Source organism: Giraffa tippelskirchi, chromosome 6 (genome assembly GCF_054371585.1).
Source record: "Giraffa tippelskirchi isolate mGirTip1 chromosome 6, T2T-mGirTip1v1.2.pri, whole genome shotgun sequence".
NCBI classification, from domain to species: domain Eukaryota; kingdom Metazoa; phylum Chordata; class Mammalia; order Artiodactyla; family Giraffidae; genus Giraffa; species Giraffa tippelskirchi.
In genome coordinates this window covers 16,912,299-16,984,387 of record NC_137280.1, presented here as the reverse complement: position 1 = coordinate 16,984,387, position 72,089 = coordinate 16,912,299, and the positions used below count along the sequence as shown (strand labels likewise).

Here is a 72,089-nt window from a genome sequence, read left to right as displayed (position 1 = left end):
GACAGAGATCTGTGGTACTAGGCAAGAAAATAAAAGTTCTAAGAGGCTGAATTTGAAATGATTTATATATATAGGTTTATATATATATATATATATGAAATCGCTCAGTCGTGTCCGACTCTTTGCGACCCCATGGACTATAGCCCACCAGGCTCCTCTGTCCATGGGATTTTCCAGGCATGAATACTGGAGTGGGTTGCCATTTCCTTCTCCAGGGGATCTTCCTGACCCAGGGATGGAACCCAGGTCTCCCTCATTGTAGGCAGACGCTTTACTGTCTGAGCTACCAAGGAAGCCCATATATATATATAAATGACTATATATATATACATATATAAATATATATAGGTTTTCTCCTTAAACTCAAATTAGATAATGTTTACCCATCATGTGGCATGAAAATGCCAACATGTTTCAACCTTCATGGGCATTCAGTTTGTGACAGTCAAGCATATATGGCCTATATTGCTAAGGCCTGGGAATTTCCCCCAGAAACCCTGGAGGGATGGAGATCCCCTGATGCAATACCATCTCTTCCAGCTAGAAAATAAAGGGGGTTAAGTGTGCACACAATTTTCATTCGTTTATTTATTCATCTGTTTATTCTAGAAATATCTGTTGTGCCAAACACTGAGAAGCAAAAACAGGGAGCCTTAAATTAGGCTGTGGGGGTGTGGAGGACAGAGGAAGTGCAAAGCAAGGAGGCCGAAGCATCTCCTCCTACTCAGGGAGGAGGCAGTAATAATTTTCAGCCCTTAAGTGTCAGCTCAAGAAACAGAATGAAGTAAGTCAGAAAGAGAAAAATAAACATTGTATATTAACACATGTGTGTGGATCTAGAAAAATGGTACAGATGAACCTAGTTCCAGGGCAGGAATAGAAGCACAGACACAGAGAATTGACAGGTGGACACGGGATAAAGGGTCCGGGAGGAAGGTGGGGGCGGCATGGATTGGGAGATTGGGATTGACATGTATACACTACCATCTGGACAATAGATAGCTAGTGGGAACCTGCTGTATAACACAGGGAGCTCAGCTTGGTGCTCTGTGATGATCTAGATGCGTGGGATGAGGGGAGGGGAGGGAAGGGAGGAAGGTCCAAGAGGGAAGAGATATATGTGCACGTATAGCTGATTCACTTTATTGTACAGCAGAAACTTTGTAAAGCAATTATACTCCAATTTTGAAAAAAAGAACTTCAAACTGTGGTGGTGGTGGTCTAGTCACTAAGTCGTGTCCGACTCTTGCGCCCCATGGACTGTAGCCCACCAGGCTCCTTTGTCCATATGATTCTCTAGGCAAGAATACTGAAGTGAATTGCCATTTCCTTCTCCAGGGGATCTTCCCGACCCAGGAATTGAACCCAGGTCTCCTGCAATGCAGGCAGATTCTTTACTTACTGAGCTATTAGGCACGTGTGCACGCGTGCACACACACACACACACACAAGAAATGAGGCCTTAAGAGTTGGTGAGAGCTAGGCAAAGAGAGAGCCACGTGCCAGAAGGCTCAGAGGTGAGAAACATGGGTACTTAATGAACAGCAAAGAACAAGAAAATTCCTCAAGTGCTTCAAGAACGACACGGTTTTGTACACACTGATTAAAAGGTTACTTGCCAAATGTACAAGCTAAGGCTGTGGGGCCAAAACCCGAGGAGGTAGCTTCCATCCGTGTTCCAGGAAGGATACCCATGTGTCTACTTAGGATCCTGCAGAGTTTAGGGGCAGCTGGAGAACACTTAACGTCTTCACTACCTGTGGGTCCTTATTGGATCAACAGAAGCTAAAAAGGTCAGAGTGAAAAAAGAATGGAGAAGAGGAGATGGAGTTAGCAAGAAAGGGAGTCATTTTCTTTTGATCTTCACAACAAATTCCAGACTCAGAACCAATAGGAAGTATTTTTTCCCTTGATTTTTCTCTTCTTTTTTAAACTCTCTGGTTTGTTTGTTTTTGCTTTTTGTGATTGGTTTTTTGTTTTGTTTTTCCCCTAATGAGTAACTTCATCCTACATGGTACAAAGACTCAAAAATTCAAAAAAGATGGGTGGTCAAATTTCCTTCCTTCCTCACCCGCTGCCACCCAATTTGTCTTCCAGAGACAAAAAAGATCTTTTTTATATGTCCAGAAATAGTCTATGCACATACAAGTAATATGTATGCATGTATAAACACACATCTTTTTTTTTAAAGCCAAATGACAGCATAATATACACACAGACAACAGATAGTATTTTTAAAGTATATTTTATCTTTCCTTTTACAGAACTGTCCAACCCAGAAGGGGAAAAACATTTTTCAGTGAAAGAGAAGGGACCAGTCTTCAAGGAATAAGAAAACTAGTAAATATCAAGAAGACAGTGAACAGCTTTTTAAACTATATGTATCTATTTTTCCCCAATTTCAACATTTACATATCTCAATTTTTCACGAAGAAACAAGGATTTGTAGGAAAAAATATAAAGGGAAATATTGTTGGTTCTTCTTAAAGATGTTTACTAAAATCCTTGAATTATAAAAAAGCTTGCAATCTTTTGCTGTCAAATATAAGACCCAATAAAAAGAACACTGAGTAGAATTATACTTTGTACTTAAAATTTTATGCAAGCTTGAGAATTCAGAAAGCTACACATGACTCTGTATGCAAACTTCAGAAATATTAACAATCTATACTGAAAAACAGGGCCATCTAATTTTCTCTTTCGTACTTCCAGATTTGATGCAAAAACTAGGGAAGGAATGTTCAGGGTGAAGTGAATAGAGGGAACATGATACACGAGTAAAAAGATAATTAAAGCATGAAGCTTTTCACATCTTGAGATAATAGTAATGGCAAATGCAGTTTTAGCTAATTAATTGGTTAAGAACAATTTGCCTCCGTGACTATCTCACATTTGAATTTGGAATGTTTTTTGCTTTGCTAGAAACTGAGAATAGAATTATCTTGGAGCTTGTAAAACAAATAGCTTTTGGCCACCAAAAGTGTAATTACAAGTCAGGAAACCCAATTTGAATTAGTCCAACAGAGACAATTTTCCCCTTCACGCTGTGTAATTCATTGAGACTCAAGAGAGGGTAAATTTCCCTTCCACTGAAACCTTGTTACTGCATGAGAAAATAAGTTCTGTTGCAGTTTGGACTCAGTGTATTCTTAACCAAAAACATTATTGCTACTTGAGCAATCATGCACCTTATTCATCAGACCTGATAACTTTGGAAGTTTTTAAATATCAAACCCACCCTCAAAGTGGAAGAACTCGTCAATCTGATAAGGTTCAAAAGAAAGTGCCGTAGAAGCAGAAGATAATTCTATAGGAAGAATTCCAGAAACATTGTGAGCTAAGTCGGCAGCATTAAAATAAATGTGTGGTGCTGTTATGTCACTGTCTCCCAAATTGCCTTGAGGAGGATTTGCCATTTAGATGGTTAATTTCTGAGAGATTTGCTAAATCAGCATCTTCTTACCTTACAGTCAAACTTTACAGACTTACTGCAGACGAAATCCAGCCCTCCAGGCTTAGACTAGAACAATGACAGGTAGCAAATTCAAAAACTATCTTGTAACTTGAAATTGATTTTCAAATTAGTTAATTTTCTTCTTTTTTAAAAAATATTTTTTTATCTTTTGGCCGCACTGCATGGCATGTGGGATCTTAGCTTCCCGACCAGGGATCAAATCCACATCACCTGCATTGGAATCTTAACCACTGGACTTCCAGGAAAACCCTTTAAATTAGTTAATTTTCTAACTGAATCATATTTGTGTATAAAATCACACATAAAAAACAAAACTGGAAGAAATTTACCAGAACCTTAAGAGGGATCAACCTAAAGGGGATTTTATTCTCTATTCCTTTAAAATTTTCCACAATGATTATGTGATACTTTGGTAATCAAGATTAAAGAGAAAAATCTGAAACTGAAACAAACTGTTTCTCTCTCTGCACCTGTATTCCTTCTCCCCTGTGTGGTGGGATATCCTCCTAAACATTTTTGAACTCCTCCAAGTTCCACTTTTATTATTCTCAGCAGCAATTTCCTTAATAGGCAAGAAAAAAACAAGAGAAATAAAAAAATATAAATCCCTTTTTGTAACAGATTTTCCTTCACCTCTACTGAAAACCAGTGAAAATACTACAGCTTGATTCTCAACCTTTTTCCGGACGAAGAGAATCCATATGTTCCCTTTTGTTTGCCCTGAAGGGGGAAATGCTAGTTCACCTTCCCTCCCTCCTTTCCTCTCCCCCCAAATAATTCAACCTCCTTCTAGCATATGTTGCGTATTGAAAGCTCTAAATGGTCCCCTGCCTTTCATCCAAGGAAATAATTGCTGCATTTTTTAACCAGTCCTGCCAGGCAGTCAGGACAAACAGTCTTTTTAGAAGTTGGCCCCAGAGTTTTCCCTGTCTCCTTTGGGGCATCTTCCAGACAATGGCAGGGGGGAGGGGGACTGGAAGACCTGGGGGAGCTGCAGCTCTCTGACATCTGGACACTTGAAGAGGAGGAAGATGACATGTTGGCCAGGTAAAAGGGCATCAGTGTTTTATCAAGATGCATCCCAACCTTCTCCAGAGGTCTGCTGTGGAAGGAAAAGGTTGCCTGAATTCTTTCCTCCTTCTCCAAATGCAGGAGACCCAGTGCCAGGGTGTGACCTTGAGAAGTCTCTATTCCAGAGCCTGGGGAGGGAGTTGAGCTGGCTGATCCCCAAGGCCTTAAAAAAGCCTGTGATTCCAATTCCAGTTTATCCTTGTGGACTTCAGGGTATGTGAGGACACATGGGAGAACCTTCTCTCTGGCCTCATTAGTAAAGAAAGCTGTGTTTTTCCCGGGGTTGGTTTGTTTTTTATCTGGAATTGTAACTCTTGTAACAGTTCCTGTTTCTTGCTAGGAGGCTTAGCAGCAGAGTTGTAGCCTCCCTGGGGCAAACATCTAGGGCTTTAAAACATGTGTTTTGTACACTCTAGTTCCCAACTTCCTTTACTACCTTTATTTTCCTTGTCATTTTTCTTACTTGTTTTTATAGGAATGTTCTTACTTGTTTTATCTTGTTATAGTGTGTGTCCCTTTTAAAGCTTCTTAACATCTTTTTTGGAACAAAGTAGAATAACATAAATAAACTTAAATCAATTTTGAAAATATAGATATTAAGGGCATTTGTTTTTTCTCTTTATTTCTGTCTTACCAGTTTCTCCCTAAATCTAAAAGTAGATCTCAACTCCATCATTCTGATTATGTAAACATCTTAAGCTACAAATATTTGGTATAATTAAATGATATATTTCTAGCGGGCAGGGATCAGGTCTGATGAGGGATAAAGCAGCTGCAGTGGAAAGAAAGAGCTTGGGCTGGCATTTTGTTTCCAGCTCTGTCACGTACCAGGTGTCTGACCTTGGGCAGGGCCCTTCTCTCTGGATCTTAATTTCCTTGTTTATAAAATGAAGGGGTTGGACCAGGTCACCTTTAAAATCCCTTCCAGCTCTGAAATTCATTGACTCTCCAACCCATTGTGGGCACTTAATAAATAACAAGCACACTTCTAGAGAACCTTAAGAATGACGCGTTTGGACACAGTGGTCAATGCATATTGACTTAGCATTCATCCAGGATGTGGCCGCTTTGAGGGACAAACCAGACAGCCCCTGGGGATCCTGTGGAGGCCCAAACCTAAAGGGGAGACCTAGACACCTGTTTGTCCCCACTGCCTGAGGGTTCCAAGTTTTTTACAAGATTACTAAAAGCTGAAACTCCTTGCCAATGTAAAGAACCAAAGGCATGGTGAGGAGTGGCATTCATGAGAAGGGGAGTCCATCTATTTTTTTTTTTTTAATTTTATTGGAGTGTAGTTGTTTTACAATGTTGTGTTCTGCTATACAGCAAAGTGAATCAGCTAGATATATACATATTGTAGGGCAAGGGGATTAGAGAAAGCAGGTTCAGAGAAAGAACAGACCGGCACTTTACCGGAACAGATCACCTTTAATGAGGTGAGAAGGGGCAGCAGTCAGATTAGTGAGCTGCTGCACTAACCCAAGAAAAGTGTAAGTATATATAGGCATATATGTGGAAATCTACTGTCTTAAGGGGGCCTGTTTTTCTCCAAGGTTGTTCGGATTAGTTATCTCTTAAATGGCTAGGGCAAGGAATTCTGGAGATCGGCCAGAGGCTGGGACTGGCTGGGAGCTGGGTGTAATCAACCTTAATGTCCATTTTTTTCTTCGGGGGAGAGAGTTCTTTGTTTTGCATAGAATGGTGGGAAGGACCCGGAGGGGAGTTTTAACTTCAGGCTATTTTGAGCTGTGTAACTTTCCTTCACATACATCCCCTCTTTTTTGGATTTCCTTCCCATTCAGGTCACCACCAAGCATTGAGTTCCCTATGCTATACAGTAAGTTCTCATTAGTTATCTATTTTATACATAGTAGTGTATATATGTCAGTCCCAACCTCCCAATCCATCCCACTCGCCTTCCCTCCTTGGTATCCATATGTTTGTTCTCTACATCTGTGTCTCTATTTCTGCTTTGCAAATAAGTTCATCTATACCATTTATCTGGGCTTCTCTGGTGGCTCGGATGATAGAGAAACCACCTGCAATGCAGAAGACCTGGGTTTGATTTCTGGGTAGGGAAGATCCCCCGGAGAAGGGCATGGCAACCCACTCCAGTATTCTTGCCTGGAGAATTCCATGGACAGAGGAGCCTGGTGGGCTATATACCCTTTGAAGTTGCAAAGAGTCAGATACGACTGAGTGACTAACACTAACTATAACTTTTCTAGATTCCACGTATATACATTGATAACGATATTTTTCTCTTTCTGCATCTACTTTTAGAAGTCCTTTAACATAGAGGGGGATAGAGAAATTTTTAAATTGAGTAATGTTTAATTTTAATACTTGATAAGTCAAAATTAACCTATTTAATAATAGTAAAGATAACATGTGCAATTTAGTTTTGCCATAAAATTATTGTGCTTGATATATTTTCCCTTTAAAATGAATCACTGTTAATTATAAACGTGCTGATTGATTTTTGTTCTAAATTGTTTGCACTTTTTAACACATACACATGGAGTTCTAAGCTGCTGATAACATCTTTTAGGGTTTGCCAGTTTATGAGGAATGGAGCCAAGTTAAGGATAAACCATCAACAGTATAAAAAACTTGTGCATCTATTAAGTGTCCCATAATGACAAGAATCACCCACCCATTGTCAGAAACAGGCAAAGAAAGGAGGAAAAGGCCTTGCCGAACACATTTTTTGCCCCACACAAGTAACTTTCTCATATCCCTCATTTTTCTAAACTATTCCAGGAAGAGTCTTTATATGTATGCTTCATTTTAATCATCTCAGAGGATTTCTCCTGGGACACATATCTTTACTTTTCTAATGGCCAAGTTGTAGTGTTCTTCCTCTTAAATATTAGTATCTACTGACGCAGATTCCTGCTTGTGTTTTAGAGGGTAGATGTGAGCAGTGTTAGTGGTGGAGCTGCACAAAGGACCCTAATCCCAAGGAAGGAGGGATGCAGTTTGCAGAATTTCAAACCAAACTTCTGGACAAAGCACCTGAAAATCTTTTTTTTGTCCTGCTCCATTGAAAACTATATCCTCAACATCAGTGGCCAAGTGTGCTTTGTATTAATAATTCCAACAAACTCAGGAGCATCATATTGGATCCTCACCCCTTCTTATCCCAGAGTTTTGCAGCGTTCTGACTACTTCTTGCTTCTTACTAAGCATTTTGATTTGCTTCTTCCCATCCTCCCAGGTGGAAATGAACTTGGAAGTCTTTCTTGAAAAAATTGCATTTGTCAAGATGATTGCCTGAAGGATAGCTGGCAAAGGGGCACTTGGCTTGAGACAAGATTGGAGGTACTTCTATTCTTTGAAGTTCCAGGTCTAATTGATTTCTCTTTTAAAGGACACAATTGAAAACAGGGTAAAATTTGGGGTGTTTTTCTAAAATATTTAGTTTTAACAAGTTGAAACTTGCACAATACACAAATGCAATGCCATAAGTGATAATAATATAATCGATAATAGTAATATAAAATAATGCAATAAAATAAGGCTAGCTAATTGCAGAATTCATCAACAATTCATACTGGTGTGGCATGTCATGGGAATCAAGTCAAAGCTGTATGAAGATCATTGTGTTTTGATCCAGGCATGTCTGTGGCTGTAGATTTAACTTCATCTGAAGATAAAGGCAAAGCTCTTAAACACACTTGAGGCCCCAGTCCCGTGCTCTCCTCCTCCCATCTCTGGGTTCCTGTCTCTGGGTTTTGGCATGAAACTGACTTTAAAGTCTTTATGGTTACTTGTAGGCAACATCCTCATCAAGTACCTTGATCCTTAAAGCTAAAGAACTAAAAACTGGCCACTCATTCCTGTTTTCTTAAATAGCCTCTTTGTTTTTTAGAAAATGCTAAAGACAGAACCACACCTTTTCTATCAGTTTCCTAAGGTTTTCATTGACACTATTTTATCCCATGCATGCTTTTCTTTTGAAGACAGCAACTTTCCTATGAATAGCTTTTTATATTGCTTATCCCTTTCTTGGATCTCCTGGAGCTCTGGAAAGCACCCAACTCAATGATGTCACGAGGAAGCAAGTTTGGGCCATGGAAAGAGTATCCCATTGTAATCTACAACTCTCTCTCCTTCCCACTCTTCCCACTGCATCCCTGTTTTCTGCAGAGTCAGCAAACCAGAGTTACTTCTCCCTGCTTTTTGTGGGGCCTCCCACATTGATAACTGGTGCCTATGAACTCTCTGTTCTTCTACTCTCCATGAAACAAGCTAACCCAAACCTCGTTATGGTGCTGGTCTCATATAAGCCGTGACCCCTCTATCTATTCATCTGTAAATATTTTGAAAGAAAACTCCACTGATTGCTACTTAAGCAAATTCCCATCCCCATCGTGGTCCAACTTTGAGAGCTTTCTCTGAGTGTGCTTGCAGGACAAACCACTATGCTGATCTTAATAATTAAAGCACTTCCTGCTAGGATGCATTTGCAGCTGTAGACTGTAAGTGTTTCAAAAAATATAGATTGATCTAGTCATTACGCCTCCCCCACTCCCTGGGTCAGCAATGAAACCAGGAACGTTTTTTATTTGATAGCTCCCAATGTCGGATTTTTTGAGGCTAATGATTAGATGCTCTCTTGCAATGATGTTTTAAAAACGAAAACAAAGCAGCAGCAGCAGTGGGAGTTCTAGATCAAGTACACATGGAAGAGATAAACCAAGATGTAGGGTATTACTCATTGTAAAGGTCTTTTAATCTCATTTAAAATTTTTATTTTGTTGAAGATACAGCTGAAAGCTTTATGACTGTTTCATCTTAAATTTATTTATTATTTTCAAAATATGCCAATACAAAACATTTCCTTTTTTTTTTCCAATTTGGAGAGGAGGTCTTTTTTTTAAAAAAAAGGAACAAACAATCACAATTGCCTCCCTGTGATGTCCTCACTCTTCACCCGCTCGATGCTCTGCAGTTGCCCTCCTGTGAACACCACAGAGCAGCCAGGTGTAGTCAGAAGCACACAAACAGAAAGACAGAGCTAGGTTCACAGTCTGACCCCAGCATTATTAGCAGTAAGACCCAGAGTAAGTTACTCACCACTTCATGCCTCCATTTACTTCTAGAGCTTTTGTGAAAAGGCAAAGGCAGAAAAAACATGGATTTACTGGAAAAAATTCATAGTAGACAGTGCTAATCCCCATCCTCTGAGATGGTGAAGGTTCTGGAAATGTGAGGAGCTTCTTTAAGGGTCTAGGGTTCATATACCATCAAAGGAGAGGACGCAGTACTGCCATAAGGAGGAGCCCTTGACATTTTGCAGTGGGTGACATGGAGCCCTTACCAGTGCCCTGACCCTCATTTCGGGTTCCTGGCTGCCAACAGCTTCCTCTGGACCACCTGAGTTCCAGGCACTGGACATCTCTTCTCCCCCTGCCTCTCCCCAGGATAACGAGGCATCAAAGACCATGTGTAGTTGGTGTCACCATGTAGAGATAGACAAGGACCCTCAACCCTGTAAGACAGACATGAAATATATTCAAATTATCATGAAATGGTCTTTAAAAGAGACCTCATTCTCGCTTTTGATTATTTTTGAGGAGTATCTTTAAGTAGAATGAGCAAAGCTCTCCTTATAGACCTAATGAAATTTCACATTAGTTAACTGCTGGTTTTCTACCCCTAACATGCATGAAAGGGGACTTGCTATGATCTACCCAGAACCCCCTTTACAAGCCCGTGTTCACCATGCTTCCTGATTCTTCTGTCACATGAAAGATTCGTCTATGAGCTACTCCTTTTCAAACTTCACCCATCTGATGTTAAGGATAGTGAAGATGAATTAGAACAGTTGTACAACTGGGTGGGGGCTTCCCAGGTGGCTCTAGTGGTAAAGAACCCACTTCCTAATGCAAGTGACATGGTTTGATCCCTGGGTCAGGAAGATGCCCTGGAGGAGGGCATGGCAACCCGCTCCAGTATTCTTGCCTAGAGAATCCCATGGACAGAGGAGCCTGATGGGCTATAGTCCATGCGATCACAAAGAGTCAGATATGATTGAAGCAACTTAGCATGCACGCATGCAGTAGTGGGTGGAGATATAAGCTCTTACTAGACTCTCAGGAAGAGCTCCAATGGATCAAGAATAGAAAGAAATTGGGATTCTCTGCCTTGCGTTTGCTACCAGATGCTTCCCACCTTTCCCCCACCCCAGGCTCCCTCCTCCTTCTAAATCTCTGGGCCTCATCAGAGTTAACTTGTGGGTTTCTCTTATCATGGCTTTGGATTTTTCTACCAATTCATTCTCTTTTACCTTTCTCTTTTGTTTCTTCCTTGTTTCCGTTCATTGGTTTTTCTTGTCTCCTTTTCTGGCATTCTTTCTTGCCTTCTAATTTCTTGTTTCTCATCCCTTCCATAAAAGGAATAACCATCAATGCTGACCAAGTCTGTCTATTTTTTGTTCTCTGTGGGCTTATGCTGAAGCTCTGCTCAAAACTGCCAGTGTACACTGGGCCCTGATAAAACCATAGAAAGCGGAGAACCCACCCCAAAAATAAACAGTCACTTCCTTCTTGGAAGGGCCATTCATGGTCCAACCAATAAGTCTTTCATCAAAAGCTGTGAAAAGCAAACTACTTGCATACCAAAAAAGCCCGATGAAACTGGCCTCTCATGTTCAACCAACAAATATATCTTGAGCCTCACAGGGTCAGGGCTTGCAAAAGGTGAGAGCTCAAGACTCTGAGACTGGCTTGATTTCTGCTTTTGAGAAGACACAGGAGTAAACAAATAACAGATGATCCATCAGTGCCACCCCTTCTCCCATCACCCCTGCCCTCTTCTCTGCGTCATTTTTCTCCACCATCTGATGTGCCCTATGTTTTACTATTTTATTATCAGTATCCCTCCAACTAGAATGCAGGCTCTGTGAGGGAGGTATTTGGGGTCAGGATGGGTGGCTGAATCCCCAGTTCTTGAACACTGCCCATCATGTGAAGGACTCAAACATATATGCTGAATGAATGAAGCACAACATGATGATTGCAATATCAGAAAAGTAGATGAAGAACTATGGAATTCCAGGGATCCCCATGGAACTAAGGGTCATTGTGTGTGTGTGTGTGTGTGTGCACTTGTGTGCATAAAAATCATATTCAAAGAGAAATCTGATGCTTTCGAAATGATGCAAGTAAGATATCAATACATTCAGAAGAGGCTTGGACATCTGGTGCTGGGTTGGAGAGTTACAAAGGAGGGAGAATTGTGACATTTCTCCCCCGCCAGTAAAAAAAAGAAAACTTATTAAAGTGCTTGTTGCTTTATTGAGTTACACTAGAAATGCTTATATTTCATTTGGAAGGAGAGAATGGGAAGCATTCTCAGTGCTTCCTTAGAAAACAAAAGGAAACCTAGGTCATAGTGGTCAGGCAGGCAGGAGGGGTTTAAGAAATCAGGTGGGGCCAGTTTCTTTCCTGTCTCTGCTGTGTGCCCATGAGCATGTTGCCTGACCTCTCTGAGCTCCACTTCCTCAGAATATATAATAGTACCTTGTAGAGGTACTCTAATTTAAATACCTCATAGAGGTATCCTGAGTATTCAATGAGAACATGCATATAGGGTGTTTAACATGTCACTTGCCTATTAAGTTCACAAGAAAAAGTAGCTATATAGTAGGGCTTCCCTGGTGGCTCAGATGGTAAAGAATCTGCCTGCAGTGCGGGAGACCTGGGTTCGATTCCTGAGTTGGGAAGATCCCCTGAAGAAGGAACTGACAACCCACTCCAGTATTCTTGCCTGGAGAATCCCATGGACAGAGGAGCCTGGTGCACCAGGGGATTGCCAAGAGTCTGACACAACTGAGCGACTAGATGATTCTTATAGTAAAGACACAGCAGAAAAAAAAAATAGCTGCTCCCCTCTTGCATCCATACAGTGGGGACACTGCATTGCTAAGGGTCTGTATGTAGTTTCAGGTAAGGTCTAACCAATTTTCTCCTGGCTCTTAATTTTTACACGAAGTGGCACTGAACACAATATAAACTAGATGCCAATAAAAATGAACATCCCCTCCTGTTCACAACCTTTCCCAAACCTAGTAGGAAAGAGAAAGCGACCACACTCCACTCTTTTCTCTCCTGCTACTGAGGAGCGGTGACGAGGTTCTCCACTCAGACTACGGTTACCTGGGTGACTGAGTCATTATCCTGTTCTCCCTCCTCTTCACACTCGCCCCTTTCTCACCCCCATTATTTCCCATGAAAAAAGCTTTTAGAAGAAAAACTTCATCCACAATTTTATAATAGTCATCAATTTAAAACATTTCTTTCCTGAATGCAATATATTTTCTAATATTTTTAAGAAAACAACTTTTCTCTAAGGCAGAGGAAGGGAAAAAAACAGCGCATGATAAAAGAGAAAAAAGGAAGGCCTAGGAAACAGGAAACCCAGCAGGATTCACTGGGCCTGGTTGGACTTCCTGGGGGTGAGTTTCTGGGGGTTGAGTGACTTTGTCTGAAGGTTGAGTGACTTTGTCTGTTTGGGGACCAACCTATGAAAAAAAAAGGGGTCTGCTTGGCCAAGATGGGCACTGGATGAAATTTTGGACCCATAAGGTACACCGTAGGACTCTAGATTCTTTGTGCCTGTTTCATCTGAATCGATGTTATCACATACAAAACTGAATCTTGTTATTGCTGTTTTTAATAAGAATTACGTGTGTGTCTTATTACTTGGGTTGGGGAATTTTTACACATGGTGGACACACCATAATCCACCCAGATTGAAGTATAGAATATTTTTTCAGTTCTCTAGAAAGTCTCTTCTTGCCCCTCTCAAGTGAAAACACCCCACGCCATGCCATAAAGCCATTATTCTGATTTCTGTCACCATCAATTAGTTTTGCCTATTCCTTGAACTTCATATATATATATATGTGTGTGTGTGTGTGTGTGCATTATTTCTTAGTCACACTGCACAGCATGTAGAATTTCTCCATCCATGAATCAAACCTGTGCCCATGCAATGAGAGCATGGAGTCTTGACTACTGAACCACCAGGAAAGTCCAGAACTTTTTAAAACTGTAATCATATAGTAAGTACTCGTTTGTGTCTGCTTCCACTCCATGTTATGTTTGTGAGATTCATGCAAGTTGTTACTTGTTCTTTCCATTCCTTCTTTTTCATTACTGTGTAGGACTCCAGTTATGTGACATATCACCATGTATCTATTCTCAGTTGTTGTCATTTGGGTTGTTTCCAGTTTGGGATTACTATGGACAAAGATGCTACTTGTGTCTACACATCTTAGGTGGATTTAAGCACTCCTTCCTCTTGGATTCCTGGGTGATAAAGACACACATTCAGTTTCAGGAAATCCTACTGAACAAGTTTTCAAAGTGTTTGTCCCATTTTATACTTACATCAGGACTCTATACTACTTCCTGCCTTAATTGAATAAGGGGTAACTGTTAGTTGGGGTTTCCCTGGTGGCTAAGTGGTAAAGAATCCACCAGCAATGTAGGAGACATAGGTTCAATTCCTGGGTTGGGAAGATCCTCTGGAGAAAGAAATGGCAACCCACTCCAATATTCTTTCTTGGGAAATCCCATGGACAGTGGAGCCCGGCAGGCTCCAGGCCATGGGGTCGCAAAGAGTTGGACTCAAATTAGCGACTAAACAGCAACAGCAACTGTTAGTTATGAAACAAAATGTTCCTTTGGTTGCTCTGCATTCTCAGCTTCATGTACACATCAAGATTCCACCAGTTACTATTAATAATAGTTTGTACCTGTTATTCCCTCTGCCTGGAACACTCTGCCACATGTTCCCTGGCCAATTCCTCCTCATATTCAGGTTGTAGCCCAAAGAACGCCTCCCCAGTAAGGCCTTGCCTGACTGCCCCATCCATGTGATCACCTCTGCCTCCCCAATGGTCACTCACTATTTCACCCTCTGCTTCGTTTCTGGCACTTACCCTGTTTGTTCATCAGTTTAATTATTGTCTATCTCCTCTGACTAGGAATGAAAGCTCTGTGAGGACTAGGTATTGTCTAGTCCTCAGAGTTCACTACAACCAACATACCCTGTGAAAGTGAAAAGTGTTAGTTGCTCAGCTATGTGAGACTCTTTGTGACCCCATGGATTATAACCAGCCAGGCTCCTCTGTCCATGGAATTCTCCAGGCAAGAATGCTGGAGTGACTTGCCATGCCCTCCTCCAGGGGATCTTCCCAACCCAGGGATCGAACCCAGGTCTGCTGCATTGCAGGTGGAGTTTTACCGTGTGAGCCACCAGGGAAGCCCAATACAACCTGTACAATCAATAAAATAAAATACTGCAGAAGTGACCACGTGTAACATCCAAGATTAGAGAATAAACATATGGCATCTGCTTTGCTCTCTGGGATCACTGGCTGTGAGGGAAGCCGTATTGTGAGGACATTCAAGCAGCCTGGAAAAGCCTTTGTGTCCTCCAACAGCCTGCATCATGTGAGAGAAGAACTTTGGAGTCAGCACCTCCAGCCCCAGTCAAGCCTTCAGATGATTACGTCTTGGTGGATACCATGAGAGACCTGAATCAGAGCCACCCAGATAAACCACTTCCAAATTCCTGACCCACAGAAAAACTGTGAACACGTTCATACTGTTGTGGCTTTAAGCTGCTAAGTTTTGAAGTAATTTGTACACAGTAATATTTAACAAATACCAGCACTCAGCAAGTATTTGTTGAACAAACAAGTGAATAACTGAGTGAGTGAATTAGATTAAGAGCCACACATCATTAAGAGGCCACACATTAGTGGCCTCACACCATCTGCTTTTACCTGGTCAGAATGCATGTGTTGTGGGCCTCTCCACTCCCCTTAAGTTTTTAGTTTAAGCTCATGATCTTAGAGCAAGTTTTCTCAGCCTTGCCACTCTTGTTATTTGGAGCCAGAAAAGTATTGTGTGAGGGGCAACCCTGTTCATTGCTGTAAGCTGTTTAGCAGAATGAATCTCTAGTCTCCACCCAGTAGATGCCAGTAGAAACTCCTCCCTCCAATGCAAATGTCACAACTAAAAACGTCTCCAGACATTGCCAAATGTGCCCTGGGATGCCAAATCACCCCCATTTAGGAACCATTGCTCTGAAGTAATCATTAAAGAGAGGTTAGAAGTACTCACAATATTGGTTGGGTTCAGGGCTGTACCAAATTTTACAATACTTTTAAGATATTTGATTGATAAAAATCTAATCAACACATAACCTACTTTTTTCCAAAAAATAAATAAGAACTTAGTTAAGCAAAGTACATCTATACATAAGACAATTCTTTCTTATAAGTAAATGGCCCATTAATACATACTGTTGCTAGGTATAAAAAAAGACAATACCATGACCAAGCCAAGTTCAACCTCTGGCTTTAAAGAAAATATTGAGAAGGTGATTTTTCTCATGAATTTCCCTTTGGAAGAGGAATGGAGGTTACTCTTTCTCTCTCTCTGTTTTTTGTTTTGGAAGTATAATTGACTTACAATGTTATTAGTTTCAAGTATACAGCAAAGTGATTCAGATATATACATTCAGATGCTTTTCCCCTATAGATTATTACAAAATATTGGGTTTTGTGTCCAGAAGTTACTCTTAAACTAGAGCAGTACAGTACAAGAAGCCAGTCTCCCTCAGATTCACCTATTTCCTGTTCCCTGTCACCTGGAAACTTTCTCAAGAGAGCCATGCAGCTTGCCTGCCTACTTCCTCCAGGTATCTGCTTAACTATCTCCTTATCAGAAAGGCCTTCCAAAGACTTCCCTCATGGTGCAGTGGTGAAGACTCTGCACTGCTCAGGGCGTGTGTTCCATCTGGGTTCGGGAAGTTCCACATGCCACGAGGTGTGTCAAAAAAAAAAAGGCCCTCCAAGACTAATCTTTTTCAACAACACCTCCCACCCACCAAAACTCCACACTCTTCATCCTGTAGAGCAATTGCCACCATCAGGTACCCTGTATATTCTGTTTATCTTTGTTGTCTGCCTCTGCATTGGTAAAATATCAGTTCTCCTGTATACTTATACCTGCAAGCGGTGCCTCACATCAGGTAGGTGCTCAATAAAAATTTGTGGAAGGAATGGGTGTGGTGGGTCAAAGGCCAAAAAGGACTCAAAATGTGCTCCCCTGAGATGGGACTGGGTGAGGAGGAGGGCTGCCCACATACTTTGTGTTGCACATTTTGCATTTTGAGTCATGTGAAAATAATAACTATTTAAAACAATCAAAAAGTGAAAGAAAAAGGTGGCCAACTCCCCTTCTTTGACCAAATGGGACAAATCAAGCCTGCTCCAATGTCTCAACATTACTTTACATGACTGTCATATGCAAAAGGTTTGTTCACCATCTCTCATTCACCCTCAGTGCAAAACTGGCTGTGCTGTGATTGTTTGCACAATAAAACTTGATGGATTGTTTTGGATTCTCATTCCTCATTTGAGAGCCTTTTGGCTTCTTTCAAGACATGCTTTGTTGTTTCTTCAGTTCTTTTAAGTATTTTTAGCCATATAAAAGTAAAAATAAAAAAGCAAATCTATCACTATGTGTCATCTACAATTTTGAAGAACAATTATTTCAGGCATATTATAGCTACTTAACTTAATAGCTACTTTCTGAGAAAAGAGAAGTAAAAATTCAAATTTTGTAAATCAATGAGTTTAAATGCATCCTGCAGACATTCTAAGATGATCCCATGGTGAATATTATTACTGAAAAACTGAAAAGAACCTGCAAAAAATGAATACAAGAACAGAAGAAAGAAAAAATTCCAATATTGAACCCAAAGCTGGTGATTTGTTCCCATTTTCTTCACATGATGGTTATTCAAGTGTCAAGCCCATCTTCTGTGTTTTCCTTTACATATCTCCTCTCTAGATAAAAAGTCAACAGTACTTTCCACTGTTCCCAGGGGGAAATAGCAGCGTCACTGGGGTGGGTGCAGGATCTTGGGAGACTTTTGCAAACTGCATAGCAAGTCTCATGGTGAGATCTGACACACCTCAGGGTTAGGGAAGGGAGGCATGGTTGTAAGTTATGTTTTCTGGGAAGTAGATGCTGAGAAAGAGTTGGGGGTATAAAAGGTTTATTGGGAGGTAAGATCTACAGTCCCTGGGTTGGGAAGATCCCCTGGGGAAGGGACTGGCTACCCACTCCAGTATGAATATTTTGGGAGGGGGGCGCTGTCCAAGTGACGCTAGTGGTAAAGAATACACCTACCAATGCAGGAGACAGAAAAGAGGCAAGTTTGATCCTTGGGTCAGGAAGATCCCTGGAGAAGGAAATGGCAACCTACTCCAATGTTCTTGCTTGGAGAATCCAATGGACAGAGAAGCCTGGCAGGTTACAGTTGGTAGGGTTGCAAAGAGATGGAAACGACTGAAGAGACTTCAGTTTAGTTCAGTCACTCAATCGTCTCCGACTCTTTGTGACCTCATGGACTGCAGCACGCCAGGCCTCCCTGTCCATCACCAACTCCCAGAGCTTACTCAAACTCATGTCCGTTGAGTCAGTGATGCCATCCAACCACCTCATCCTCTGTTGTCCCCTTCTCCTTCCACCTTCAATCTTTCCCAGCATCAGGGGTTTTTCAAATGAGGCAGTTCTTCACATCAGGTGGCCAAAGTATTGGAGTTTCAGCTTCAGCATCAGTCCTTCCAATGAACACTCAGGACTGATTTCCTTTAGGACGGACTGGTTGGATCTCCTTGCAATTCAAAGGACTCTCAAGAGTCTTTTCCAGCACCACAATTCAAAAGCATCAATTCTTCGGCACTCAGCTTTCTTTATAGTCCAACTCTTGCATCCATACATGACTACTGGAGAAACCATAGCTTTGACTAGATGGACCTTTGTTGCAAAGTAAATGTCTCTGCTTTTTAATATGCTGTCTAGGTTGGTCATAACTTTTCTTCCAAGGAGCAAGCGTCTTTTCATGGCTGCAGCCACCATCTGCAGTGATTTTGGAGCCCCCAAAAATAAAGAAGCGACTTAGCAGCAGTTAAGATCTATAAAAGGAAATGGGGAGAAAGCTGAATCAGGCAGGCAGAGCAGTCCGAAGGCCATCAGACTTGACTATGTCTGCCAACCCCATGAGGAGCTTGGTCACAGGGACTGCCTGCTAGAGGTGTCTCACGTTGAGGGGACACGGTTAGGCTAGCACCGCCATCTTGCTCAGCCCTTGGCTGAGGAGCCCTCCAAGAGGACTGTGACCTTGACTTGAAGAGCTGAGGCAGGTCCTGAAGGAGCTGACAGTTGCAGGCTATTGGACTATCATTCACCATGTGGCTGATCAGCAAGTCATTTCTTGAAGAGGCCTCTGAGCAGCAACATGTGTCTCTCCGCCCTGGGAGGGAAGGGATGGGAGAATCTGACAGACGTTCTTCGAAAAGTCATGGCAACTCTCGGTGACTGGTCAGATCTACAGAGAGAGGTTAAAAAGAACCGTGACCACTAGGAGAGCATGGCCATCAACAGACGTGGATCGGTTGGGATAAAACCTCTTCTCACCAGACCCGCAGCAGCCTTTTACTGAAAGTAGCACACTTATTTTATGCCTAAGTTGCCTGTGCCCTCTATACTGAGTGGCCAGCCATGCTCCTTAGCGGCAATGTACAGGGCTTACCAGGGGACTGATACACGGCCGCAGTAGGTCACATGAAGGGTGGGGGTGGCTTGATGTGAAACGGTCCCATGTTGAATGGGGACAAACTAACTTAATACGCTCATTAGTTTCGAGGAGGAGTTGAAGCAGGTGCTCAGGCTTCATCCTGAAGGACACCGAGTGTTTTTCCTTCTCTCCTGCTGCACGGAGCTGACCAGAGGGCAGTGGACATCCACCCTGTTGTTGCCTAAAGAGGCACAATGTCCTTCGCTACCCAGTGTCCTGGTGAGAAACTCTGTCATCACAGTTGATCTAGGGATGTCACTCCCTTAGAGTCTGTCCTTTGAACTGCAAAATTACAATGCTGATGGTTATTTCTTTCTTGTAAACAAGTGAGTGAAAAGATGAGATTTGACCCTGAAACTCTAACAACTGTCCCTTAGGTTTGAGTTTGGGCAACTTTCGTAAACCTTGAGCTCATCCAGCTTGACTCCTCACCTCCTGTGGTGGTTTTTCCCACAGCAGGAGCTGTCATGTCTCTAAATTTTGAATGTCAGGCTGATCTGCCTGCCATATTCTTTACTTACTGTAGGTGATACAAACGCCTGAGACTAACAGTTCACCATCTAATTAGCAAGACCCTATCTCAAGCAGACCCTATTTAAAGTCATTCTGAATACATAAAACTGTTTACTATTTTTAATACCAAGTCTCTGTAACTTCCCTGAATGTAAAGCCTTAAAAGCCTGATTTCAAACTGGAATTGAGCTATACACACACACAAACACACACACACGTACAGCTTAGAATCAGGCTGGTGGGTTCTGGTTGGATAATTCCTTGCCTCTACTACAGGTTTGCAATTCTTTGGCCTTCAGGTCATGGAATAAGAATCATCTATTCTCAGGCAGAAGCCAGATTAAAATGGAAAAGGGCACACATTAAGAGGTTTTGTTGTTAAGGAATTTTAATTTTTGAAACAGTAATTGAGATGGTACTTTGAAAATTAAAATTTTAAAGAGCTTAAAGGTGAAAAAGAAAAGAAGAAATAAGAAAAAGTAATAAGAGTACTATCTAAACTCATTCATTTCTTTTCAATATGTTAGTTAAAAATCAGAGTTATACCAACAAGTACCAATATTCATTCTCTACACTAGTCCTTGGGAATTTATTTTTAATTGAATGGAATAATGAGTTGGAAGAATCAAGCTTGTAGATTTTAGAGCCTGTCAGGGAGAAAACTTAGAAATGCTAAACAGATCACATTTTGTTCAAGTTTATATCTGCTACCTTTCCAACAACTTAGATGAAAATATTTGCAATGATATCTGCAAACATAGATGAGGGGTTTAAGGCAAGGTGAGGTATAAATTATGTAAAGCGTAGAATGCAAATAAAAATAACGATGGGACGCAGGGGATCGTAGGGGTTAAAATACCAGTGTCAGAATCTGGCTTTGTGTCAGAATTCAAGCTTTCCCCCTTACCTAATTGAAGGATCTTAATTTAAGAAAGGCAAACAACTTCACCTTTGTGTATCTATACTTGCTATAAAATAAGAATAAGGAGAAGATCCAAGATGTCAGCCTCCAGGACTGCTCACGTGGCTAAATGCTCCCCAATATGTCTAAAACCAGTGCCTCTATTCCTAAGGTGAGCTGGATCTTTCATATCAGACAACAAGTGGATTACCTACAAGAGGAAAACCAGGTTATTAAAATGTTCCTGGTATAAAAGCATCCTGCTCTGGTCATTTCTTCAGGTCTCCATTTTCTTGTGAAGGCTCCCATGTACAAGTAAAAATTCAATAAAATTTGTATGCTTTTCTCCTGTTTAAAAAAAAAGAATAAGGAAACATACCTCATGTTAGTTTTGTAAGAATTCATTTATAAAGCCCTTGGTGCACAATTTGGCACACAGTAACTGTCTGATTAATGAAAACAATCTATAATAAAACACAACCTAAAATTAAAGTCATATTACAATAGTCGTTTCTGATTTTTAAGTGGTTAGCTTGTAGACTAGGATCACTGAAAAATGATAATAAGAGTTGGTATTTGTTGAACCTCTACTATTAGCCCAGGAGAGTGGCAGACATTATTTACATATCACTAATTTTCACATTATATCTGATATTATTATCTCTATTTATAGATGAAGAAACAGGATCAGAAGGTCAGAGAGGTTGCAAGTGACTCTATAACCTAATCCCTATTCACTCTGCCATACTGCCTCTGAGTTACGATGCTACCAAATAGTCTACAAATAAAGTTAATTTATTTTTAACAATGTAACCAACTTCCACATCATTCTTGTCAGATGTGCTTGGTGGACTCTGGCATCAAATCTACTACTGGTTTTCAATCTACTGGATTGAAACAAAAAGCAAGATGGAAGATTGCACTACCCTCCATCTGTCTCCAGTGTCTCTGCCCTACTGGATCATGGTACTTACTGCCATCCCTAAGAGGCGCATGCCACGAGGCACATCTTGGCAACATTGAGAGGCTTTTCAAAGTTAGAAGACAGAATCATTACTTTTGAGAAGGGTCAGAAAAATTACTAAGAAGAGTTATTTGCTAACATGCAGGCTTGAAGAATTTAAGTCCTTCACATTCTGTTAGCAACGTACGCTTCGTCGCTCAGTTGTGTCCAACTTTTTGCAACTCCATGGACTGTAGCCCAGCAGGCTCCTCTGTCCATGGGATTCCCGAGAATACTGGAGTCGATTGCCATTTTCTTCTCCAGGATATCTTCCCAACCCAGGGATTGAACCCAAGTTTCCTGCATCTCCTGTATTGGAGGCGGATTCTTTACTGATAAGTCATCAGGGAAGCCCCTTCTGTTAGCAATATGATCACTAAAATATCATTTTCACGTTAATTCAACAAAAGATAAACAGTAAGCACTATATATTTTTAAATTATTCTGCTGTATGTGCTTACACTGTGTGTGTGCAAAGTCGCTTCAGTTGTGTCTGACTCTGTGCAACACTATGGACTGCAGCCTGCCTGGCTCCTCTGTCCATGGGATTCTCCAGGCAAGAATACTGGAGGGGATTACCATGCCCTCCTCCAGGGTACCTCCCCAACCCAAGAATCAAACCTGTGTCTCTTGCATCTCCTGCATCGGCAGCAGGTCCTTTACCACTAGCATCACCTGGGAAGCCCATTCTGTTGTATATCCTTCTTTAAATAACTTACTATTATACACAAGAATCCAAATATATACACCAAATAAATTAGGAAAGTAGGTCTCTCTTTTTAAAAAAAAAATGAGGAACAACTTTTGTTTTCTTAAAGACCTAATACACTTTGAAGCTGGGAAGGACCACTTCAGCATTCCTTTAAAGGTAATCTCCCTCAAAATACTTATTTGATTTTTTAAAATATGTATCTAATAAGACAAAAAACATTAACATGTAGAAAAGATTATATACAAATGGCAAGTAAGAACATGAAAATATACCCAGCCTCATTAGTCATTAGGGAAATGCATTTTAAAACTACTATGAGATAGCACTACACACCCACTAGCGTAGCTGTAATCAAAGAGACTGACAATACTGTTTCCAAGGATGCAGAACAACCGGGATTTTCATACATTTCTTGTGTATGAAAACAGTTCGGCAGCTTCTTGTAAAATTAAACATATACCCACCATAAGAACCCTCAGTGCCACTCCTAGATATTAGCCCCAGAGAAATGAAAGCAGATGTCCACACAAAAACTGATATGTCAGTGTTCATAGAAGCTTTCTTCATAAGAGCCAAAAGCAAAAAAACAACCAGATGTCAAACAATGGGTGAATGGATAAAGAGCCTGTGGACTATCCATACGATGGAATACTATTCAGTTATAGCAAGGAATGAACTAAACTGTGTGTGTGTGTGTGTTAGTAGCTCAGTCCTGTCCTACTCTTTGCAACCCCACGGACTGTAGCTTGTCAGGCTCCTCTGTGGTTTCTCCAGACAAGGCTACTGAAGGGGGTTGCCATTCCCTTCTCCAGAGGATCTTCTCAACCCAGGGATCAAACCCCGGGTTGGAGGCCCACACTAATGTGCCCAGCTGATTTTTTGATAAAGGTGTACAAGCAATTCAATGGAGGAAGGATACCTTTCCAAAAAAGAGAAAAATGATGCTAGAGCAATTGGACATCCAGTGTTGTTGCTGCTCAGTCGCTAAGTTGTATCTGAATCTTTGCAACCTCATGGACTGCAGCACGCCAAGCTTCCCTGTCCTTTACTATCTCCCAGAATTTGCTCAAACTCATGTCCATTCAGTTGGTGATGCCATCCAATCATCTCATCTTCTGTCACTCTCTTCTCCTCCTGCCCTCAGTCTTTCCTAGCATCACAGTCTTTTCCAATGAATCAGCTCTTTGCATCAGGTGGCCAAAGTGTTGGAGTTTCTGCTTCAGCATCAGTCCTTCCAATGAATATTCAGGACTGATTTCCTTCAGGATGGACTGGTTTGATCTCCTTGCTGTCCAAGGGATTCTCAAGAGTCTTCTCCAACACCACAGTTCAAAAGCATCAATTCTTTGGCACTCAGCCTTCTTTATGATCTGTACACGACTACTGGAAAAACCATACCTAGGCAAAAAAGAGAAATGAATCTCAAACTAGTGTTATAGAATCCATGACAAGCATACAAAATAGGTAACAATTTTAGAATGACTTATGCCACTACTAGAGGAGAAGGAAATGGCAACCCACTCCAGTATTCTTGCCTGGAGAGTCCCGTGGACAGAGGAGCCTGGTGGGCTGCTGTCCATGGGGTCGCACAGAGTCGGACACGACTGAAGTGACTTAGCAGCAGCAGCAGCAGCAGCATGCCACTACTGGCTAGGATTACATTTGACTGCATATAACAGACATGCTTAATCTTATTAACAAAAACAACAGAATTGCAGGTTAGGACTAGTATAGTAGTTCCAGGAAGCTGTGAGAACCCCAGGCCCCTTCTGCTTGGTTGCTCCACTTTCCTTGCTATTCCACTTCGGTCCAGGCTGTCCCAGCCCTCATGTGTCCACATTCTGGCAGTGAGCATCCTTTCCCTTTCTGGACACTTCCCAGAAGTCTCATGTCAAACATCCCTTATATCTTTCAGGTGTCACTTATTTCCAAGGCCCACTTAACTGGTGGGCAGTAAGAAATGTGGTCTTTTACTCCAGGGAGCATTGTGCCCAGTTGACTATCAGAAATTCCATTAATGTTTCTAAGAAGAAAAGAAGATGTATAGGAGCAAACTTGCAAACTCTTCCACAGACCACATTTAAATTTGTTTCTTCGATGGTTCTCAAGCTTTTATCTTAAAATGTTTAAACAAAAAATATTATTTTTCTATGAAAATACAAAACACCCAATACTCACTAACTGATTCATCACTCATTTAATAAACATAACTTTACTTTCTCAAGAAACTCAAGGGGAAAAACATCCCTAATTATTATTAGAAAAAAAATTTTTACTTTGCCGACAAAGGTGCATATAGTCAAAGCTATGGTTTTTTCAGTAGTCATGTATGAATGTGAGAGTTGGACCATACAGAAGGCTGAGCACCAAAGAATTGATGCTTTTGAATTATGGTGCTGGATAAGACTCTTGAGAATCCCTTGGACTGCAAGGAGATCCAGTAGTCCATCCTAAAGGAAATCAGTCTTGAATATTCATTGGAAGGAGTGATGCTGAAACTGAAGCTCCAGTACTTTGACCACCTGATGTGAACAGCCTGATGCTGGGAAAGATTGAAAGCAAAAGGAGAAGGAGTCAGAGGATGAGATGGTTGGATGGCATCACTGACTCAGCGGACATGAGTTTGAGCAAACTCCAGGAGACGGTGACGGACAGGGAAGCCTGGCATGCTGCAGGTGATATTTTAATTCTAATAGCCTCTTTCAAGCTTGTGTCTTGGGTCTGAATAAAGTAAATATTTCAAAAATGACAATGTCCATTTTATTTTCAATATTTATACATAACTGGATTATCCAGTTCTTGTTTCTCTTCTCCTTTGACTCTCCTGTCTCACTTCATCACTAACCAAATCTCTCTTGGGGTCCTTTGCAGAGAAATGAACATGAAGAAAATATACTCAGTTTTTCTTAATAAAGAAATACTTCCTACAATTTCTAAGTTTAAATAAAGAGAATTTGTTTATCAGTGAATTTCATTTATTCAGGTTATTATTCATACATAGCAATATTACTAATCTCCAACATACTATTCTCTTTAAAAAATCCATTTATTTATTTAGTTATTATTCCTACATTCAACCAGTCTTTACCAATTACCTACAAAGAGTGGCTAACATATTTGTCTTTCCCACCAAAATGTGACTCTATTGTGGCCCAGCAGTGTCTTTTTTGTTTCCATCTTCCCACTCTCAGCACCTGTTACATCTGGTATTTATCTAAGTAGCTACTCAACAAACATCTGTTCAAGAATGAAAGAAAGAATACACGTGGTCTTTCCAGAATCCAGATCCATTGATGGGGTTCTGTTTTCCTAAAGACAATGAAGGTCAGCCATGATGATGTTGAGTGTTTCACTGACATTCCAGAATCCCTTGGTCCTGATAATATTTATTTGCCCTTCTAGAAAGGCCCTGAGATGTTTCAGCAAAGAACAGTAGGGTACCATACAAAAGCCTGTCTTAGAACTCACTCTCCATTCTCTGACTCTCTGCAATAGACTTGGGGGCTTTTCCTGCATCTATAGTCCTCTCAATCCTCAGTCAAGACCGACACCCACTTCTCCCTGACCTCTGACACTTAACTTACTCTAATAAAATAATCAAGTCTTCTTTGTCAGCAGCTCAGGGTTAATTGTTCTTCTAAAGCTTGACCTTCGTACTGTTTCTAATCCCTACCCTCTCATATCTACAGCTGCTGCCTAGCAGGATATTTTGACTTATTTATGCTGCTTGCATGCATAAGCTATTGCTAGCTGCACTGCTATGATAGGAAAGTCACAAAATGAAGGTGACCTCATCTTATACATTGCTTAGCTAGATCTTTTGGCCAATGGTGATTTAGAGAAACAGTTCAACACATGTCCTTTCCTTCTACTGGTCACTTACCAATTTAAATGTTCTTATAGTTGTTGCTGGAGAAGGCAATGGCACCCCACTCCAGTACTCTTGCCTGGAAAATCCCATGGACGGAGGAGCCTGGTGGGCTACAGTCCATGGGGTCGCTAAGAGTCGGACACGACTGAGCGACTTCACTTTCACTTTTCCCTTTCATGCACTGGAGAAGGAAATGGCAACCCACTCCAGTATTCTTGCCTGGAGAATCCTAGGGACAGCGGAGCCTGGTGAGCTGCTGTCTATGGGGTCGCACAGAGTCGGACACGACTGAAGCGACTTAACAGCATAGTTGTTGCTTATTCATTTTTTAATTGACCAAGTCTGAAGTCTTCTGACTATATTAGCTTTTTTAAAAAATCAATGTTTAACAAATAAGTGAGGCATTAACTGTACAGAAGTTAGTCATGTTAAAAACACACATCTGACTGACCCAAAATAACCATCTCCTGTCCCATAGAGTGGGTTTGGTTTAAATTTCCTGTCAAATTGCTGAAATATTAAAATGTTTCAGGGATTCTTTAGGATTTCATGGTTAAGAAAGTGTGTAAACTACTCCTTAAAAATAATTTCAAGTTGAGAGAGATTGCCCCAGTCCAAGAAAACTAGAATACAGAAATTCTGCTCTTACGTCCTGAAAAACTTTATATCAGGTCCTGGGAAAACTGCCAGAAATTCACATTGCCCTTGATTCCTTTTCCAGATGCCTAAAGGTTCAGGGGCAGGCAGGGGGAGAGGGGAGAGGGAGAGGATTTTTAAGTCATCTAATATATATGCATTATTCTATTTTCAACCCTTAATGAATCCCAAATGTTCCCTTCCCTTATTCTTGGGTCCTCAGGGCTGAAATACAGTCCAGAAAGGGACAAATTCTTCTTCTAACCTTTTCACTCCATGATTACTTTTGAATTGTAAATCATGCACTTTTGAATCTGTGAATTCCCAGCTGCTTTCACCTGCCTCAAACGATTGTCAAATGATGGAAAGCTCCAAGGGATAATCAGACATGGCAGTACCTGTACCATTTTTCATTTTGCTTTGTATGTATGAGGATCTCTCATATGAAATGATTTTTGAATTCAGAAAATATTTCTGGTAAGCATCATAAACCAGTACGTTCACTTCTGTACCACTAATCTCAATGGTACCTTCCAAAAGTTATTTTAATGCTTAACACCAAATTAAAGTTTTTACCTTTGCTTACAACATATAAAAATATATTAAAAATATAACTGATCAAGAGTATGGGAAGACAAGCCACAGACTGGGAGAAAATAATTGCAACAGACTAATAGAGGACTGCTTTCCAAATTACACAAAGAACTCCTAAAACTCAACAATGAGAAGACAACTGGATTAAAAAGTTGGTCAAAGACCTCAACAGGCACCTCATCAAAGAAGATATACAGATGGCAAATAAACATACGAAAAATGCTCCACATCATTTGTCATTGGCGAAATGCAAGTTCAAACAACGAGATAACACTACTCACCTATTAAAATGGCCAAAATCCAGAACACTAACAACATCAAATGCTGACAAGGATGTAGAGCAATAGGAACTATCATTCACCACTGGTGAGAATGCAAAATGATACAGTCACTGTGAAAGACAGTTGTGTGGTTTCCTACAAAACTAAACATACCCTGACCATAGGATCCAGCAGTAGCACTCCTTGGTGTTTGGGCAAAGGAGTTGAAGACTAATGTGCACGCAAAAACCTGCATGTGGATGTTTATAGCGGCATTATTCATAATTGCCCAAACGTGGATGCAACCAATATGTCCTATGGTAGGTGAATGGGTGTATAACAGTTTTGTGGTACATCCAGACAATGGAATATTACTCAATCCTTAAAAAAAAAACAAATCATGGAGGAATCTTAAATGCAAATTACTAAGTGAAACAAGCCAATGTGAACAGCTGCTATTTTATGATTCCAACTATATGGCATTCTGGAAAAGAGAAAATTATGGAGTCAGTAAAATGATCAGTGGTTACCACAGGTTGGGGGAGAGACAAATAGGTGGACAAGAGAATTTTTAGGACAGTGAAATTATCTTGTATGACACTATAATGATGGATATATGTTATAATTTGCTGTTGTTGTTTAGTTGCTAAGTCATGTCTGACTCTTTTGTGACCCGTGAATTGTAGCCTGCCAGTCTCCTCTGTCCTTGGGATTTCCCAGGTGAGAATAGTGGAGTGGGTTGCCATTTTCTTCTGGAGGGGATATTCCTGACCCAGGGATTGAACCCAGGTCTCCTGCATTGGCAAGCAGATTCTTTACCGTTGAGCCAGCTGAGAAGCCCATATGTCATCATACATTTGTCCAAACCTGTAGAATGTACAATACTCAGAATGAACCTAAAGGTAAATGTTGAACTTTGGGTGATAATGACTGTAAATGTATTTTAACAAAATACCACTCAATTTTATTAATTTTAACAAATATCCCACTCTGTGGAAGATATCAAAAATAGGGGAAGCTGTGCATAAGTGGGTGCTAGAACTATATGAAGCTCTGTACCTTCCTCTCAATTTTGCTATGAATCTAAAATAAATTCTAAAATACTGGAGACTGCAACTGGAGACTTAAAGGTTAAGATATTAAAATAGTGCCAAGTGCCAAGTTACAATCTTTGCTATAATTTTCCCATTAAAGTTTCATGAAAAAGTTTTTGAAAAGTAAGAATCAATCATTTGCAAGAGGTATTTCCACTAACTACAGTACAGAGGGAACTAAATCAAGAAACTATCATGAATACTTTATCCTCAAGAAAGAAGAGCAAAATTGGTAGGAAGAAGTTAAGCCTTCACACTGTTATTCAGTCAGAATCTCCAGATTCCAGGAGAAGGCACAGGAGAATTACAGAGAACCAGGGAGGCAGGAGTGGCTGGCTACAGAATGTGATGGATAGACCCCTGGCATAAGGAGCTGCAGATAAAGCATTGTGAGGAAGCACCCCGACAGCCCACAGTATTCAAGACTGCAGTTTTTCCATTTATCACAGCTGATTAAAGACGAACCCCAGATAGCTTCTGATTCTTGACAACATAAATTCACCTCCTTGCAGACAACCGGACAATGGGTCAGGGGAAGAGCCTGTCATGGCGGCTGCTCCACAAGTGATAAATGTAAATGTCTGCTGGATTCCAGCATTTGGGTAGGTGAGTGTGTTCCTGTACCCTCCTACAACTTTAGATCTATCTATCTTTTCAAGAGGATAGCAAAGAGAAGCAGAGGAAATTTCACCTGCCGGTTGGCCAACTCTGAGACTGAAAGGAATTTCTCTTGTTGATATGTAATAGGAAAACAATCACCACCTCAACACAGGACTGAAAAAAACTCTATAGTGCAAGGAAATAGAGAGCTATCTGAAGACTCCACAGAAGAGCATACAACTGAAGATGATTTACTATAGGAAAAGAAGACTTTAGAAAATGTCTCTCTGTACTTAATGGAAGGTGGGGGAGATAGTGTCTATTGATCATTAGTAAATTAATAACATAAGGCAACTAAAATTTCACTGTGCAATTAAAAATGCCATTGGAGGCAAAAAAGCAAAACTGACTCTGATGATGGTCAAATAAGTAATTTGTAGGATGAATATAAGGTTTTTTTGGGGGGGAACCTTTCTCACTTCTCCATAGACAGTGCTCACAGCTCAGGTTTCTCAAAACACAATCTGCTTACCTTTATGAGCCCTTACTTCGCTGTGCTTCTCTGTAATTGCATTTGGTGTTTGGGTCTGTCCCTTGACCATGTGTTGCTTCAGGGAGGGAGTATGACTCATGCATTTCTATCCCTCCAAAGCAGCATAATCTCTGACCAGTGGGCCCTATAAGGGCCTGGTGAAGGTATGAAATGAGAGCTCACAGTCAACTTGGGGTTCTTATTGGTTTACGTTTTTATTTTTTTAATCAGCATGGGAAAAACCCAGTCTGCGACCAAAGTATCATAGAACACCGTTTAGAGACTGGGATGTCAGGATAGAGTTAAAAGGTATGGACTGAAAAACAAGTTCTTGTTTTTTTTTTAAGAAAAACAAGGTTAAAACAATAGACAAAAGAATAAGGATGGCATCAAGTTAATAGTAAATTTAAAAGTAGTGAGACTATTAGATTGACTAAGAATTGAGAAAATGTTACTTTCCTAAAGTCATTCTAGGAGCCAATAGATTAGTTGAGAATACATAAAATACCTCTTATCACAAGAGCAGAGGCCCTTAACTCTCACTTCTTTTCCCTCCTTGTGCCTTTTTTCTTTCACATTTCCTCTTTAAAAAAAGACAAAACAAATCTTTACCATGCTTTGGATTTGCCAGTGACATCTACAGACATTACAATGAGAGCTGTTATAACAGAGAAAATCTAAATTTCAGTGGCTTAAAAAAGAAAAGGTATCCTTCGATAAAGTCCTATAGGATCAAGGCTGACCTTTAAAGGCCTTCAGGGACTCAGACTGCTTTTATGTTATGGTCCCCCTCCTCTAAAGCCTTGGAATCCTGTTTCAGCTGGCAAACAGAGGTCCATTAACGGATCGAACAGAGGTTAAAACAAGGAGGTTTTTACGGACCAAAGCCACAAGTGGAGAACATGGCTTTGGATATGTCCTATTAGTTCTTAGTCACATGCATGCGTGCTAAGTCGCTTCAGTCGTGTCCAACTCTTTGTGACCCTATAGACTGTAGCCAGGCTCCTCTGTCCAAGGGATTCTCCAGGCAAGAATACTGGAGTGGGTTACCATGCCCTTCAGGGGATCTTCCCAACTCAGGGATTGAACCTGCATCTCTTACATCTTCTGCACTGGTAGGCGGGTTCTTTAACACTTGTGCCACCTGAGAAGCCCCATATATATATCTCTCTTCATTTAATCTTCAATATCATTTAATGAGCTAAGTGTTTTTATTAGTAGTACTTTATTGACAGTAATATCAAGACACAGAAGGTTAAGCAACTTGACTGAGCCAACAGGGCTGAGCAGTGAAGAAAATAAAACAAGTCAGACTACTAGTGAAAGTTTCTAGTAAATATCCTAGAGTTCAAGTTCATAGGTTCTATGTCTTTGTTTTCAATTATCCTTGCCATATGTTATTCCTATTCCTCAAAGTATTTATCACTTGGGGCTTCCATGACATTCCCTATTCTTGCTTCCCTGCAACCTCATTACACTTTATTCCATGAACACATTGATCTGAGTTTGTAAAACCTAATAGTTCCTGTCCTTTCACCAAAAAAGCCTTGCTATTTAAAGCAGGAGGCAAAAATCTAATTGAGCTGTTTCCTAAGGTAAATCCACAACTTATTTATGCAGCAAAATCCCTAAACTTCCTCCAAAACAAAGGCATATATTCTATCTATATATACATATACTTGAGCTATTAGACAACCTCACTTTTTTTGATGGGGTGCGGTTTATGAGAAATCTCAGTTTCATCTCACCTATAGAACCCACGTCATGGCAGTGAAAGCCTGGAATTCTAACCATTAGGCCACCAGGGAACTCCCATCAATTTCCTTTTAGGAAAGATTTTTTAAACTTAGTATCTTCTGTCTTTCTGGTGCTGAAATCTGGTATAAAACTGGAGACAATAATTTCTTTTAAAGAAAGCTTTTGAAATATTAGTCATTTTAAGTGAGTCACTCCCTAAAAGAATTTGCTTGGGAGTCAAAGAAAGGTGACTCTAATATCCCAGAAACAAAACTCTGATCAATTTGTTCATCCATCCTGTCTACTATTAATCTCTTCTGACGAGGAAAATAAAAAACACTGAAATTGAACTGGTCAGTAGAAAACCCTCTTTCTGGTTTATATTTTACTATCTAACTGCCAGTTGGAATTTCAGGCCAAACGTCATTTGTAGAACAGTCTTGTGGCACAGACACTGTATCCATCATACAGAACAGACAAGGCGCTCCGAAGCACCAGGCGCTGGAAGAGTGAGGAAACATTTTACGAGACGGTTACCGATAAATTCAATCCTCTGGGGAACTTGAGGCTGAACTCCTGGAAGGCTCTTTTGTCAGCTGTGCCTAAAGCAGGGCCCTAGTATGTGCTCAGGGGCTTCCCTTGTAGGTCAGTTGGTAAAGAATCTGCCTACAATGCAGGAGACACAGTTAGATTCCCCAGGTCGGGAAGATCCCCTGGAGAAGGAAATGACAACCCACTCCAGTATTCTTGCCTGGAGAATCCCATGGACAGAGGAGCCTGGCAGGCTACAATTCACGGGTCACAAAAGAGTCGGACACGACTTAGCGACCAAACCACCACAGTAAGTGCTCAATAAAGTGATGTTGGAAAAGTCAATGAGGCCAAGATGGAGCTCACACATGGGTAGCAGGAAGAGTTCTGAGTTCTAGAAACTCTCAATGACTTTTGCAATTGGTTTGGTAGGTCATCCAGGCACTAATCTTTTCTAACACTTACCTAAAGGAAGACGGATCAAAAACATTTCACCCAGTGAATGCATGTCTTTGAACTTCCTGAAGTTGACTGGGTGGAGGCCCTACCGTTTTAGGTTGGCACGTTAACGCGGCACCTGCAATTTCCGCCCTTCTCTTTCCTCTCTTCCTGGCTCCCGGTCCCTGCTCTTCGCCCCGCCCGCGGCCCACCGCCCGCTGGGTCAACCCGGGCCCTGGGAACAGCACGTCCCTCCCTCAGGAGAAAACAGGTAATCGTCACGTTTTAAACCACGGAAGCATGAGGTCTCTAAATGAAAGCTTTATTTTGGACAGAAAAAATTCAACCTACGAAAATCGAGGAAATACAGTCAAACCTCTTTGCCTCCTCCAGGGCCCCCCTCAAAGCCTCCACCTAAGGACGCCGTCTTTCCCCTCAGAGGCTGAAGGCCTTCTGAGAGCCTCCTCCCAGGCCTCGCCTCCCGCCAGCCCCGCCCGCCACACCTCACTCCCACTTGGTGCCCACCCATTGTCCCCTCGCAGCTGTCACTGCGCACTGATGCCCCAGCCCCGATTGGAAAAACCAACTGGTCGCTCAGCCCACGTTCTGGGACCGGACGCCTCACTCTCTCTCAAGCCTTAAAAGGCCTCCGGCCGCCGTCCCTGAGGCAGCAGGTAAAGCGGCGGCAGGGGAAAGAAGAAAGGGAGGGGCCGCGCGCCCCGATCGCCCCGCCCGGCGTGTGTATCGGGGGAAGCTGGGGGGCTAGCGCGCCACATCGCCCCTCCCCGACCCTTTGACCGTGCCCCCCACCCCCAAGTCCAGATCATAATGCCCACGCCGTGGAGCCGCTCTTGTAATCTAGCCCCCCCGGATGGCCCCGGGGGGCAGTTACCGCCGCGAAGAACGGAGGGCGGGGCGGGCCAGGCGGATGGGAGGGGGGAGTGTGAAAGGTCCCGGATGTTGCCGAACGGGCGCCCCTTCTTGAGGGAGTAACTGGCGCAGGCGCAGAAGGGTCGCACGAACCCTAAGGTGGGGGTGGGGAAAAATTACCTCTCGGCTAGTTTGGGGGAACGAGCAGGAGAAGGGTTGCGGGGGATCCGAGGGGAAAGCGAGGGAAACGGTAGGGATACTGGTGACAAGAAGAAAAAAAGAGCTTTCTGTTCGGACACCCTCAGGACGGGAGTAGAGAAGTTGGAAGCCGAGAGGGTTGGGGAGGAGAGTTGGGAGAGGAGGGGACGCGCGCGCTCCTCCGCTCGTCCTCTAGCGCGGGCGGGCAGGACGGCCGCGCGCTGGGGAGCGGCGGTTGCTCTGGGCCCCCAGAGCAGTGGGCACCAATCAACGGTTGCCATAGCAGCGTTTGACGTCATCGTGCGTGTGGTGCCCCTGCTGCCGGGGCTGGTGATTGGAGGAAACCCCGTGTCTGCGGAGCGGCTGTAGCCTGTGAGCAGCGAGATCCAGGGACAGAGTCTCAGCCTCGCCGCTGCCGCCCAGAGACTGCTGAGCCCCGTCCGTCCGTCGCCACCTACTCCGGACACAGGTAAGGGACCCGGCCGCCACCGCCGCCTCGCCCCGCTCCTTCCTGTCCCAAGCCAAGCATCCGAAAGCGCGGAAGCAGCCCCCGCTCCGCATCCCCTCAGCCCCGCTCGCCCGCGGTTGGGAGCGACGCTGGGCTGAGGCGGAGTCTCAGGCGGAGACGGGCGGCGGCTTCTCTTCCGCTGGGTTCGGGCGGGCGGCTCGCGGCCGCCTCCGGCTACTTTCTTCCGGATCGACTCCGGAGGGGCGCCCGGTCTGATCCGGTCCCCAGGGGCGGGGTGGGGGGGAGGTGGGAAGGGCGCCCGCACACCAGGTTTCCCCCAGGGACCCGCCCGGTCGCCGGCCTCCCGAGGGTGACCGAGGCAGCTCCGGCCGCGATCCGTTCCTTTTTCGCGCCCCCCCACCTCACCCTCCCGCAGCCCCCTCCTCCGCGTCGCCCGGCTGCCCGCTTCCGCCCGAGAGAGAATGACTCGGCGGCCGCGGGCATTGCAGTGGCGCAGGTGAGGCCGCCCCCTCCCCGCCGCCCCCTGTCCCCTCCCCCCGCCTCTCCCGCCCTCTCGTCGGCGCAGCCTCCGCGCCCCGCGCTGCGGCGGCACCCAGCCCTCCTCCCCCATCCGGGCGGCGGCGGCGGCGGCGGGAGGGTAGGGCCTGGGCGCGGGGCTGCGAGCCAAGGCGGCCCGGAAGCGCCCGCCAGGTAGAGCGGGGCGAGGCCGTGCTTCGGTCGAGCCGGCCCCTGGGTGGGACTCGCCCGAGACCTCGAGCCGAATTTCCCGGGTTCCGTGGGGGTGGGGGGGGCGGGGAGAACTTGAATATTCCCGGCGGGGGTGGGGTGGGGGTGGGGCTGGCTTTCTGTCTCCGCGTGCAGTGGGGGGATTCGGAGCCCAGGTAGGGGACAGCGAAGAGGGTGGGGAAGATCGGGGGCCGCGGGGCTCGCTCGTCCTCTCGGGGTGGGGCGGCCTAATAGACCCGAGGGTCCCTGCGCTGGTGTGTGTCGACCCGGACCCCGCTTGGCGGAGCGGGTGAGCCCGCGCTTAACAGCCGGCAGCGACCGGGCTCGCCTGGGTGTGGCTCGCCCCCTCCCCCACCGGCTGCAGCTGTCGGGCCCCCGGAGACTAAAGGAGCACCCGCGGCGGCCGGTGGCTGATAGACGCCGACGGGAGAGTGGGGTGTATCCGCGGACGGCCGCTCGTGGTTCCTCTTCTGCGGGCGGGCGGCCCCGGCGTCCGTGCCCCCGGCGCGGGCGGGCGGCTCCTCGTTCCCAGCGCGGGCGGGGGCGCGCGTCTCCTCTCCGCGCACCCTCCCCCCGTCCCGGCCCCGGTGGGGGAATTAACACTAGGCAGTAGGTTGGGCTCCTTGACACAGATCCGCCATGACAAAGAGGGAGACGCGGGGAGTCGCGCGGAGGCACCAGCCTGGGCGGAGCCAAGGAGGGGGGTTGCGGCTGGCGCGGACGGAAGGGTTTGCCCTTTAAAGTCACAGACCGCCCGTTGTCGTTTCACCCATCTCGAAGTCTTCCGCCGGTGAAGGGTTAAATGGGTGCGGCGAGTCCTGGGAGCGCTGCTTATTCTTTGAGAAACCTAGTACACTTCCCGTCGTTACCGAGGGGCTTGGGGGAGGAACCTTTGTGCTGGTTGTAGATAATTTTCTTTAGAAGTAGCATTAGCCGGAGAGCATTTTTTAATTTCTAGGGGGGAGAATTGGTAATTGCAAGAAGAGGGTGGGGAGGTTATGCGATAACAGATTTTGGGTTTGACATTGAAAACCGTGTACTTCCTATTCAAGCTAGCTAGTTACTTGTTTAAATACAAAGGATTGGTTCCGATTTGGTTTTTTAAAAAGAAATATTTTGTGGGATTTCCTGGGAAGATAAAGAAAGGGAGTCAGTTCCCATAGTGAGTGACAGTGACTCCTCTGTTCATCCTAAGTCATGTACCCTTTGGGACCACTTTAGGGGCTAATATCTTTCTGTGCTGCTTTAGGATCTTTCAGAAGGGTGTCTTAAGGAATAGCATAACGGGGGAAATTGAAAAGTCCAGAGCTTTAAAATGAGAAAGACTTAGGAAGTCTTGATAAGGGCAGCTTGAGTGATAATATATTCAATTAATTTTTGACTACTAGAAACACGGCAGTAAGTCTGCATTTAAACTGAACAATGACATCAGAAACACTGATCACTGGGAAGCACTTAGTATCTACATCTTAGTGCTCACAGATAGTAAGAATTGAAGTTCCAGGACTTATGGATTTTTTTTTTTTAAGCCCATGTGCATAAAACAAGGTATAGATGAATGAAGCCTTAGAGTTAGTAATATATTGATCCTTGGTGGTGGTTTTACAGTCACGATATTAAAATAAGCAATTTGGTCATTTCTCCCGGGAAATTGGCATGCTGTGATCAGCTGTTGCAAACATCAGTGGACTTGGGTTGGGAGTGTTACCAGCTAAAATTTAAACACTTGACGAGCAGATATTAACAGTAATAGGACATAAATTACATTAAACTGACAAAGAGTCGTGATTCTGAAAGTATGGTAGTATTCTTCATAGGTGGTGTTTTCACTAAAGAAAAGCTGCTTAATTTGGGATTACCTAGTGATTTGAAACTAGAGTTGAGATTTTGACCACGTAAGATAAGGGTTGGTTTTTAAGGCATCATTTTTGGTCAAGTGTGCTTCAATTTTATGTGAAATTAAGAATCTTGTGAACAAAGATGAGATAATGTAATTTTAGTTTTGCTAAACCGATTCTAATGGCTTTAAATGTACACTATGCACGCTGAGTATGCCACTTTTTTTTTTTCTTATTCTGAGCATCCTTTTGTGAAGTTTCATGTAGAGAATCTTCCATCGGTAATTAGGTTTGAAGTGTTAACATGTGTACAAAGGGTATGATTTTTAGTCTGTTTGTTTTACTGGAAAAAATATCTAAATGCTACTTTTTTTCCCCTGCAGAACATCCAGTCATGGATAAAAACGAGCTGGTACAGAAGGCCAAACTGGCCGAGCAGGCTGAGCGATATGATGACATGGCAGCCTGCATGAAGTCTGTAACTGAGCAAGGAGCTGAATTATCCAATGAGGAAAGGAATCTTCTCTCAGTTGCTTATAAAAATGTTGTAGGAGCCCGTAGGTCATCTTGGAGGGTCGTCTCCAGTATTGAGCAAAAGACGGAAGGTGCTGAGAAAAAACAGCAGATGGCTCGAGAGTACAGAGAGAAAATAGAGACCGAGCTAAGAGATATCTGCAATGATGTACTGGTGAGAAACCATTCAGTCTAGTGTCACTGTAATACAGAGTTTCTGTAATGATGATCAGTTACATTACTCTCAACTTTTTCTTTCTTTGGTTTCTCTTTTCCTTTTAAAAATGGGGTGTTCTAGATTTCCAAGTCTTTCAGGGTGTCATTACTAAAATGTTAGAACAATTGTGGTTAGATTTGTATAAAATGAATTCTGTGACGATTATCAGTCAGCTCAAATAGATTGGTAGTATATTTTGTTCTAATTGAAAAGGTAAAGTAATTATCATTTCATTTGTGGGTTAGAATATCTGTAGTAGTTCTAGAGCTGATTTTCTTAAAAGTATATATATGGATGCAGGAATTTTACGTATCTTGCTTTATGTAAGTAAGATGTGGTAGACATTGTAGACCTAGTAGCCTTCCCTGGGTTAGCCACTGAAATGTTAATGTAATGAGTCAGCGGTGCAGAAAACTGGCTTGATAGTTGTTTTTGCCTTTCTGCATTTAAGTGTTGGAAGTCAACTTTGAACATTGACAACCACATTAAAAGATTATGAAAAACTCAAGCTTGATTTTCCAGGTTCAGTCAAGAAGTATTTTAAGTATTCAGTGTCTACACCTTGAAGCACTGCTTCTCTAAATAGCTTAAAAGACTTGAATATTACATTTTGGTTACTCTTAAAATTTTATCACAAATGGCGACTTTCTGTGTCAGATAAGTTGAAATATAAGGATAAGTTGGTGGACGGTGCAACCGTTTTGCATATAATAACAGCCTGTGTACAGTAACACTTTCATTTTTTAATGAACTGGGAGTTTAACTAAATGATTACTCTTATATTGCAGATGGGTACTCTTACATATACATGGGTCTCTGTATGACAGGGCTCTGGTATATAGAGAGAGGCTGAATCCCACTTCCTCTGAAAATCCAGCTGCACTTATTATTGGAATCTTGTTCATGGAAGAACTACTATAACAAGCAATATAGAATTATTTCTGATGGGGGTTTGGAGTTTTTGTTAAAATTGTAATGGTATTATGATTCCTTTACAGTAGTTGAACGCTAATGGAATAGCTGCAGTTCCTAAATTACGAGTATTTTTCTCAAATGATAATTTACTTTAGACTTATCTTTTTAAAGAAGAATGTTTTCTATCTTAATGTGGGCTACAGTCTTCTCATGTGGTATCTATCTTGTGGATAGTTTGTTTTTGATTGCTTACCTGAAATCTTTACATTGATAGCTATCATTCATTTCTAAAATGAGAAGAGAGTTCCATGCTTTTATTGAGACTGAATGACAAATGCTTATCTTAAGCTTTGCTAATGTAATAAGAATATTTAAAATTTGAAAATATCATGTTTCCCTGTAATAAAAAAAAATGCTGTTGGACTTTGCTCACCTTCCTTGCTCTGTTTACTGGTAAGAACCTGAGTGTGTTATTTAATTTTGTTCACTCTAATGTTTTTCCCCCAGTTATTATACCTGATAGATTAAATAATAATTAAGAGTTTTGTTATTTCCCTTAAGACAAAAGTCAGTTTTAGGAATAAAAGGGGATGTGGTAACATTCATCCTCTACTAACAGCTTATTTGCAATTCCAGGTAGGTATTTGCATGTTTTCCACACAAAAAGTATAAAAGCTCCCATCATTGTGAGAATTTTCCTAGGAAAAGACTAGCAGTTTTAGCTTTACTTTCCTTTGCTTTCCTTATCAAGGCAAAAAATACTGCATTGGATCAGTGGGTGAGAATACCTGGATTAATCTCTGAATAGCTTCTCCTTGTTGAAATGATTATTAAGGGAGTTTGGTACTGGTCGCTGATCACTATGTGTGTTCTTGAGAATAACACACTGGCTTCGCACGAAGTCTGAATGAAATTTCCACTGTGAAAGTATAGATAAATGAAAGTTTAATTCCTTTATAATTCTTATATAAAAGGCTCAGAGAATTCTAAACAAGCTTTTGCTTCCAACCTTAGTCTTTTCAGAAGTGAAGCTCCATTAGTGATCTTTGCATGGCTCATCGCTCCTAATATATAGTAGATACTCAAATTATTTAAGTAAATGAGCTTTTGGCTTCTTTTGGAAAAGAGGATAATGGAACTAGGTCAGCAGTATGGCTAATTTTCCAAGGCCTTTTCTGTTTCAACTTGGGGAAACTTGGATATTTACTGTGGATACTGTGATTCTTTACAGACAGGCTTCTTTTCCCAATCATCTTTCTTCAAACAGGTCATGTTGACTTGGGAAACATCTTGCAGAAAATTCCTTTTCTCCTTTTAAGTAAAATGGAAGAATAAAATATAGCAGAACTGTTATTTCTATTAGAGAAAAAATGATTTGACCTGATTTGCTTGATAATTAGTGAACATGTGCCTAATTATATCTCAATCTCTTATATAATAAAAATATAACCAGTTGTAATTTTTATTGCTCTAGTTTTTTCTTTGACTTTTAATTTGAGAAAAATAAGCAGATAATTGCTTTTCAGAATTAATGTTATTGGCTGATAGCATCACTGATGAACCAGACTTCATTGTTCTATACTGCCTAAGAAAATATTCTCTGTCTTCCTATTAGTGGGAACTAACCTCCATGTTTCAAAGTTACTCTGAAGAGCTGTTAACTCTTATTGGGTTACTGCCATTCTGGTTACATGTATTCATCAAGTGTTTGTTTAATTTATACTATTTACTAAGCAGTGAAAGAGCAGGGACCATGTTACTTTGTACAGAAGTTTTAGAGCATTACTGTAGAACACGGTCACTGGCCTTATTCTTCACAACATGAACTTCTCTTTATGCGAAATTATGATTCTTCTCTTCCTTGTGTTGTTAGATTTGAAATTATAGTATGTGAACTAATGTAGTCAGCCTTTTCTAGCAGATCTTAGACCAAATGTTCTTGTGTTAGTGGGGGAAGGGGGTTGATACCTCTTCTGCCCAAACTCACAAGAAGCCAAAAATTAGGTAGTTTTATCTTGAACATGATGAAATGTAAAATGAAATGAGCATAAGCATACTAGATTGTACCTAAATCAAACTCAAGAATATAATGGCCTAAAAAGAGCTCCAAGTTTTGAGTTGTAACCAGTGTTACCTTTAAATAGCCGAGTGGCCTGAAGATATTATTCATCAGAGAAAACTGAGCTCAGTTAAATGGGAATAATATCTACGCCATACCATAGGACTGCTGTGGAGAAAATCAGGTAGAGCTCTTAGTGCCCCATTTATCTCAGTTTGGGGCTTCTCTTTAAAGCAGTGACGGTAGTACAAACCTGCCTATAAGTTAATAGAGGTCTCTTTAACTTGGGAATCTAAGAATGAAATTTAAAAGATCCAAGAAACCTTAAAAATTGCGTATCTTTCAAGGACAGAGGGCCCATACTGGCCAGCAATTTTTCAAAGGTTTCATTTAAGAATTGAAAGCCACTGAAATAAGTTGAAGAATGGCTTCCTTATTAGGACATGAATTAGTAAAATCGTGAGTCTGTCATTTGTAACAGTTGGCAACAATATTTGTTGTGTGATTCAGTTAACTTGACTGAGTTCCATTTTATTATGCTTCTCTACATTTTTAAGGTGTGGTTGCTGGGCACTGGTTTTTATCTCCATAGTACTACCGTTAAGCAGGAGCAAGCTGGGAAGTGCCTTGGGCTTTAAAAACTGCTATAAAAGAGTTTTAAGTTGAAAATCACTAGACAGTTCATTTATTGAAATAAGGGCTTTTCAAAAGAATTGTGCAGTGTTATATTCATTTTCTTGACTGTATATTTACATATTTTTGTCAAATAACTGCTTTTGGTATGTTTCAAAGTACAAAGACCTTACGTGACATAGGAGATAGCAGCAATCCCTTCCAGGAAGAAGTACATTGGACAGTCTTTTGGTAATAAAATTCAGCAGTTTTAAGTTGGAAGAGTTTAAGAGTTTTCTTGATAACCATTAACTGTTGCAGCTGGTGAGGTAGTTTGTGTATTTGGGAAGTCTGAGGTGTATGAAATGTAAAGGAAAGAAACAATGGAAAGATAGGTGTTTACTATTTGGTGGGAAGGGGAAGAAGAACATCTCGGTCAAGAGCAACAGGTTACCTATCCTTTTTCAGCCTAGCAATACTTAATATAAGAATAAAGTCTTTCCTGCCTGTTCTAGGAAGAAATACAGATGACCTGGAGAGGTTTAGTGATTAGATGAGCTGTGAAGATAGTTAAAAGTGAACTAAGGAATAAATTACAGGATTAAAAATTGAAATTCAAGCAGAAAAACGTAAGAAAAATCTCAAAGTATAGGAGGAACATGTACACTTAAGAACTCTTCAACTCTTCTGATCTGCCCAAGAAAGAGGCCCCCGCAGAGGTATTTGAATTAGAGAGGTCAGGAAATAAAGATACCCCAGAGTTATAGTTTACCAGGAATAATTTTGCTTTTCAGTTTTTCTTCTAAAAACACCCAGTTTGGGGACTTCTCTGGTGGTCCAGTGGTTAAGACTCCGCACTTCAAATGCAGGGGGTGAAGGTTCACACCCTTGTTGGGGAACTAAGATCCCACATGTTTTGCAGGGTGTGGCCAAAAATTAAATGCTCAGCTTTATGAGTAAAAAAATCTTATGGTAACATCTCAGTAGTGGTACAGTAGAAGATCCTAGTTAGTTGGTTAATTGAAAAGTAGTTCAAGGGTGTTCCTACTTGTTCTAAACATCTTCAGTTAAAACAAATGTGTAATTTGCCCATTTCTAGTGTGGAGCTAAGACCTTTTCTTTGAATATGCATAGACCTACAGTTTGAAAATAACTTACTAGCCACCCCTAAAAGAGATGCAACCTTTATAAAATGTAATTTGAGTTTACATAGTAAAGTAAGAACTTAGAAGCTAAAAGAAAATAACCAAAATTTTTCTAATCTTTCAATTATTTGCATAACCCAAGTGATATGTGTGTCTCCTTTAAAAATAGTCATTTCAAAACATTCAGCGTAATTGTCATAGAAATGCTTCTTTTCATACTTGAATTTGGTAACTTTGTTAACAAAAATAGCATAACATTTTAAGTAATTATATCCAAGTATAATGGCGTAGTTTGAGGAACAAGTACAAGACTCAATAATGGTATAACTGCTGATAGGAACTAAAGGGGGTTTCAGAGAATAGCTGAAAAATGTATCTGAAATATTTAGCCCAAAGATAAAACGACGTCATGGGCATTATTTGCCGGAGTCCAGCTCTAGCAGGTCCAGGGGTTCCCTCAGGATGGACGGCGTCGGCAATATGAATGAGAAGACAGACACAGCGAGTCTCGGTGTTTCCAAGTGTCTCCCAAGTGTGTTCCAACTTTATTATTTTTAAGACAGCTTTTATATTTTTTGTGGTACATAGAAACAAATGTAAAGTATAGAGTCATACCAATTCAGCTTAGTGGGCATACTAATTTAGCTTAATGGGCATATGAATTCAGCTTAATGGGCATATCAATTCAGCTTAATAGGCCAGCAGTTTTGACCTTCATCGAAACCGTTTGCATGTTTTTAGTTACCAACAGCCTCATTTTGTTTACATCATCTTCTGGCCTGGGGGCCTGCTAGCATCTTGTGACTCTCCATTGATAAAGGTTGATCAGTCAGAACACTTTTGTATCAGGCACAGCACAAAAGAATTCATCAATAGAAAGTTTCAAGGTGAAACCTGTTTTCGGTAATTTTACTCTATGCCTTGAGCTTAACAGAAAAGAATGTGGTCCCATAAAGTCATAGAAGAGCAAGCTGAAGGTCAGCTCTAAGTAAGAATCATCAGTTAAATCTACAATTGTCTTATTATTTGTATTAAAGCTAAACTTTTATTTATATAAATTTTTAACTATTATGCTTTCATTATATAAGCTAAATACGTTGAGTAAAAACATAGTGAGTAAATCTAGATTAAGTAACAGTTTCATAAAGCAATATTTCTTGTATTTCCTAACAAGCCTTTTTTCCTGTGAAGGGTTTTGTGCCCATAAGGGCTTTCTGTGAGGAGGCTCTCAATGTTATTTTATTATTAAGGAACAGTTACGCACATTAGCTCCAAAGGCACAGGTACATTTATTAAACAAACCAATATGTTAGCAAAAGGAATTTAGATCAGCATACTCTATATCCCAGATAATTTTATTTAGGGTGCTACCGTTCAGGGGCCTTGTTTATTTGAGGTTTCAGAATGATCTGTTTTAGAAGGAAATCGGGAAAGGCCTTTTGCTTAAGTCATAGAAAATAAGAGATTTTTTATAGTAAACATCAGAAAGACAGATATCTTTAAGGTGAGCGCTGAGGCAGCCTTCCGAGAATCCCTGAGGCCTGAGAAGCCGTGCTCAATCATTCCTCTTTCCCATGACTCTGTCATGGGTGGGATCTCGGCTGGCTCCCGGCAATTATTGGTGTTTGCCTAGGAATGAAAAAGGCCTGGCGTAAAGCCAGTCTGTTAAGTGAGGTTTGGTTAATCCAGCAAATTAAGTGATGGTTCATTCTGTCAGAACATTAGGTGGGAACAGTTGCTTTATTTTCAAAAGCCTTTTGCAGTAATTTTGGAAGAGATGAGATTAGGAAGAGAGAGGGTGCTGGTTAGAGCATGAAGGGGTCAATTATGTTATAAAGTAATGAATGTGGAACTTACTGGCCTTGCGAAAACTTTACCCAAAGGAAATGATGCCAGATTTTACCTCTTCTAAGACATGCAAAAATAGTTCTGCTTTTATAAAGAAAATTAGAGCTAACTTACTCCTACTAATATCAGAAGTAGATTTTCAGTGCCCTCCATCATAGCTTATAATCAGTTAAGTGTTAACTTCGGGTTTTTTGGAATTGGGGCTTCAACCTATGAAATACATAGGGTTCCCCCCTGCCATGAATATAATTTGTTGACTAGTCTCTCAGTTGTGTCCAGCTGTTTTGCAACCCATGGATTGTATAGCCTGCCAGGCTCCTTTGTCTGTTGGATTTCTCAGGCAAGAATACTGGAGTGGGTTGCCATTTCCTCCTCAAGTGGATCTTCCCGACCCAGGGATTGAACCCACATCTGCATTGCAAGAGGAAGTAAAAAATTATGGGTGTTCTGATGTCAGCTAAGCTCAGAAAAACTTAAATGTAGTCCACTGAAATGCTAATAGGCCTTAGAATTTATTTTTTAAATTCCTGAGATAATCCCTATTGTGATTTCATCCTAATTTCCATTGCTCTTTCTTTATTATGGTTTTGCATTGAGTATAAACACTGCTCGTTAGGGAACTTTTTTTTTTTTAGTATTTATTTTCTAGTTTGCCTCAGGTCTTGGTTGTGTCATGTGGGATCTTTGTTGCAGTGTGCAGGATATGTCGTTTTGGCATGTGGGCTCCTCTCCAGCAGTGGTGTGCGGGCTCTAGAGTGTGGAGCTTAGTTGTCTGTTGACATGTGGGCTGTTAGTTCCCTGACCAGGGATCAAACCAACTTCCCCTGCACAGGAAGACAGATTCTTAACCACTGAACCACTACTGTCAGCTTCAGTGTGCTGCACTCAGGAGTTCCTCTTGCTTTTGAAACTACCTGTTCTTTCTAACCTCTTAATTTTAGCACATTTTCTAGACTTAACAGGGACATCTTGGACTCAACTTGGAGTTCTTTTTCTAATTGCAAGTTAATTGCTGTGTTGGCTGCATCGTTGGTTCTCAACTCTTTACATTCATGTTGATACTCATTTGTATGATACATTTCCTGTGGGTAGTACCCAGGATTATTTGCCACTCCCATTCTACTAGCAGTAGTTCTATCCCTTACTCTCCCACTCAGAAGCATATTGGCAAGAAAGTGATGTTGTAAGAATAAACTTGACCTAATTTTAATGGACAGAAGCTAAGTTATAAACTTTATATTGCTAGTGGTGGTTATTCACTTGGACTTGCTATCTTTACTGTTCTTTTCCCAGTTCTATGCTGCATACAGATAGTTCTTACTCTTACCTTTTTATAAAGCAATGCTTTCCTTCTGTGCCTTTGGCTCTTGTTTGGTCTTCTCATTGTCCTTGATACAAGCCATTGCCAATTTCCATCTTTGTGGCCTGAGGGTTTCTTTTCTCTGATTTATATTAGGTTAGTACAAAAGTAATTGTGGTTTCAGACAGTGAATTTTAAATAACTATAGTAGGCTCAAACATCTTTATTAATCAAAATAGGAACCATTACAATCAACACATTTTTGCTAATGAGAAAAGTCTTTGTTCATTCCTTTAGCATAAAAATCTATGCTTCATTATTTGATGAACTCTTAGTGAATTCTTGGAAAGCATTTTCTGCCTCCTGCTGGTTGGATGCAAATGTTCTGCCTGCAAAAAGTTGTCAAGATGCTTTGAAGAAATGATAGTTGGTGAGAGTTAGGTGAATGTGGTGGATGAGGCAAAACATTGTAGTCATAGCCCAATTTGTTCAACTTTTGAAGTGTTGGTTGTGCGACATACGGTCGATAGGGTGTTATCTTGGAGAAGAATTGGGCACATTTTATTGATCAGTGCCGGCTGCAGGCGTGGCAGTTTTTGATGCATCTCATCGATTTCCTGAGCATACTTCTCAGATATAATGGTTTTGCCAGGATTCAGAGATCTGTAGTGGATCACACCAGCAGCAGACCACCAAACAGTGACCATGACCTTTTTTGGTGCAAATTTGTCTTTGGGAGGTGCTTTGGAGCTTTTTTTCAGTCTAGCCACTGATCTAGTCGTCATTGGTTGTCATAAAATACACTTTCTGTCGCACGTCACAATCCGATCGAAAAATGATTCATTGTCGCATAGAATAAGAGAAGACAACACTTCAAAACAATGGTTTTTTGATTTTTGGTCAGGTCATAAGGCACCCACTTACTGAGCTTTTTCACCTTTCCAGTTTGCTTCAAATATTGAACAACTATGGAATGGTGGATGTTGAATTCTTCAGCAACTTCCTGTGTAATTGTAAGGGGATCAGCTTCAATGGCTGGCCATTACCCTCCTCATCTTCAAGGCTCTCACCTCCTTTGTAAGATTTCTTGAACCACCAGTGCACTTTGTTAGCAGTTTCTGGGCCACATGCGTTGTTGTGAGTTGTCTCTGCTCCTTAACCACCCATTTTGAACTTGAATTTACAAATCACTCTAATTTGCTTTTTGTCCAACATTTCTGCAGTGTAAAATAAATAGCAAGTAACGTCATTAGCAAAAAAACATAAAGCAAGAAATGCGCATTAAAATAATGTATAACAACCACATTTACTTTAAGAATTGTATTCCAGTACCAAAGGCAAAGTTCCAAGAATGCAAAGCTGTAACTACTTTTGCATCAATCTAATAACTTGCTTTAATCTTGATGTCTAAGTTGTTTTTGATCTTAGGATTGGCTCTGTTCCTTCATTCCCCTTAAAAACAGGACTGTTGACATTTGTGGTATTTAATTTGTAAAGCACTGCAGGAATATGATACACTTAATATTTAGATGGCACAAGTTTGAATTTGGCTTGGGAAAAATGGCATGCTTAGCCACCACATTCTTATCAGTTCCTATTGTACTGAGTACATTTCTTTGCAACAGGTCATTCTCCATTTTATTCTCTAGTGAGCATTTCCCTATAATAATGAAAAACTTGTATCTGTAAATATTGCTATGCAATTGCAGTTTGTCATTGATGACAGTTTTGCATTTTCTGTTAACACATAACATGACATAAGTAGTAGTGTGATATAAAATAGTCTTATATCTTGGGCAGATTTCACTAATTTTACTCTGTTGACATTCTTTTGCTATAGAATGGGTCTTGGGGACAGCAGAGCATGGATGAATATAGCTGACTTGTTAGCAGTGTGGTCCTGTTGATGACACATTCACGTTTGTTTTTATTGGAATAGATCAGTAAAAGAGTTCAGCATGTAAACTTTTTCTTAGTTTCTTGCAACAGAATTTGTGAGCTTTCTTCTGTTCTCCTCCAAATAAAAATACGGTTATGCTGCTGCTGCTGCTAGGTCACTTCTGTCGTGTCCGACTCTGTGCGATCCCATGGACTGCAGCCTACCAGGCTCCTCCGTCCGTGGGATTTTCCAGGCAAGAGGACTGGAGTGGGTTGCCATTGCCTTCTCCGAAAAATATGGTTATAACAGATGACAAAGAAAGAACATAAAGATAGTCTAAATGTTAATTTATAGAGTTAAGTAAGTCAAGCTGAGACTTGGTCCAATGGATTGACTTGTATGCATGTTCATTCTTTTAAAGCCAGGAGTCCCAAGAATGCCCAGTTTTTGTAGTACAGGGATTTGACTGACTTGAATTGCTTAATGAGTTGGACAACGTTAGAGAAGTTAATGTTTTAGTGGAAGTTAACTTCGGTCTTGCAAACGAGTTAGGGGATCTATGAGTTCTTTCAAATTAGCAGTATTACCAGGGAACCCAGTGGTGAGTTGAATGGTTCTCATCCAAGTGATCTAATATAAATGCGTTTCTGAGGTAGACTTGCTTCTCTTGTTGATTCAAGGCTTAAGAATGGTCAGCTCATAATTATTTTTGCTTCTTAAAACATACATTAAAAATCGTTGCCCAGAATTTCAAAGGAATACTTGAACCACATTCAACCCAGGGACACTTGGTAAAAATCCTACTCAAAACACATTACCTTCAAAATGTTATTCTGGGAAATGGACAGTTGAGGACATTGATTCATGTAGGTAAGTTGTAGTGTACTTAGAACAAGCAAGTTCTCCAGTCAGTAACTTGGTGAGTCTTTTTCTGCTGTGTTTAGAATAGGTGTTGATGACGTCAAAAGAATTGTGCTCTTTCCTTTCAATCTCCTCTTGGATCGTTTCCACCCGATGAGAGAGTATTATCATCAGACTTAATTGGATCATAGGGATAAGACTTGAAGAAGAATCTTGTGTAACATTTCTAAAAAAGTAAACTGCTTCACTTTAAAAGGGTGACATAACCTAGCACAGTCTGCATAGACTTTGGTGGTTTGAATTTTCTTTAATTCATTTTTTATGACCTTGGGCAAGTATTTCATCTCTGTGACTCTTGTTTCCACATATTCAAAATGGAAATGATAATAGTAGCATGTACCTGTAGGGTATTTTATGTAGAGTTAATACATCTCTGTGTTGATATTAAATAGCAAATATACTGCTTACCTTCTTTGATAATCACTTCTGTGCTTCTTTGATGTCACTGCATTGAGGCTTAGTTTATTAGATTAAATTTAAGAGAATGTTAGTAAGTTTAATATTTATTGATTACCTGCTATTTATAAGCTGTGTGCTATAAAGAAAAACATAATAAATATAAAAAGTCTTTACTCAACACCGTCAGATAGTGGGATGTTGGTGTATAACACAGGGAGCCCAGCCTGCATTCTGATGACCTAGGGGGTAGGATGGGGGAGGGGAGGGAGGCTCACTAGGGAGGGGATATATGTATGGTTATGGCTGATTCACGTCGCCCTATGGCAGAAACCAACAAACGTCGTAAAAAGTAAAATTAAAAAATAATAACTAACGGGGGAAAAAAGCCTCTGTTCAAATTCAGAACTGGTCTTCAGCCTTCTATTTTAAAAGTGGCTGATAAAATCTGGTCCCACTAGGGAGCTGTGCATAATATACAACATGCATGTGCAAGTTTTAAAAACACTATAAAAAATGAATTTTTTTGAAACAAAACATCCTTTGTGATGGAAATATTGGGAAATGGAGCTTTGATTGGTGAGAAGCTTCAGCCCAGGTCAACATTAATGCCAGCTCTGAAAAGGGCTCTGGGGAAAGGGAGAAGGAACACCCCCTAGTGTCAGTTTTAGCAGTTACCACTCAACACTCAGTAAGTTCTTCTTGGTATGTTTCACCATCTTAATTTTTAGAAGGTACATTCTGAATCTTGGCTTTATCAAATTTCTTGTTGATATGTTAAAACTTATATGGTGCAGATTTACCTATTCTTACTAATGGAAAATGCATTCAGTTAAGTGACTGGTCAGAGTCCTGTATGATTCCATCCTTGAAGTTAAGCAACTCTGCCCATTTATAGCAGTGTGACCTTAATCATTCATAGAATACCTAAAATCTTACTCTGTGCCAACATTGCACAGAAAGTCAAAAAGTGTACAGATACCAACCAGGTCAGTTCATGGATGTGTGCATGCATGTGTGTGTGTTAGTTGCTCTGTCATATCTGACTCGGCAACTCCATGGTCTATCCATGGAATTCTCCAGGCAAGCTTACTGGAGTGGGTTGCCATTCCTTTCTCCAGGGGAATCTTCCTGACCCAGAGATCGAACCCGGGTCTTCTGCATTGCAGGCACATTCTTTACCAGCTGAGCTAATAGGGGAGCCTGAAATCAGTTCTTGACACCACCTAATTCTCTAGCAGTTTTGGAGCACTTTTGGAAGCAACTGATGAAGTTGTAATTGAAAAGAAAACAATCCAGCCACAAGAGGGAGTAAGAGAATAATTTCCAAATTGATGGGTCTTTTATCTCAACGAAAATAACTGCTTTCTTTTTACAATTTTAGGGGCTCTACAGAATAAAGTGAAAGTGCTGGGGAAATTCTCTGTGCACAAGGTAATTGTGCAATACCAGAATTTTGACCTCCTACATTGTGCTGTTGAAATAAATTTCATATTGAGGATATTTTAAGTGACATTTGTGAGGCTTCTGAGTTTTTAAATTGAATAATAAATTGGGAGGTGAATTTTATTGAATCAGTGGATTTTAGGCTTAAAGGAGCATGTGACCTACCTGCTTTTTTCATTTTCACAGATCAAGATGCTGAAGCACAACAAGATTTTGTCTGGTTGCTTGATTTGTATGGGTGTTTGTTAATCTAGGGGAGATCCAATTGCATATAATTTGCAAGGAGTGACCACTTTTTGTTTCATTGGAATTTCATGTATTTGAATTATTTGATGAGTTGGATATTAGAGAAGTTAGAAGTGTGTTTTTAGTGAAGGTTGTATCCCAGCTTGCAAGCTGGGAAGAATAACACTTTCATTAAAAGTGATGGTTTTAGTTTTAGATTATATTTTTAGAATTTTATATACTTGAGAATAACAGGAATCACACTTGAAGGCTTTGTGCTTCAAGTTCTTGGCACGTTTTAACCATCGGCATTTTTTATGTTTGATTGGTATAAACGTGTAATATCTATATCCTGACCTCTTTTTCTTTGTTGTGTTCATGGAAAAGGGTTGTGATAGTACAATCTAAAAGAGAAATGGGTTGTGGAGGCTTGGTCTTTTCAGTATACACATATCTAGTGAGGTCAAGTCAAAGGAGATGCTTCCCAGCTGTTTTCAAATTGTAGTCCATAAATGTCTCATTAGAAGTTGATTATTTTGCTTTGATATTCGGGACTATTTACTGTTTGCTCAGTGATTTTTTTTTTTTAAGGTATATTTACGTTAATGGAAATTGAAGTGTGACCAATTGGTGGAATATGGTCTGAAACAAAGTGAGAACCTCCTCTCTGCCCCTCATATTTTTATTTACAAATATATCACTTGTTTTCGTATTATCTCCTAAACACAGGTTTTACCAGCCCAATAAAGAAATTTGAAAAACCCAGATGAGCATGAAACGGTATAAGGTTGGAGAGCAGAATTCAATGATAATCTGCCAGAAAAAGAATCCTAGTAGGAAGATTTCCTCTTTAAAACTTTTATATAATAATTGTAATATTAAATAACCAAAAGGGAAAGTACCCTCTTCTACATACGGTAATTAAACGGTTTTTTCTAGCCTGTTATTTTTTGATTTTTTATTTTGAAATAATTTCAAATGTTCCCATATATCCTTTACCTGGTTCTCTAATGATCAAAATCAATAAATTAATAAAATAATGGATAAAATAAACTTACGTAACCCATAGCACTTACAAATTGTACCACCATAATTGCCTAATTTGGTCCAGAATTCAGTCCAGGATCACAGTTTGTCTTGTCTCCTTACTCTTTAATCTGGATCAGTTTTCCAGTCTTTGCCTCTTTACGTATTTGCTACTTTTTTCAAGAGTTCTGGCCAGTTTCTTTTTTTGGTAAACTATTCCTCGGTTTGGATTCGTCTGGTGATTTTCTCATGAGTAAATTCAGATTGTGCATTTTGGGGAAAAATGCCTGGGAATGACACTGTGCCTTCCTTGGTGTATCATATTAGGATACACATGCTGTTGTCCTGTTACCAAACCATTATCTTTAGGACATTATATTTTCAAATTTAAACAGCAGTGAGACTTCTGAAATCACCCTGTAGTATAAAAGTACCAATTAAAAATTTTTTAAGATATATGTGCCCCATAAATATTTTTTTTAATCAATGAAAAGTGAAAGTCGCTCAGTCGTGTCAGGCTCTTTGGGATCCCATGGACTACAGCCTGCCAGGCTCCCCTGTCCATGGGATTTTCCAGGCAAGAATACTGGAGTGGGTTGCCATTTCCTTCTCCAGGAGATCTTCCCTACCAAGGGATCGAACCCGGGTCTCCCGCGTTGTTGGCAGATGCTTTTAGATAGAACTAAGTATAGTTTGCCAAAGTGCTAATGTCATTTTATAATGAATGGATGGATTACTTTTTTGAAAGGGGAAGATATCCCAGCTCTATAACTTATAGTTTTCCTTTGAAATTTATTTTCATTAATTGGCTTCATGTATTCTAATTGACAGGCTTCCCTTGTGGCTTAGCTGGTAAATCCTCCTGCAATGCAGGAGACCTGGGTTCAATCCCTGGGTTGGGAAGCTCCTCTGAAGAAGGGAAAGACTACCCACTCCAGTATTCTGACATGGAGAATTCCATGGACTGTATAGTCCATGGGGTCTCAAAGAGTCAGCCATGACTAACCAACTTCCCCTTCACTTCACTTGATTCTAATTGACAAGCCAAATCATAGCCTATAGCCCAGTGATATGAGTGCATCATGGCAGGTGGTCATTCTTCAGAGCTGTAGTAAACACTTAAAAATACTCATTATAGTCTATATAATGTCTGATTCTCATTTAATAAAGGAAGAATGGTGCGTTGGAAAGTGTCCAGTGCATTAGAGAAGCTTTCCTGGGATGAAATTTGGAAAGATGGTCTTGAAAAGAATGCTGTTATAAAATACAGTAGATTGAATGAGGGGATGTATCATGGTTTTGTATCTGAAACACCTATTTGCTCTTGGTGGCAGAGTTTTACTACCAAAGTCTAGGTGTTCTGACTTCCAAATAGATACACTTCACCTTACTGCCTCATGCTATTCTCCCCCAATCTCTGGTGGTTTTGTTGTTTTGTCTTCCTTAGTTGCCCCCTCTAGAGTCATTATATAGAACCCAGAGCTTATCCAAGGGTCCTGAAAGCATATTAGCATGTACCTAGCTTGCCCTTTGGCTGCTATTTCTGAATATATGTGCTTAGAACAGCAACCAGACACCTGTCATTTTTGAACAATTCTAGATCTTTAATGGAGAAGAGAATGGCAGCCCACTCCAGTACTTTTGCCTGGAAAATTCCATGGACTGAGGAGACTGATAGGCTGCAGTCAGTGGGGTCACAAAGAGTCAGACACAACTGAGCCACTTGACTTTATTGACTTTAGGTCTTTAAGGAAACAGAACGTTTTTCCTCTTGGAGCAAAATATTCATTATCTGACCTTCAATATCAACTTCAGTAATTTCCATCACATTTTACCTGAACTATTTAGAAGTTTGGGAAGGTGATGAGCTCTTGATAGTAAAGATTGTTCTAATTTTCCTCTTACATTTAAATGAGGCTGTTGTTAATTTGGCCTTGGGATTTGATATTTGAGTGCCTAATATGTGCAAAACGTGTGTCTTTAAGGAGCCTATAAGCAGGTTGAGAATACATACATGAAAATTCGAAAGTGCAAAATCATAATTAAATTTTACTTTATATTATACTTGTTCTGAATAACATGTTGTAGAGCATAGGATATAAAGTTAAAAAATTAAACTCTCCCTACATCATCCCAGTTCCTCAGAGGTAATCTCTAACAGTCTCTTTTCTTTCTTTTTTTTTTTTTGTATCCTGGGAACTTACAGTGCCTGTGCAAACAGTTCTGTCCTTGAAGAATATATACAAGTAGGATCATATAGAAACTGTTCTGTAAGTTGTATCCACACACACAACACGTTGATTATGTTTTATGCTTCATTCCATATTGGCACACAACTCATTCTTTTTAATGTCAGTATAGTGTTTTATGAGTGTAACATAATTTATTTAGTCCATTGTTGATATTGGCAGAAATTAGTGTATTGCTGAGAATTAGCTTGAGGGAGAACATACCTTTAGAGCTTGGTATGTTGAAAGGTGGATGGTTCAGATTGCTTTAAGTCAGTCAGCAGTTCTTAAAAGTGATCTGTGGACCCTGGGAGTCCTGTTAGGGGAGATTCATGAAGTCGCAGATGAGAAACCTGAGGCCCAGAGAAATTCCAGAACTTTCTCAAGTTGACATAGCTAGTAAGCAGTGTTTCCATAGCTCGTGCCCTTTACACGTTTGCTGTAAAAAGAATAAGTACTAATGGAAAATGTTTCCTTTATCTTTTATACTTTAATTTAATCCTGTGTTTTAAATGAAAGGTTTTTTTGTGCATTATTTCACCACTCTTAGTAGATAAACAAATTGTTGATGATTGAACCCAAAGTAGAGTACTAAAATTGAGAGTACAAGCACACTAAAGCAGATGTTTGAATGTCGAGATCCCCGCGTCTTAAATTTACATCTGAGTAGAGTGTGCCTACTCTGTCAGGAGCGGTGACTGGTGCTTTCCTGTTAATGTTAATACTCAGTTAGACCTCATAGCTGCCTTTTGAAGTAGATTTTCATTTTAATCAATTTGCATGTTTTTTATTAAAAGATAAATCATTGTATAAAATTAAATTTCATTAAATTCTTTTATAGATGAGAACATTAAGGCTCTGAGAGATTAACTTGCCTGAGATCTCAAAATTAATGATGAGACAGGGATATAAGTTTGCCTGATTTTAGTTTATATTGTTTCTATTACACCAAACTGTTGCTCCAAGAAATGCTTGGATGCCCAGAAATTAGGGCCTTGCCACCACCAGGTCAGCAGCAGTTTTGGTGTTCTAGGGTATTCTCTAGTCTTGATTGTTCCTAAAGAGTTGATGTTTTACTCTTAATTTCAATCTGTAGTCAGATTGAAGGACAGTGAGAGAGAGAGGTATATCATTAGAACAGAGGTGGATTTTCAGTTTACAAACCTTTTATTAGAAATATTTGACCATGGTTAGGATTAAATATTTATTGTAGTGTGGGCAGGTTGAGCCTTAAGAAGGGCAGTCAGAACTAGATAACTTGTCAGTTTATGAGGTTCCTTAGTATTAATACATTCCCAAAGTCAAAGCATTGACCATCTTTGGATCAAGGCATGTGTTAGAAACTATTGTTTATATATTTTGCCTTGGGTAGTTTAACTTGGGGGCAGAAATCATTACTTCACCCCCCATATATCTTAAATGCTTTTATAACCTAAGAAGTTAATTGTACTTAATGCTGTAAAGAAAAAAAAAATCTTCTAATGTTAAAATCTCAAACCCTACATAATTTGTCTGTTGATGAGATTAAGGTTCAGCAACCTCTCCAGAATTACATCATGTATTTAGCTTGGATTATGAACCATTTACAGAGACATTTCAGATGTGGGTTTTATGCTTCCAATCCCGTTATTGAGATGACTACTGCATAAAGTCAGAACATGCATTAAGTCTAATTCAGCAAATTGATTTTAGGTATTTTTTAAATGACCATGATTATCTTTAAAAAACAGTAGCTATCATCAAAACAGATTTTTTTTAAGTACTTGAGAAACTACTGTGAATCTAAATCAAATTCTATTTCAGCAAGGTCCATATGTATTAACATGGTAGCCTCAGTTAAGTGTATGGGTGTACGATGTTAAAGTTTGTGTTTGACATGAAAATCCTTTTCTGTTATAAATTAACGTTTAGATTAGAAAGTCAGTGTACTATGTTATATGGAGAATTTTACAAGTGAAAGGTACGTTAATAGTCAGCCTAACCTTCACTTTATAAGTAGAAGTTGTGGCACCTTGTTTGCTTCTTTCCTTGTATAATGCTTTGTCTCCTTTTAAATTCAGATTGTCACAGTGTCCCAGTTGTCATCACCTTCATTGTACTACTGTACGTGAATGAAACAGGAGGTTGTATTGTATACCTAGAGCAGGATATTCTGGTTTATGTATGTTTTGAAAATAGCTATTAGTTCTTTCCTCTTTGTTTTCTGTTCTCCAATTTGTCTTGTCACTGCTGCTTTCTAAGAAGTGCAGCTTCCTTTTTTCCCTTCTGTTTTTATTCCCATCATAGTCTTGTCTCTTCCATCATGCCTTTCTCCTTTCAGTGAATTCTGTATCTTCTGTATCTCAGAGTTGAATGAAACCACATCTGATTTATGAATCTCTGAAAAATAGTGATTTACTCCTTTAAAATTTCTGTAAGAAGAGTAGAACTTGCTATCTAATGAGGTGACGTATTCCAAATTTGTTTCATAAGTTTTCTCATACTGAGCTGAAATCTGCCTCTGCCTAAATTTAGTCTTGTCTTCTGGAGCGATTCATGTCATATTTTTTTCAGTTTTTATGACTGTTTCTAGTTTCATCAACATTCTTGCTTGCTTTCGTGGCTACCCTCCAGTTTGTCAGAGCCTGTCTAGATATTTTGGGGTGGGGCATTTGACATCTTAGTTCCTCCACCAAGGATCAAATCCTTGTCCCTTGCAGTGGAAGAGTGGGGTCTGGCAGTAAAGTCTCTATTTGTTAAGGAACGGTATACTCTAGATTTGGTCTCACCAGCACAGTGCAGAGCTCAAACATCATCCTTAACTTCGATTTCTAATTACTATCTCTGAATCATGTTCTGCTTCTTAGTAGGCAGAGAAAATGTAGAATAATGTAGAACGGGTCATATTGCCTAGTTGGAGTTGTACCTTTACAACTTAGTTGTAGTTTTGAGCAAGTACAGTGCTGGGCCCTGTTGTCTTCTATGAGGTGGGGCTAATTGTAGTTTGTACTTCAAGGGTAAGGTTATGGCAGGATCAATTCATCCATATAAAGTGCTTAATTTAAATGTTAAAAATGCCATTTATTACTGAAGTGATGTTTTTATTATTTTTCTCAGTTGTCTCTTGATGCATAACAAACTGGTAAAAATTAAAACAGTGATTTAGTTCTTTTTTGTGACTCTGGCTTGTCTGGATTCTTTTGGACAGTTTTTCACATGGTGTTGGCTGTAGTCATTCATTGCTGTCTTCAGCTGGGTCTGAAGTACCCGTGTGGCTTCACTAAACATGTCTCATGACTGGAGCTGACTTGACCTTTCTCTCCAGCAGGATGGGTTTTTTTTTTTTTTTTTCTTTTTAATGCTGTCTTAGGGTTCGAGGAGAGTAATAGGGGAAGCTGCTAGTCCTCATAAGGGTTAGGCCTGAAACTGGAATAGGAGTCTTCTTTATCGCATTCTGTTTGGTTAAAGCTAATCAACAAAGTTAGCCCTGACTCCAGGAGCATGGTGGAGGCCATCTCTGGAGTCAGTCTACCACAATTCTGTTCTTTTACAGTTAGCCTTTTGAACCAAATTTAATCTTGAATCCAGTCTTTCTTGCTTTTTTGTTTAAATCTTGATTGTTTTTACCTTTATGTCATCAAAAGATTTTAAGTTTGTCATATATCCTTTTCTCAACTTTTTATTTTTAACAGTTTTACTGAGGTATAACTGACAACTGCATGTATTTATTTAATGGGTACAGAGTGATAAGTTTGCTTTTTCAACTTTTTGTAGTCAGCATTTTATCAGAAACATTCACCACTGTGTTACTTGGTCCTTTTGGTCTATCATTAGGCCAGTAAGCAGCCTGACTTTTTCCTTTTGTTACTTGTAGGTTTGTGGTTCAGTTCAGTCGCTCAGTCATGTCCGATTCTTTGCGACCCCATGGACTGCAGCACGCCAGGCCTCCCTGTCCATCACCAACTCCTGGAGTTTACCCAAACTCATGTCCATGGAGTCGGTGATGCCATCCAACCATCTTATCCTCTGTTGTCCCCTTCTCCTGCCTTCAGTCTTTCCCAGCATCAGGGTCTTTTCAAGTGAGTCAGCTCTTCACATCAGGAGGCCGAAGTACTGGAGTTTCAGTTTCAACATCAGTCCTTCCAATAAACACTCAGGACTGATCTCCTTTAGGATGGACTGGTTGGATCTCCTTGCAGTCCAAGGAATTCTCAAGAGTCTTCTCCAGCCCCACAGTTCAAAAGCATCAATTCTTCGGCACTCAGCTTTCTTTATAGTCCAACTCTCGCATCCATACATACATGACCACTGGAAAAACCATAGCCTTGACTAGACGGACCTTTGTTGGCAAAATAATGTCTCTGCTTTTTAATATGCTACCTAGGTTGGTCATAACTTTCCTTCCAGGGAGCAAGCATCTTAATTTCATGGCTGCAGTCACCATCTGCAGTGATTTTGGAGCCCAAAAAAATAAAGTCTGACACTGTTTCCACTGTTTGCCATGAAGTGGTGGGACCAGATGCCTTGATATTAGCTTTCTGAAAGTTGAGTTTTAAGCCAATTTTTTCACTCTCCTCTTTCACTTTCATCAAGAGGCTCTTTAGTTCTTCACTTTCTGCCATAAGGGTGGTGTCGTCTGTATATCTGAGGTTATTGATATTTCTCCCAGCAATCTTGATTTCAGCTTGTGCTTCCTCCAGCCCAGCGTTTCTCATGATATACTCTGCATATAAGTTAAATAAGCAGGGTGACAATATACAGCCTTGACATACTCCTTTTCCTATTTGGAACCAGTCTGTTGTTCCATGTCCAGTTCTAACTGTTGCTTCCTGACCTGCTTAAAGATTTCTCAAGAGACAGGTCAGATGGTCTGGTATTCCCATCTCTTTCAGAATTTTCCACAGTTTAATATAATCCACACAGTCAAAGGCTTTGGCATAGTCAATAAAGCAGAAATAGATGTTCTTCTGGAACTCTCTTGCTTTTTTGATGATCCAGCAGATGTTGGCAATTTGATCTCTGGTTCCTCTGCCTTTTCTAAAACCAGCTTGAACATCTGGAAGTTCATGGTTCACGTATTGTTGAAGCCTGGCTTGGAGAATTTTGAGCATTACTTCATTAGTGTGTGAGATGAGTGCATCCGGTTAGTAGCTTTAAAAAGTAGTTTTTGTTGTGATTGTTTTAATCAGATGTTATGGATAAATTCAGTGTTCACCTTGGAGGAGGAGGTACTTAATTGCCAATTGAAAAATTCTCAGTGTGAGTTACCCTAATGTAAAACAGTAATTTTTAGAGAGAAGCTACCACTCGTAAAAGATGTGTTACAAATTCTCACGACATTGACTGACACCTTGCCTAAGTAACTTCTGCAAGTTTGTATACTTATTTTAAATGATCTACCCTTAACTAACTGCACGTGTTTGTGCCCTTCACCTTTACAAATACACAGTAGGTTAGATAAAAGTCATTGAAAAGTGGAAGGACGTGACCAGGCTGTGTTAATCCTCAGTTTCTATAGTGCCTTCCCGGCTTGATATTTTATCCTTGTTCTGTCCTGCTCACTGTTTTCAGTGCCTGTCACAGTGACATTTAAGTTTTGGAGAATAAGTCAATGTAAAAAAAAAAAAAATATGTTGAAGCAGTAAAATGTGAATTAGAAATACCTAGATAGACAACTGATTTCATGGTTAGGCTTTTACTTGCCACTTCTTTCATTTGGAGATATTCTCTGTATAATCTTAAATTTACATAAATGAGCCAAAGAGCAGTTCACAATTGAATAATATATGGAGCCTTCTTTAAATTTTTATATATATATATATTTTTCCTGCTGTTTAATTTAAAGTTATTTGTGAATTCTGGTTAATCGCAATACACTTTTTCTTTAGTTAGACTTCATAGCATAATCTTTATTTAGCCTAGCCAGTCAGAAGTGGAATTGATCCTTCCAGATGTGGAGTGCCATAGTCTAAACCTAGACTGACTTCAAAGCCATTATGCTATACGGTCTCCCATAGTTGAATGAATAATGCATTTTGTATTAAGATAAAAACTTGAAAAGGCCTGGGCATTTAATTTTAAAAACAAAACACTGTATTAAATGGAACGCTCTTACGCTGTTGAGGCAGATCCTCGAAGACCAGCCCTAGTACTAGTGCACAGTGTTCATGCCTCAAAAGAGGATGATGGTGTCTAAGGGACAAAACGGCAGGAAGTTTGAATTCTGCTGTCTTCGGTTGTAGGCATTCCTCCTTCAGAGAAGGCACTGGTGGTCCAAACCCAGAGGGTTACTTTATTTCTAGTCTGGTTGAGGTTTCACACGTGTGTGTGTGTATGTGTGTGTGCGCTCAAGTTGTATCCAACTGTTTATGGCTCCATGGACTGTAGTCCGCCAGGCTTCTCTAAGCTTGAGATTTTCCAGGGAAGAATACTGGAGTGGGTTGCTATTTCCTACTCCAGGGGATCGTCTCCACCCAAGGATCAAACCTGCATCTCTTGCATTGATTGGCAGGTGCATTCTTTACTGTTAGCACCATCTAGGAAGCCTTAAAATTTAAAACTGAATGAATGAATGATAGAACACCTTTGCAGCTGAGAGATGACAGCTTGGGTGTCGTGTAATAAGAGTTTTGTTACCTAACCGAAGTGCTCTTCTGATTTCAGGCCAGCTAATAATCACAGGAAACATTATTTCAGGTTGAATTCTGTCACCTCCAACCTTTTCCTGTAATGCATTGCAACCTGGTCCTACTTCCAGCTTCAAACTACACAGTCATTTGAGTATATGTAGTTTTAAGTTGTAGGAAGGGGAGAGAAGCCAGATTAAAGCTTACTCACCCACTCATAATTTGGAACATGATAATGGGATAAACATAAAAAGTTAGAGTTACTATTTAAAAGCATTTTTCAAACTGTTTGGCATATAAGTGCTGTATAGACTAAACTACTGGGCAAGTACAAAAATAGAAACCAAGAATTAAATACCCTTTTTCCTTGTAAAAATTGAGACTTGTTTGGGGCTAAGCCCAGTTGAAAATTGATTTTGATTCGTAGAGTATATTTAGTAGGAAGTGGAGAATTTTTAAAAACAGTAAACATTCTGCCTAATTCTACTGGAATATTATCTTTCTCCTCCTTAAAAAAAATCACTAGTTTATTGTGCCTAATCCCCCTAATACAGTGAAGTCATGTTTTTCTGAAATCATTTGTAGAATGTAATTATTAGCATGTTTGGATTTAATTAGATTGTCACAGTTTTGAACAGAATTATGTAGGGTGAAGTTTTACTTGTTGTTTGGGGTGATCGGTAAACATACATCTTATTAGCTGAGAATCACTTTAATATGAACTAAAGATTTACTCTTCAGATCTTTATTCTCATACTCCTACCAGTGTCTTAATTTAGATAGGAAAAATGGGACTTTTACTTTGAACAGCTTTTTACTTTAGAAGATATTACTTCAGTTGTAGTCTTATAAATGAAGTTTTGTTCTGCTTCCTCTGTCATGGACTTTGGTAGTGTCTATTATATTAACAGTTTCTGCTTAAGTCATAATACCTTCACAGTCTCAAAAGGTTAATTTCTACCTTCTTACCATTTTAGTGTCATGACTACCTTGAAACTGAAAAGTTTGCCAGTTTGTTAAATATATATTAATAAAACAATAACACATAATAATAAAGTTTTATTAACTTTCATGCTTTCACATTCATTGAAACATGCAGTCTTTATCAGCGTGTAAATTAATAAGCACTATGAGGGAAAGGCCAGTATTCAAATAAGCCTTAAATAGTAAGCTGAACACTAATTTCAAATTTTAAGTATTGCTGTCCAAATTGCTTCTGCTTTTAAACCACAAATTTATGATCCTACTACATTCAAAAGTTGTATTATTGGCAATGACTGGGTATTAAAATTTTATGACTTAAGTTGTGTGTGTTTTAGAAATGCAGGTTCTTTCAATTTTGTAAATATTTTAGTCTTATTATGACTATTTCTTTTCTCCCCAAGTCTCTTTTGGAAAAGTTCTTGATCCCCAATGCTTCACAAGCAGAGAGCAAAGTCTTCTATTTGAAAATGAAAGGAGACTACTACCGCTACTTGGCTGAGGTTGCGGCTGGTGATGACAAGAAAGGTATGCTGCCTCAGCCTGTTTGCTGGATGCTACGAAGTAACAGAGGCCAGAGGTGGTCTCTTCTGTAGTGTACGCAACAGTTTTGTTGTTTTTTAATTCCTTAGAACGACGAATGAAGAGCAGCAAATGGCCTCGGCTCACTCTTCCTTGCTCTCTTTTCTCCCTCTTCCCCCAGTCCCTCTTCCTCCCTTGTTTTTTTCCTTTTTCCTGAGACGATACAGTTGACTTGAAGAACACAGATTGAGCTGCACAGATCCATTTACACAGGGATTTTTTTTCTGTAAATATTATAGTACTACATTATACAAGGTTGGACATGAAGGGCCAGCTATAAAATTATACTCAGATTTTCAGCTGCATGAACAGTTGGTATCCATCCCTGAGCTCCGTGTTGTTCAAGGGTCAGCTGTATACCTATTGCCTAGTAATTGGTTTCATAATATGTATGATTGCTCACAAGTCAATTTTATGTATAGGAATGTTTCCTCACAATTTTAAGACATAGTAATTACAGCATAACTGTAGAGCAGTACAGACTAATTAAAAATTGTACTGAGATGGTTACAGAGTTATTTTTGTCTTGACATCGATAAGTGACTAGGGTAGGTTTCTAGGAGAACCTTACTGTTTTAAATTTAGGAGCCAGTTAAAGTTGCTGCAGCTTAGTATTTCAGAATTTATTGCTGGATGAATAAAGGTTTGGTTAGAGGGATGAAGACAAAGTACTTTTCATTGATATATTTTGTTGCCTTTTATTACGCAGGGATTGTGGATCAGTCACAGCAAGCATACCAAGAAGCTTTTGAAATCAGCAAAAAGGAAATGCAACCAACTCATCCTATCAGACTGGGTCTGGCCCTTAACTTCTCTGTGTTCTATTATGAGATTCTGAACTCCCCTGAGAAAGCCTGCTCTCTTGCAAAGACAGTATGTATTTTTTACCTGTTATGTGGAAATTCAGTAGTCATCATTATTTGAGCACTGAAATATGATTTTTTTTTGGCTCTTGCAAAGACAGTATGTATTTTTTACCTGTTATGTGGAAATTCAGTAGTCATCATTATTTGAGCACTGAAATATGATTTTTTTTTGGTCATAGGCATTTGATGAAGCCATTGCTGAACTTGATACATTAAGTGAAGAGTCATACAAAGACAGCACGCTAATAATGCAGTTACTGAGAGATAACTTGACAGTAAGTACCTAACAGCACCATGAATGGTTAATTATTAAGAGATTATAGACACATTTCTGTTTTATTGTACTTCCAGATATTGTGGTTTTTATAAATTGAAGGCTTGTTGAAGCTCTGTTGGGCAGGGTTCTCTCAAAAGCATTTGCTCATCTCATGTCTCTGGGTCACATTTTGGTAATTTTCAGTGATTCAAACTCTCCAACAAAGTTTTCAGTGGCTAAAGGCTCAATTGATGATGAACTTTTTTTTAGCAATAAAGTATTTTTTAATAAGGTATGTACATTGATTTTTTTAAATATATAATGCATGCTTAATAGACTGTAGTATGGTGTAAATATTATATGTACTGGAAACAAATTGATGTGACTCACTTTATTTTGATTTCTACTTTATTGCGGTGATCTGGAACTGAACTCTTAACATCTCTCAAGTGTGCTTATACGTTTATAGACTACGACTGGAATATTTCTAGTCCATTTTTTTGTTTTTAATGTAAGATCCTATCTGCTTTAAAAACTGAAGAAAACCATCTTATAGAAGCTGAAATATTAGACCAAGGACTAAAAATGTGCCCTTTTACTAGTTGCATGTTTATTAAAATTCACATTTTTAAGATAATTTTGTAATTCATGGTTTTGGACTTCTAGTTATATAGGCCATTTTATTTTTCATTTCAGTGCAAATAATTCTGTTCCTTCCATTTTAGTCACAGGAGAGTTTTGCTTTTAGTTTCAAAAGTATGCTTAAGTTATCTTTGAAGTCCATTGAAAATGGTGACCATAAAGTTGGCTCTATATTTATGTAGGGCTTCTCTGGTGTGGATCAGAGGTAAAGTATCTGCCTGCCAGTGCAGGAGACTCACAGGTTCGATCCCTGAACCCACTCCAGTATTCTTGCATGGGAAATACCATGGACAGAGGAGCCTGGTGGGCTACAGTCAATGAGACTGTAAAAGAGTTGGACATGACTTAGCAACTAAACAGCAACAGCATTTATGTAGCTAGGGGTAGGGCATTAATAGCTCTAGTTATAAGATTTCAGATACTCTACATAGTCTGAGAGCTATTTTGTGTAGTCTCTTAGGAAAAAAGAAAATGACTTAACTGTGGCAGGTCATGATTATCCTTTTTGGTATACTGTAGACTGAGGTCCCCAACCCCTGGTCCATGGACTGGTACTGTTCCGTGGCCTGTTAAGAACTGGGCTGCACAGCAGGAGGTGAGTGGTGGATGGGCAAGTGAGCGAAGCTTCATCTATTTTTACAGTACCATCACTTGCATTACTGCCTGAGCTCAACTTCCTGTCAGATCAGCAGTGACTTAGAGTCCCATCAGTTCAGTTCAGTTGCTCAGTCATGTCCAACTCTTTGTGATCCCATGAACTACAGCATGCCAGGCCTCCTTGTCCATCACCAACTCCTGGAGTTTACCCAAACTCATGTCCATAGAGTTGGTGATGCCATCTAACCATTTCATCCTCTGTCATCCCCTTCTCATCCTGCCTTCAATCTTTCCCAACATCAGGGTCTTTTCAAATGAGTCAGCTCTTCACATCAGGTGGCCAAAATATTGGAGTCTCAGCTTCAACATCAGTCCTTCCAATGAACACCCAGTACTGATTTCCTTTAGGATGGACTGGTTTGGATCTCCCTGCAGTCCAAGGACTCTCAAGAGTCTTCTCCAGCACCACAGTTCAAAAGCATCAATTCTTCAGTGCTCAGCTTTCTTTATAGTCCAATTCTCACATCCATACATGACCACTGGAAAAACCATAGCCTTAACTAGATGGACCTTTGTTGACAAAGTAATGTCGCTGCTTTTTAATGTGCTGTCTAGATTCTCATAGGAGACAGTAAATGTAATACACTTAAATCTTCCCCAAAACATCTCTTGTCCCTGGTCCATGGAAAAATTGTCTTCTGCACAGAGTCTGACACGACTGAAGCGACTTAGCAGCAGCAGCAAACTGATCCTTGGTGCCAAAAAGGTTGAGGCCTGCTGCACTAGACTGAAAAACATTGAAACTGCAATGCCAATATCACACTGAGAAAAAGTACACAGTTAATTCCATAATAGTAAATTTCTCACATTCAGTTATCACTTGTTTTTTTGTATTGTCTTTGTGTTGTATATTGTCTTGTTTTTCCCCCCTAATAGTTTTTTTTACTTGCATAGAAATCCAAATAGTCTACATATTGCAGTTGGTTAATATGTCTCTTTGGGCCCATGGGTTTTCACGTTCTTCTTCACATAGATACTAAATTTGAAGTTATGAGGCTTGAGTGAAAAAAGGGTTGAGTATCTGTCATGTGTCATATAAAGAGCTAGGAGTGAAGATTGTAGTTTAGTGCTACTGGTTTTTTATTAGCTTGAGGTCCTTTTCTTTTGGGGAGTGTACATCATTATATACATTTCATTTTTCTCAGCTTTATTTTATCTAGTCCATTGCCAATTTTCTGAACCAATTATATATTCTAGTGGTGAATGTTCTCAGCAGTTTTTTGAACAATATTGTATACTTGTTAATTATTAAACACTGAAAATTATTTTAGAAAGTGTAATTGGGGGCTTCCTATACATTTGGAAGGTTATTATTTTCAAGAGGGTATGGTATAGTCCATTATAAACAAATAATTTTATGAGCATTGAATGAAAGAAGCACTTCAGTTTGTTAGCTAATTTTTCATATTTTTCTTGTTTGAAATGATATATTTCTAAAAGGTAGAATTTGAGACCCGATGACTACTGAATTGTATTGTCAGCACTTTTTGAGAAGGCCTGATCTGAAATATATACTTGCAGCTGAATTTTGATATTGGCATAGCTTGAAGAGCATACTACAACAGCTGAGGAAGAGGAGGAAAACCCAAGGTTCAGATTCCGATTTTGTCACTATTATGTGCCTTCTCTGAGCCCTGGTCGTATCGCCTGTTATCATTATAGGGTTGATCGTCCAATCACTTATATGTCAAGCAAAGAAATTTTTTGTAGAAACTAATATTTGAGTCTGGATCCAGTTGACAAATACTGTCAACACATAACCCTGGGAAGAGAAACACCCTTTATCCAATTTTTCATGTTTATATGGAAAATACAAGGATCCTTGAAAGTTAGAAGTGGAAAGACATGTTAAAGGATAATTTTATCTTGTCTTACAAGACTCCCAGTTTAATAAAAGCATACAGACTTCTAGAGATCATGCAGCTAACTGTATGATTGTTCAAAGAGTCTCCTTTCCAGGCCAGAAATATATTTGATTAATAAAACTAATGGGTAATTTGGGGGATAGAAAAACATTAATAAGGTTCCCCTTCCTTCATTTTCTAGTGCGAAGCAATATAGAATTTCAAGGTCATCTTGAAATAGTCCTTCTATAATTACCTCTAAAAATCATTGTAGGGTGGTAAGACTTAGAAAAACTGTTAATATTTGTAGCAGCTGAGACAGTTTAAAAAATCATCTTTTTAACCTAATGAAAAGCTATAACATTAATCTAAAAATCAATAGGCTTCATAGTCCTACCACTTAGAGACAGTTCAGTTTTTACCTCTTGTAAGATTTGGTTCTGACCATACTGTTTTGTGTTTAACTATATATTTTGAATCAGACAAATTCACAAAAGGTACGTTTTCCTAAACTAAAAATGTTAGTAAAGTTAAATTGTATTTTAGTCCAGACTTGGTCCTGACTCTTGAATGTCATAGAGTGCGGGACTCTCTTTAGAGTGGAGTCTGAAGCTACAAGGTGGAAGTAGTCGGCCTGAGCTCCTTGAGCGTGGGCCGCGTTGAGGGTTCTGGTTTAGTTGCACTGAACTTACACACTGTGACAACTCTGGCATGTATTTACTATGCTTACAGAAGGATTAGGTAGGAAATAAATGTGTTATATTGAGGTGTTTTTTAAAATTTATTAAAGTATAGTTGATTTACAATGTTGTGTTAATTTCTGCTGTACAGCAAAGCGATTCAGTTACACGTATGTACATTCTTTTTCATATTACTTTCCATAATGGTTTACTCACAGGATATTGGATAGTTTCCTGGAGGTATTTTATATCTTGAGGCTGTTTTCAGTGCTGCTATTTTTTAAGCCTTCCAATAATTGTGCTTCCATTCTGGTACCTTGGCATATATAATAAAAAATTTTTAAGCTGAAATAGACTAAAAATTCTTTTTTTCTCTTTTAACTAGTTGTGGACATCGGATACCCAAGGAGATGAAGCTGAAGCAGGAGAAGGAGGGGAAAATTAACCGGCCTTCCAACTTTTGTCTGCCTCATTCTAAAATTTACACAGTAGACCATTTGTCATCCATGCTGTCCCACAAATAGTTTTTTGTTTACGATTTATGACAGGTTTATGTTACTTCTATTTGAATTTCTATATTTCCCATGTGGTTTTTATGTTTAATATTAGGGGAGTAGAGCCAGTTAACATTTAGGGAGTTATCTGTTTTCATCTTGAGGTGGCCAATATGGGGATGTGGAATTTTTATACAAGTTATAAATGTTTGGCATAGTACTTTTGGTACATTGTGGCTTCACAAGGGCCAGTGTTAAAACTGCTTCCATGTCTAAGCAAAGAAAACTGCTTGCATATTGGTATGTCCTGGTGGGGAATAAAAGGGATAATTGGTTCCAGTCACAGGTGTAGTTGTGGGTCCTTTCTAGGTTTGGAGCACTTACGAAGCTGTAGTAGAAGTGAATATCCCATGGATAATGCATGTTAAACCGTGTGTTATCTGTGGAATACTCAGACTCCATGTGCACACCGTTGACTGCAGCTATAGAAGTGTTCCTTTAGTTGTGACCCAATTTACTCTGGATAAGGGCAGAAACGGTTCACATTCCATTATTTGTAAAGTTACCTGCTGTTTGCTTTCATTATTTTTGCTACACTCATTTTATTTGTATTTAAATGTTTTAGGCAACCTAAGAACAAATGTACAAGTAAAGATGCAGTAAAAATGAATTGCTTGATATTCATTACTTCATGTATATCAAGCACAGCAGTAAAACAAAAACCCATGTATTTAACTTTTTTAGTTTTTTTTTTGCTTTTGTGATTTTTTTTTTTTTTTTTTTTTTTTGATACTTGCCTAACATGCATGTGCTGTAAAAAATAGTTAACAGGGAAATAACTTGAGATGATGGCTAGCTTTGTTTAATGTCCTATGAGATTTTCATGAACAATCCAAGCATAATTGTTAAGAACACGTGTATTAAGTTCATGTAAGTGGAATAAAAGTTTTATGAATGGACTTTTCAACTACTTTCTCTACAGCTTTTCATGTAAATTAGTCTTTTGGTTCTGAAACTTCTCTAAAGAAAATTGTACATTTTTGGAAATTTATTCCTTATTCCCTCTTGGCAGCTAATGGGCTTTTACCAAGTTTGAATACAAAGTTTATCGTAACAGTAAAATACTACTAAGATTACTACTACTGTTCCCAACCATGTCCTATACTCCCCCCTCCCCCTGAAAATTTTTTTTGGAGACGGGGAGTTGATTGAAAAAGTAATGTTCCATTTAAAATTTTGCTATATGGCATTTTCTAACTTAGGAAGCCACAGTGTTCTTGACCCATCATGACATTGGGTAGCGTTAACTGTAGGTTTCGTGCTTCCAAATCACTTTTGTTTTTAAGAATTTCTTGATACTCTTATAGCCTGCCTTCAATTTTGATCCTTTCTTCTTTCTATTTGTCAGGTACACAGGATTACCTTTTTTAGCCTCTGTCTTATCGCCAACCATTCCTACTTGGTGGCCATGTACTTGGGGAAAAGGCCGCATGATCTTTCTGGCTCCACTCAATGTCTAAGAACACCCTGCTTCCTTTGCTTGCATCCCACAGACTATTTCCCTCTTCCTGTTCACTGCAGCGAATCTCTCCTGAGTTGATGAGATTGTGTTATCTCCCTATACACCCTACCTATCCTGAATGGTCTGTCATTGTCTTTGCCTTTAAATTCCTTCCCCTTCCTCTCTTTAAATAATGATGGGGCTAAGTAATACCCAAAGCTCATCCTACCAACTATTTCCTCAGTACCTTGCAGAAAACACCAAACAAAAAATAACCATTTTAAAAGAGGTGTATTTTTTTTTTTCTTCTAGAATGTAAGCTCCTCAAGAGCAGGGACAATGTTTTCTGTATGTTCTATTGTGCCTAGTACACTGTAAATGCTCAATAAATACTGATGATGGGAGGCAGTGAGTCTTGATGATAAGGGTGAGAAACTGAAATCCCAAATACTGTTCTGTTGTTTGTTTTATTATGACCTCAGATTAAATTGGGAATTAGCCCTCTGGGACAATTGTCCAAAATATTACATTCAAATAAAAGTGCAATGGAGGCCTTGGGGTCTTTCTTTCAAGGAGAAAAAGATCTCTTATGCATTTGGGACAACATGATAATGCATCTTCACTGACAGCTCTTTTTCTGTTAATTTCTCCTGATCGCCAGGCCAAGGACATGAAATAATCTTTTTATAGCTACAGGGAATGAAGCTAGACTGAGGAGATGGATCTTATTCACGTAAATTATAAATAAAATCTAAAGCTTGTCTCATTTGCCTACTTATGTGCTTCAGTCATCTGCTAAGCTAGTTTGATTCTGAAATGTGATAAAATTTCATTAATATTAGCTGTTAATATGTTTTTGCATAGCAGTGCCCAGTAGATAAAGGAAGATTTCAATCTGAGATTTTTTTTTTTGCCTTGAGATCTGAATAATAAATTTTTTATAACATTTCTTAAATTGCCCCCAATTCAGGCTTAATGTCTGTGTCTGTCAACAGTCCCAGAAATTTGGAGACCTCAACAATGTTTTGTGTTTAGTGTATGTGTAGTATTGGAGTTGTTAAATGTACATATCCACTTGAGAGCTGTGCCTTGAGAGAGGGCAGCAGTGTGATCAGTTAAAGTGTGAATTTTGCTGCCACTTTGGCCTGTGGTCCTGGCTTTTCCAGTTGGGGTGGGGGTCAAAGAATGTTAAAAGAAGATAATGTCAAGGGGCTTAGTAACTATAGGAGCTAAATTCTTTTTTTTTTTCCTTCTTGTCTTCCCTAAAAATAGTCACCAATCTCGCCATGGCCCAGAACATATTCTAAAAACTAGTTAAAGCCAGTTTGTAATCTGCAGTCAGAGATCTATTTGTGGTCAGGTCTTAACTCTATTGGGCTTCCCTGGTGGCTCAGATGGTAAAGCGTCTGCCTGCAATGCGGGAGACCTGGGTTCGATCCCTGGGTTGGGGAGATCCCCTGGAGAAGGAACTGGCAGCCCACTCCAGTATTCTTACCTGGAGAATTCCATGGACTGAGGAGACTGGTAGGCTATAGTCTGTGGGGTCACAAAGAGTCAGACATGACTGAGCAACTTGACTGTATTGATCAATGGTGAGATGTCCTTAGTTGACTGACTGCAGGTCTAAGAATTTGAGACTTTTAGTGGTGGTGGTGTCATTTTAAGTGGTTTATATTGCCAGTAGGAGAGGGTGGCATTTTATTTGGATGCAGGAACACTGTAGTCTGTTCGCTGTGAGGAGAGCCTGAAGTATGTGAGAACTTTAAATGGCCCTATGTGCTCAGAGATACACATTCCTGTAGAAAAAAGGTCAAGAAAGAAACAAGCCACTTTATTTTGTCATATACTATGTAGGAAATTACAGTGGTGGAATAGAAATATCTGCAGTTTTAAAATGGTGGTTTAGACTAGGCACCTGAGAAATGGCTGGACTTGGATTCTTTCCTGAATGTGAAATTGCATCTATAAAGTACTTTTCTGTTATCTTGATGTGACTGACAGCAATCACAATCTTGATTAATTCTAGCTCCTTTAAAAATACAAGAGACCTAAACATAAGATCTGCTTACTGGATCTTCATAGGTCTTCTGTTTTTGTTATGTTTTGGAAACTACAACATGCCTCTAAAAAAACTGATGCTTTTGGTATCAAGAAATGGTATTCAAGAACCCATCACAGTGGAAGGTCTGCTTTGAAAGTCTGAAAACTAAAAAAGTTGCTTGTGTATATCCAAGTGTGGTTATACTACTCACCTGGTCCTTTGAAGTCTCTGTTTGACTGTCAACCCCCAAGTATTTTAAGGACATCTGCTCTGACCTGCGTACCCATAGTATGTAAGAATATCCAACCATCGTGCTGGCCAAGCAAGTATGTGTGTTTTTTGGATGCAGAAACCAAGATATATTGAATGGGTATACTTAGTCACAGCTATTATCAATTCTAGGTGATGCCAGGGATTCAGTTGAGTATTTCATGTAAGTACTCATAAGTACCATAAAATTTCTGAAAACCCAAACTTACTAAAAATTAAGTCATTAGTAAAATTGTTTCCAATTCAAGAACTTTAAAACCTATCAGTATTTCAGTAGATACTTAATTTTTTAATATTAGAGATTGGTTAGGGCCAGCCACTGTTCTGAGTGTTTAAGGTGGACTTTTATTTAGAGGTTTTATGTTAGAGTCAGACTTGGAGAATGGGTGGGATCTGATGGAGGTTACAGTCTGTACAAAGGCATCAAGATAGGAGAACTTAAGATTTCCCTGCACTCAGGTGAGGAGCTCTGTGAGAGTGTAGGAAGAAATAGGCTCTGCTTTCTTAACACCTGTGGCTTTTCACTTGTAATGCTTTTGATCACATCAGGGCAGCTTGTCTAAAATGCTTACTACCAGCACCCAGTCTCAGGGTCTAATTTAGGTTAAAGCCCAGGGATATGTGTTTACTTCATGAGCTATAATAACTTAGTGTCCATTGCTGAAGTCTGGGTGGAGAGGAAATATGTAATGTTTGGGTATTTGAGAAAACAAGGGTGGGTAAAACGTTTCAACAACCGCCCCCCCAACCCCCTCAAATGAGCTTCAGTCTGCAAAACAAGTCTGGATCTGCTTAGCAGATCATGTTTCCTAAGCAGACATTAATGATATTTTACCTGTCACAACAGGTTTTTCACCTTACTGATTCTGAATTAGTTTGGGAGCAGATGGTTTAAAATGTCTGTCAAGAGGAGAGAGGTAACACATAATTTTATGTTTTGTTTTTTTTAATGAATGCAAGTTATGGTTTTCTTTCCTGTCATGCACAAAAATCAAATCCAGGGAGTACCCTGGCAGCCCAGTGTTTAGGACTTCACACTTTGACTGCAGAGGCTGCAGGTTCAATTGCTTGTTGGGGAAGTAAGATCCTGCGAGCCAGGCAGCAAAAATCAAACCAGAAGAATGAAAGATTTAACAGCAAACTTTGGAATGATCATAAGATGTAAATGAATAACTTGCTGACCATGAAGTTTGTAAGG

General features: G+C 40.0%; 1 protein-coding gene across 5 annotated transcripts; it reads left to right on the top strand.

Moving 5' to 3' along the window:
* The first annotated feature begins 32,519 nt into the window (after positions 1–32,519).
* Positions 32,520–69,131, top strand: YWHAZ (tyrosine 3-monooxygenase/tryptophan 5-monooxygenase activation protein zeta). 5 transcript variants are annotated; one of them, XM_081503464.1, is made up of 6 exons: positions 32,520–32,912; positions 37,126–37,430; positions 61,463–61,586; positions 62,350–62,513; positions 62,686–62,781; positions 66,971–69,131. In XM_081503464.1, exons 2-6 carry the CDS (start codon positions 37,137–37,139, stop codon positions 67,028–67,030), a joined length of 738 nt encoding a protein of 245 aa, XP_081359590.1. In that variant the 5' UTR covers positions 32,520–32,912; positions 37,126–37,136; the 3' UTR covers positions 67,031–69,131. The 5 variants fall into 5 exon arrangements, with proteins under 5 accessions (XP_081359590.1, XP_081359589.1, XP_081359586.1 ...); XM_081503463.1 differs by lacking the exon at positions 32,520–32,912 and adding an exon at positions 33,148–33,315; XM_081503460.1 differs by lacking the exon at positions 32,520–32,912 and adding an exon at positions 34,066–34,178.
* The last annotated feature ends 2,958 nt before the right edge of the window (positions 69,132–72,089 follow it).

Excerpts from the sequence above, each read along its gene's own strand:
- YWHAZ (XM_081503464.1), top strand. The coding sequence starts at position 37,137 with ATGGATAAAAACGAGCTGGTACAGAAGGCCAAACTGGCCGAGCAGGCT. Across the intron at positions 62,514-62,685 it reads CCTGCTCTCTTGCAAAGACA|GCATTTGATGAAGCCATTGC; the intron begins GTATGTATTTTT and ends TTTTGGTCATAG. Across the intron at positions 62,782-66,970 it reads TACTGAGAGATAACTTGACA|TTGTGGACATCGGATACCCA; the intron begins GTAAGTACCTAA and ends TCTTTTAACTAG.